The sequence below is a fragment of the Amblyomma maculatum genome, chromosome 1 (genome assembly GCF_055883805.1).
Source record: "Amblyomma maculatum isolate TAMU_Amacu chromosome 1, ASM5588380v1, whole genome shotgun sequence".
Lineage (NCBI taxonomy): Eukaryota > Metazoa > Arthropoda > Arachnida > Ixodida > Ixodidae > Amblyomma > Amblyomma maculatum.
In genome coordinates this window covers 355,993,983-356,066,071 of record NC_139344.1, presented here as the reverse complement: position 1 = coordinate 356,066,071, position 72,089 = coordinate 355,993,983, and the positions used below count along the sequence as shown (strand labels likewise).

General features: G+C 44.6%; 1 protein-coding gene across 1 annotated transcript; it reads right to left on the bottom strand.

Moving 5' to 3' along the window:
* Positions 1–12,478: 12,478 nt before the first annotated feature.
* Positions 12,479–38,551, bottom strand: LOC146207875 (ionotropic receptor 93a-like). Its single transcript, XM_084587178.1, has 9 exons — positions 38,535–38,551; positions 36,308–36,401; positions 34,593–34,748; positions 32,516–32,675; positions 26,402–26,619; positions 21,679–21,802; positions 18,872–19,028; positions 15,955–16,255; positions 12,479–12,742 (listed from the first exon to the last, which is right to left on the bottom strand). Exons 1-9 carry the CDS (start codon positions 38,546–38,548, stop codon positions 12,479–12,481), a joined length of 1,488 nt encoding a protein of 495 aa, XP_084443304.1. The 5' UTR covers positions 38,549–38,551.
* Positions 38,552–72,089: the final 33,538 nt, after the last annotated feature.

Genomic DNA, 72,089 nt, shown 5'->3' with positions numbered 1-72,089 from the left:
AATAGTACATATTTCAGAAATAATACTACATAGCTGCAGAAAGGACTGTTGTTAAAAATATAGAACCACGCTAACAAACCAGCAAAAAAACTGCAACTACCTTTTTTTATCCGCTGCATACAGTTGGTTGACATCTGAATAGGGTGTACGTTTCCGATAAACAATGCAGCGTGCCCAAAGCTGAGCGGCAGTTACTTACAAATAAATAATTGTAGAAGACTTTAGATATTGTATTTTACCGTAATATTTTTTGGCACGGTGTTATGGTTCCTTCGAACTAGGCACCGCCATCGGTTGATCAACAACGCTAAATGCGATCTCGATACTCGAACTTCCTCTCAAAACCAGCTGTGCCGCACTTACAGAGAAAACAAGGGAATTGGTGCCTCACAACCTAACTGGATCTATCGCTTAGCTTTAATAAAGAATATAAACTGCTACAGAAAATAAGGACACCAGACAAAGCGGTGCCTGAATTAGCGGTGGCCTGCTTGTACAATCACGATAAACTCGGTATCAGTGCTCGAATTTCAATGAAACCTGTTGCTAAGAGGGTGCCGCTAGGGTTGATTTGGAGTTCATCGGGTTTCTGAGTTCCAAAATTATGTCGGAGATTGTTCTGATAGACTCATTGTCAATGTCCATGCTGTCTAATTCAGATAATTATGTCTTAAGTGCAGGGAAATCCTCTTGAAGAGCTATCAGAGCTTAAAGTTGACTACAGTATTAAGTGTAGTTAGTCACACCATCCAGGATTACTTTGGACTTAGGTGACGTAGCCATCCTGTGCCTGTTGTTTACATACCTCATCACACCACTCGACTCTATGGTATTTCAGGCAGCGTTCCTACTGTATTGATAACTTCTCGTCCTTTTCATCAGACCATCCGTTACACATTGCATAACCTAAAATTTCTCACTGCATCCACTTATATGCCTTCCAATTTCAAACACAATAGCTGGATGCGGTTGCTCCTCATGAAGTAACGTATAATGATTTCCTTAGGGGAGGTGGTGAAGGGTGGATATTCCTGGCCCTACGGGACTGGGGCGGTAGGTCAACGCCGCTTGCGGCGGGGGCTAGCCAGCCACCGAATTTTTATCTGTTCTAGGCCGTCATTTCACCCGCCACCGCTTAGGTGACGGACGACGGCTGTTGTGGCACGCGTCTTTCTCCACCTCTTCTTTTTCTTTCTTCTCTACTTTCTCTCTTCTGTCCGCACGAGGTAGCGGAGGTGGCTCAGCTACAGAGCCAGTAGCAGGCCCGCGCATTTTCTTTTCCTTCTTCCTACAACCACAACGACCGACTGGCTCGTTGCCTTTTCGTTAATGCCATTTTAATCTTTCATATAAGCGCCCTTGCTTCGGAATTGTAAGGACTGGCAGAATGCATTGCTTGCATATTTCTAGGCCTTCCTAGGCTCATGGAACGAAATCCAATGCGCGAAAGTTGTGTGTGAGATCTGTGTGCGAGATATGTCATACTCCACGAGATTCCCCGAGATGTGTTCTTGTCTAGCGTTCCTGCTATCTGCAATCCCACACTTGAACCTGCACCAAGGAACGCCCCGAGACAGGAGTGATTTGTTGCGTCCGAACTCACACTTGCCGGAGAAAGTGTGACAAATACTGCGCCTTTCTTTGTCTGTAAACAAATTATAACTATAAAGAGCACTGCAACGAGCGTCGATAAGAGGCGAACAATGAGAGGCAAATTATAGGAGAAGAAGGGTAAGAGACATCTAGAGATCATTTAATTTTTTCTGAACAATAACGGGAAGCTGATGTGCATTAGAACCACAAGGACTATAGAAGCCTCACCTCGGCGTGCTTGGGACACACATCTTGTGAATTCATAAACCGGAGTGTGATACTTTAAAGCGATAATAAGCCTATCAGTCTGTCAGAGATCCGTAGCATATATCGCTCACACTACGCCGCGTTTGGCATCAACTTCGATACTAAACTGAGAACTTGAGGCGGAGCACTAACTGCTTTTTGCCCCTTGAATGACCTTCTTTGGATCGTACGAGGCCAGCTAAAGTTATGCTTTGGTTGTATTTGTACCGCTTCCACATTCTGAAGTTATATCCTGAAAGTAATAACAATGAGAACTCTGCTACGCGAGCGTTCGCCTCAAAGGAGAAATATAAATATATGAAGAGAATAATACCTCGCATGAGATGCGGCGAGGATTCCTAGGCTGGCGTTCTAAGTAATCGTAAGGACACATTTCCAACTGCATCTGATGATATTTAGTGCTCTGATATTTGTTTTGCGCTATGTTGCTGAAATACGTATTAGCCAGAAAAATGCAAAAGTAATCCACACAGTGGCGTGAGAAGACGCCCTACCTGAAAAGGACGACAGCGCATCCAGTGCAATCGTAAGTCACCCACATTTTATGATGACTACAGTGATCCCTGATCATTATGGCGATTTCTCAATACGGTGACGTGAAAGAACGGTATGTTGGATACAGTGTTCTGCATAACCTCATGCTAAAAAAGACTAGTGTCAGCAAATGGACAGAACACGAAGTAGATTATTATAGTATAGTCTCGTAAAAGGTGCTACAAATGATATAATACTACTTATGAAACAATAGATGATGAGTTTAACTTAACGATTCTTTGTCATGGAGAAATCTAGTATGTGTGCTAGATGAGACGCCATTTTCATGACAATTTATTATGACCACGAACAGTCTCGTAATTTGCTAGCTACGAAAAAGCTTTGGAAAACCTGTATTTCATATGCTTAACGTAAGCGGTGTCGGCAGATTCGACCAACTCGACAGTCTTTCAGAATCTATGCATTCATTTCATTTTATGAATTCGAGACACGCTATTTGGTCGCAATGGCACATGTCACAGCTGCAGCACGCATATTTCACCGTACCGGCCACTCCTTTGCTCGGCCATCATTGCACACTACTTACTAACTTTTCGGCTTCGTTATTTTTTCGAGCAGCAACAGACTGTAATGGCCTGTCTCGTGACGTCGTCCATATTCGTCAAAATCGCTTCGTCATCTAGTCTTTAAGGCCATGTTACATATCTCCTGCGGTGTTATATATTCGTCACTGCTTGTTTATTCTAATGACACCCACTTCTTATGTCCGATGTCCCGCCCCTTTTAGTCTTTAAGGTAAGCAAAATTAACCGAACTAAACTGAACATGCCCAAAATACTTTGAACATGATCACCAGCAGTTATTTTCTGCTAGACTGCCAAGAGCAGTGGATGCGTCTACTGCCCACTCTTAAGGGTGATGTCTATAAGCAAAGAACAACAAGGTGCCTATTTTGCAACAAAAGCTCAAAATTTTAAGAATAAAGTATTTTCATTATAGTGGAGCAGGGTTGAGAAATGGGGACTCATCATGACGTGCATTAGAGGGAGTTGAATCAACGAAAGCAGGAAAAGTGTTCAGTATTTCTTAAAATTTGCGGTATAATTAACGGGAAATAAGTACTGCAGTAATTGTATAGCTAAAAAATGAGCTTTTGTTTACTGTTGAGTTGTTCTCTTTTGGACACATTTGCCAAACCATATAGCCATTAGCGTCTCAAGTTATTTTGCAGAGACAAACTGCTAGGTAGATGCGAGGTGTATGATATGTTTTGTTTATGCTACCTCTTTTCCCGGAGCAAGAGTTGCATCGCGCAATGACAAATCCCCCCCCCCCCCCCCCTCCCTTTTCAGATAGAAAAAGAAAGTGTAAGAATACGTGGGCAGCTAACCTCTGATCGCCAGCTTGCTGAAACCCTTGCATGGACTGCCTCTGCTGGGGCGGTGCTTGATCTCCGCGCTCGCCAGTGCCACTGTTTCGCTTCGCGAGGGAGCCCAACAGGGCAGCGGCTGACTCCGCTACATGGACGGCACCACGCACGACGCTCGACGTTGCTGGCTGCAGCACGCCTGGTGGAGGCTGCGGTGGAGACGGCGGCTGAGGCTTCAGCACGGAGCGCAGCTGGGGCTGAGGAGAAGACCCACCCGGCGTAGAAGCTGAGGTAAAAGAAACGCAAATTTTCTGCTCAGCAAGTGATCTCCGGAACGTTTGTGATTGAGGCAATGCGAATTCTGCTACAGCTGGGGCGATGTGCAAAAACTTTGATAAGCCCCGCCGGGGTGGCGCAGTAGTTACGGCGCTCGACTACTGTTCCCAAGGACGCGGGATGGCATCCCGGCCTCGGCAGCCGCTTCTCGGTGGAGGCGAAAAGCAAGGCGTCCGTATGCTGAGCGCACCACAGGTGGTCGAAATTTCCGGAGTCCTCCACTATGGCGCCTCTCATAGCCTGATTTGCTTTGGGACGTTAAACCCCAAAAACCAAGATACTTTGTTGGGCGAGTTGGTACTTATCCATTATTAATATAAACAGCGCGAACACGAAGACAAGGGACAAGATACATGAAAGCCACAGTACAAGCGCTGACTCACAACTAAGTCTAAGCCCTTTACTCCAAGGCCCAGAAAAACAAACATGAAGAAAACGAAACAGTCACGTGAAACAACCCCTGGGTTCACCTGCTGCATAAAAAATTACTTTAAAAATCACTTAAGACACCTCTTTGCTTGAAAGAGCAAGAGACGTCTTGCTGACACTCTTATTGTCCGTTGAAATAAAATACGATTCCACTATCTCTCTCGTTATCTTCTCTTCGTGGCGATATAAAATCTTAACACTGTCAAACTTAGGAGTGCACTTCTTCTTCTCCTTCTTCATTATTTCACATGACTGGCAATGTGATACCAGAAACGTTTTGTCCTTTCCACTTTCCAAGTTGTTCCGGTGTTCCTGTAGTCTCTTATTAATACACCGTCCTGTTTTTCCTATATAACTGGCTCCACAAGAGAGTGGAAGCCTATACACAACACCTGTCTTCCATCCAACATATGGGTTTCTATGTTTCACCCCACTTCCTTGCTTCTTCGCTTCTCTTTCCCGGCTATTCAAAGGGAAAGAGAAGCGAAGAAGCAAGGATGTGGGGTGAAACATAGAAACCCATATGTTGGATGCAAGACAGGTGTTGTGATAGGCTTCCACTCTCTTGTGGAGCCAGTTATATAGGACAAACAGGATGGTGTATTAATAAGAGACTACAGGAACACTGGAACAACTTGGAAAGTGGAAAGGACAAAACGTTTCTGGTATCACATTGCCAGTCATGTGAAATAATAAAGAAGGAGAAGAAGAAGTGCACTCTTAAGTTAGACAGTGTTAAGATTTTATATCGCCACGAAGAGAAGATAACGAGAGAGATAGTGGAATCGTATTTTATTTCAACGGACAATAAGTGTGTCAGCAAGACTTCTCTTGCTCTTTCAAGCAAAGAGGTGTCTTTTTTAAGTGATTTTTAAAGTAATTTTTTATGCAGCAGGTGAACCCAGGGGTTGTTTCACGTGACTGTTTTGTTTTCTTCATGTTTGTTTTTCTGGACCTTGGAGTAAAGGGCTTAGGCTTAGTTGTGAGTCAGCGCTTGTATTGTGGCTTTCTTGTATCTTGTCCGAAAAACCAAACCAAACCATACAAAAAACCGATGCAACTCAGAGCTTTTACTCTGATTAGGTGAAGTCACACACACAAGTGTCTGTGTGTGTGTGTGTGTGGGGGGGGGGGGGGGGGGTGCTTGTTGCCTTTAGCAGATACATTCGCGTTAGCTCCACTCGTAATCTGCGGTGAATGCCTTTGGTTGAGTATGTAGGACTAACCGACTGCAGTAACCATAGGATGTGCGAGGGGTGGAGCCTGCTGAGCATGCTTCTCACGCGCGTGACGCACGGTTGTAAGCTCTGCAGGTTTGTCGAATATAAATCGAACACAGTAGAAGCAGCTGAAGGGTCACGTAAATGGCGGTTTCACCCAGTGTGGGTAAAACACCTGTTGCTGCGGTCCCGGAAGCGTGAATGCATATGAAGACGACATAACATCGAGTGCTGTTACAGTAATTAAGCGTGAAAGCTTAGACTCTAAATTTTCCTTACTCATTTTTGAAAATTCGACATGTTTGCTTTGTCGTGGCCACTGGCGTCTTTAGTGGCACCTACTGTTTCTTGTGGGTTTCTTTCGTGTCAACATTTTGGGTAGTAGGCGAGCTTTGCGACACTAGTGCTGTTTTTTTTTTTCGATCGTAGGTTGCTGCGCTGTATTGTTGAGCAGCGCTACTTCAAAAATATTTTATATGTGCTAATTATATAGCCACACTGAAGGACCATGTTTTTATGGAGGAGAAACGCAAGACGCATGTTTACTGTGCGCAATCAATGCACTTTATTGAACCCAGGAGGTAGAAATTATCGAAACCTTCCTCAAAGTCGTTGCCACTCTGAGACGTTGAGCACCACATACTGTGCCCTGCAGAACCATGCCTTACCGTGCTCTAGCGTATCCCATACCATGCCATACCATACCACACCATACCATACCATACCATAAGGCACAAGTATTGGGCCTTATTACCTGCCTCAACCCACATCCCGAAATGAAAAAAAAAAAAAAGCTTATGGAGGCATTCACTTATCTTCAAGGTGTATTTATTTATAGCGCGGTAGCGTTAGAGGCCACACCATCAAAAAATCGGGCGTCGGTTTTGCGGCGTCGGCGCTTTGAACAAAAAATCACCAGCATGGCGCGGAGGGAGGTAGCTGGCAGCTCACATTATGGCGCTGATGTTACGTTCGGCAGGAGCTGCCAACACGGGCGCGTCTGTTCGCATGGGAGCGTGATATCAGAATAAGCCTGTCAGGAAAATTTGGCTCACGTTACTCCTAGGTCGCGGAGGCACGTTCTTACGGCTTGGTTAAAGCGGGGCTTTACATGTCGGCTGGTAGCTTAAGCTATCGCGTCACACCCTTAAAGGCGAAGATTAAGTGTCCCTTATAAATTTTGTATTACACACATGCAACGAGTAACTGACTAAAGTGAGAGGCTCGTTTAACTAGGATCTCCAAGCATTGACGTCATCGTCTACATCACGAGTTGAAATGGTGCGAGGGCCGACGTGAGGAAAACATCTGCCGTTTGTATCAGTTGGACGGCTTAGTACTGCTAATCGACTTCACTAAGAGAACAAAGTAGCGAGCTGAGACAAGCATATCTGCAGCATGACATGCTTTTAACATGAATGGTCTTCGAGAAACACAACATGGCGGCCTGAGAGCAATGTTAATTTAAGCGTTCGCCTAGATTACTAAACATTAGCCTCAAGTAGCAGTCACAATTAACAGGTTGCAATGACCTAATATTGAAGCCCAGGACTTTGTATTCTTTTCTTTTATGGCAACCAGCCATTCGCTCTTTGGTGCTGCATTTCAAAGTTTTGTGGCTTCTTTAATGAAGGGTAGCAGTTGTTTTACGGTATACAGTTGTTGGTGATAACTAAGCACGAGTAATTTCGATGGCAGTTTACCTTGGTCCCTGCTGACTACTCTGGAGCCACCAACAAACGAAGGGCCGCCTGAAATGGTAGACACGGCTCGGAATAGGTAGTGAGAGCCATGATGCCTTGTCTAAGCTGCATTTGGTACACAAACATGGCCCTGCCCCCTAGTTCTTCTGTTAAAGAATAAAACTCATTGTTATGTGCTGTCAGGAAGTATTAGTTTCATCATGTTACGGAATGATAGCTAACAACTTCGCTGTGTGCATATTTAAACGTGCGACACAAAACGTTGGCTAGCGCTTAGTCCTCTATACCAGCTGCGAATAGTTACGGAAAGGGTTCTAGCTTACACTTCGATTGTTCAGCTGGAGAATTAGAAGGCGTCGTCATGACTTAGGTTTCCTCTTGATGAGCGACAGCGCCGGCTGCTTGGGTTGAAGTCTTTCTTCTTCTTCTTCTTCTTCTTTCTCTCGGAGCATGACCAACAATGACAACTCTGGCTCTCGCATGCGCCCGGTTCGATTTATTTGGGGGTAAAGACATCTTACGTGATTGGGTGATTGACTGACTGGCTTACTGATTGACTGACACCTTAGTAGCAGTCTTCTTTAGCAGCCCTGCGGTCTCTAACTTGACTGCGACTGCTCAGTTGGTTGACATCGAGTACGACGTAATACTGGAGTAATTTGGGAAATCTAGGGTCCACATTCTGGTGAGGTAGCAAATATTTGGTAGACAGAGCAGCCAGACTCCTTTTCCACGGTGCATCTCGTATGTAAACGTTCTATTTATTTTAAGGATCAGCCTCCTGACCAAAGCACTGTAGAGGTCCCACTTTCCTTGAACGAAGTTTAACGAGGATAAGAAATCGGTCGCAGCCGCAGCGCTGATTCCTCTTCAATTTTGGCGCGCCTGGTAAGCTTCTACACAACAGGATAGTCTCACGCTTCTCATTGTTCTGGGATCTCGGTACCCTTTCTGGAACGGCGGCGTTGTCTATATTTAGCCAAAGTGGCTTTTTTGTCATGCCTCGTTTTATGACGCCGCCTTGTGGATTCGCGCGACACTACGCTAGCGGACCTCGCATACACTCGCCCAGGCAGCGTATGTATATGACGTACTTGTCTAGGCTGAGTGAAGGAGCGGCGCAGATGAAACGGCATAAAGACGACGGTGTTCAATGCATAGTGCGAAGGTGTTTTGTCGCTGGAATTTGATGAAGACGACGATGTTTACTGCACAGAGCGCGAGTGTGTTACAGTTTTACACGAGATTGATCGGCTGTGGCGATAACATAGTCTAATGGATTCATCCTATTGCATAGTAGATAGTGGATTCCGCAAAACACAGAAAATTAATTTCTCTTGCAATAATGCTTTAACCGGCAAAATACTGCCGTGTAATTTAAACAGAATGTTGCTGCAGCAGTAATGTAAATTTTTTAAACTCGATTTAGAATACCTGAACTTGAGCCTGCACTACACATGGTCCTATACAACTGTGAAAGGAACAGTGTTTCGCATATATCGCTGCTAAGATTTTTTTTGTCACATGACTAAGATAACCCTATCAAAATCGTATATCAGGAAAATTATGGCCATGTACAATTTCTTTCAAATACCCAAGAATAGTTTCTTGAATACAGCGGGCAGTAACAACAAATTCAGGCGCAGTCTCAACCGAATAACAGCATGTATAAAGAAGTACTTAGCATTCATTAAGAAAAGCAAGCGCATAACTGCTACGAAAATAAGTGACATAAATCAAGATCTCCAGTACGTAATCTTCAAAACAGATGTTCGGTTGTTTCTTTCCCAAAAGGAACACCCCAAAAAAAGCGGCAAAAGCACAGTGCTCTCGTGATTGGGCGAGGCTGTAGCAGCAAGTGCGCTCGTCGGTCATCGAGTTATACTACGTCGCTGCACTAGTCAAGGCTTAATTCAGTTTCCGAAGAAACATTTAAATAAAGCCGCAAAGGTGACAGAACAACCAGACACAATGTGTACAGCCCGAATGGCTGAAATCGTTCGGTTTACAGGGCCGTCCAAAATATGCGCGAACACTGGTCAGCTTATCCGCGCATTGAAGCAAAGTGGCGCATGCGCACAGAACCTTGGAGGCGGGGCTTCGTGTCGTCTGCTACAGCGCGGAAGCGCACCGTGCTTGCATCGTTACAGCGTTTTTATCATTGAGGGCACATAATAAATAAATCGGTACTTTTAGTATTGTTAGCGTGTCGTTTGTCAGACGACGAACATAAAGAATGTGCATCGAATGCAGCTTTCAGAAATCATTCGAAAATCACTCACTAGGACAGAGCAGAAGCTTAGCTTGGTACTCACTTGCAGGAGCTCGTCAGTCTCGGCTGCGGATAAGAAATTGCCGTATCTCTATATGCTACGTGCTAGCGGCATTGATCTGTGCAGAAGGATGGAAAGAACGCAGCGGATGGTTGTGCTAGCGATAAATACCAACGATTTCGGTAGACTGAAATGATCCATCATGACACACTTTGGCCGTTGGAATCGCATCGCTTGCATTTCTAGCTCAAGCCCAGTCTAAAAAAAAAAAAAATAAATCAATTTTCCGCGGTTACAACAGAAACTTCTGTTGTAACATCATAAGTTTCTGTATTTACAACAAAATGTACTACAGAAATACAGACAACAGCAAGCTATTAAAGAAGAATGTACAGAACACAAAAAAGTACTACAAAACTACTGAAAAAACTGACATTTACGACAAAACTACGGAATATTTTATTGACATGGTTCTGTTGTTGTTTGCGATGTACGTTATCAACTCTTATGTGTGTTTTCAGCGCTTCGCCAGGTTTCGTCGAATTATTGCATGCTCCGCTTTGGTAACCTTGCGGCCACGAAGGTTCGTAATCCGATATCGATCAGAAACGGGTACTGATCTCGTAAGGTTTGAGATAACGGCTCGACGAAATCATATCAGACCTGCTATGCACACAGGTATTCTCGCGTTACTGTAAGACGTACAGATTGAGGTTTCTAGAAAGGCTGGCTGGCTGCATTGCTGATGCCCGCCTGCATCGCTTCGCGGACTTCTGGTGTTACAAGTAAGATGGTGCCCTGCAGAATGTGGCTATTACAAGAAAGGCGCCGTGAGGCATTGACGATGTGCGGAGCCTTCTTTTCTCTCCTACGCACACTGTGCCGTGCCGCCTTCCGTTGCGTCTCGCAAGTTACGCTTTTTTCTCGCGTTCAGCAGATGGCGCAAAGAGCTTTCATTAATATTAGCACCAAATTTTTTCGTGTGTTCTGTTTGAGAGACGACACTTTAGCAGGAACGAATAAATACGAGTTCTCAGCAGGGTCAGGATTCCGCCCCTAAACGGACGCTTTGCTCTGTAGTCAAATGCACATATTGACCGAGATTAAATTGAAGTAGTTAAAAAAAAAGAAGAATAAAGGATTGCTTCCGGTGTGAAACTTGTGGCGGTTCTTTTGAAGAGCAGGAGGAAGGGAAGACAATCAGGATTGTAACGCGCGTCCATTTTTGAATTTCAGAAGTTCAGTGCTGTCTATTTTAACGCGCGCCCTTCAATTCGCTTAGGTAAAAAACAACAAAAAACAAACAAACAAAGCTTATCGCTTGGAGCAGCCAACCTTTGCCAACGTCACGATAGAGTGAACCGCGCCATAATTGCAAACTTCTTTTTTGTGTGATGCTTGTTCGCTTTTAAAAACGACAATCTACGCTTTGCAAAAGGCTTTATAACCAACCGCTGGCTGGCTTTAAAGTTTGCAGTCTAGGAAGCGGGGGGGGGGAGGGCCCTGCGCATTTATTAACAATGTAAGCTGCAGTATTTGAAGTTGAAAATGGCAAAAATCTGCTCTAAACTGAGCGCCTAAAGTTTTCTTGCCTTTCTTCAGCTTTTCGCGCATATTGACAGGATGATGTTGGAACGCGACCGTTTTATGGACTTGTGGCTGGGGGTTCTTAGTATAGCTGCATTTGTATAAAAACGGTGTCAATAATTAATCCCGCTGAAAATAATTGACGCCTGCACACGGAAACACATTTTCCGGATCACAATAGATGGCGTGGAAAGAAGAGGACTGAACGAACATGTGAACGTGTTCATCCTCCATACGCATTATTTTTAAAGGTTCTTAGGTGCGTGCGAAAACAATATTGCAAGAAGAATATATAGGCAGATTTATAAAAAAGTTTGGCATGTTTTTATTCGCTTAGTCTTGAGCCTCACACCCACCTTTGGATGGCAAATGTGCTCACATTTTGTCGAACACCTGCGACAAAGTGCATCTTGCGCTGTGTCAGAAGAGGTTGCTGTCACCAAGGCTCGGTTAGAGACATGCTCACGCAGCATTTCATTGATACACAGGCTGATTCGAGCAATGAAGGCACTTTGAAGAATCTGTCACTTCACGAAGGAGAGATTGGCTACTCAACAAGACACGAGAACGTGGATGTGTAAAAGCTAGGAATTCCAATTTATTTGCTAAACAGTGTTGCAGGAAACGTTGGGGGATAACATATACGACACGCACTTGACAACAGGTGTAAAGAATTTGCGAGCATACAGAAAGGCGAATTTGAAGGATAGTATTGCTTCGCTGGATGGAGCTTTGGTGTTATCCGACAGAACTCGTTGCGAAGGAATTACATGTATAAGTACTGAAAGGCCCATATGGTAAGTTCCCATCTCCGCAGCTCTCATTTTGTTCTGCATTTTGTTTAGCAGGAATGTCGGCAGATGGTGCGTCATACTACTCGGATCTAGAAGAAGGTGATTGGAGGATAGCGTGCAATGTAGCCTTAAGTTTCTGGGGCCATATTGGCTTTGCTGGCGCATGTCTAATGGATTGTGTGAGTTTAGTTCTGCGATTGATATGCATTTTACTCATCACTGTGCCATCTATACTCCTTTGATCATAGGGTTCTGGTAATTGAGACCTGTTATGGGGGCTGTGGTTTTGTGGGTACTAGCTAGAGTTTCCGGCAATTTATGACAAGCACAACGACGTTGTTAAGCACACTGAATGACCCCTCTCGGGTTGCCGTTGGAAAATTGTCTTCTTCCCGCCACCAGGAGATTGAGATCAGGGCCAGTTTCCAACCGTGACCACGTGACTTCGTTGCCTGTCGCTAGCGTTTTCAGCTGACTCTTGTGCGGTGCCCGTGCCACCCCAGAAGGGTTGGTAGAAGGGGAAAGGCGGAGATTCCTGAACGAACAGGGGTCGCCGACCGAACTGGCCGAATGCTGGGTAGCAGTCGCTGATAACATGGCCTCCTGGACCGACCGTGGTCCAAATGGCTTTGTCGGCCCGCTTCCATCCATGCCTGAGACTGATGATTGGGCGTGCCTGCAGAAATAAAAGAAAATGATCCGCTGATTTAATGTGCAGTATATGTCTTGGTTTGAGCCTTTTGTCAGTTACACGAGGGCAGTTGCGTGACTTTAGCAAGGCAATGAATTCTATGGCGGTACTTATCTATTGACAACGCGTTAAGCCCGATTCGCTTAGTAACATTATTTTTCATAAAGGTAGGAAAGTTTGCTCTGTATGCAAAGAAGCGCGTTTTGTGAGATTACGCTACTAGGAATTAATATGACAGTCTAGGTCGCTTGTACATCCTTTGGCTGTGAGGTGAGAGTGAATAATCGATGTGGAGACTTCTATATCTGCGAAGTTCAGCGAGGCATCTTTTATGTCCACAGTGTGAGACATGATGTGGCGTAATCAGTAGATGTGAAGTGTAGCATTATTGTTAACTAAGACGGCCTGCACCAATGCTAAGCTGAGTCAGTTTTATTTTTAGCGCTGAAAAAATGAAAGAACCATTGGAGGTGCAGATTTTAGGCTTTCGTTTTTTTGAATCAAAAACCTCCTCAATTCGGCTGCTTGCAAAGGCTGTAAGTTAGGAAGTTTGAATTTGCTGCCTTCAACCAAAGGTCTCTGCAAAATCGTAAGGAAGTTGTCTGTAACCTAAATCATGAAAAAAAAAATCAATTCGTTGAACTGCCCAAACAGCTGCCGCAAAAAAAAAAAAAAAAAAAGAACCGCAGCTTTTCTGATTTAAGCAGCATGTAAAGGAAGGTTTTTATGACAGTGTTTCGGAACTCGAAATCTTGGATGCTATAATAGGTGACTGGAGTGTAATTTATGAAGTTATGTAATAAATATTGTAACGGGGTGTTCAGGACACAGTAGCAGACCCGTCGAAGGCAGCCCGAGAAGGAGAAGGGGAGGGAAGTTTTGATGACGGCAGGGCAAGGTGCCTAATGCCTCACCATGGAGTAAGGAGGAGTAGCGGGGATGAGGGTAGGAAGCGCTTAAAACAGGAATATCCAGAGGTCATGCAAATGCTCTCAAAGACTGGAAAAGTATGGAAGGAGAGAAGCCGAACTTTCTATATGGTATGTCCTGGTTGGTACTTGTGTGGGACCTTCTCGGGCAGGTGTGCGGACGTTGTTGGGGACCTTGCTGGATGGTTGGATATGCCCAAGGATCAGCAGATGGGGAATATCGCTGCTTGTGTAATGAGAAAACTCATTACTGGCATTTTGAGCGATGGTACCCATGTTGTTAGTTTGTAGTACGAATATAACGTTTCTATAATTTATGCATATTTGAGCAGAGGCCGACAGAGAGAGCTTGCCTGTTAATTAGGCTCATAGAAGCCACAGAATCCGCGTTGGATGATACAGGAGGATTCGAGAGCAAGTGGATGAAAGGGAATGGTATGGGCAGTGCAGACAATTTCACGCCTATGAAAGGCAGAAAAAGAAGTGAAGGGCATGCTCGGAATGGATGTCAGAATTGCCTACTTGCAAGTCGCCGTCTACATGTGCATCAGCAAGTAATGACGTGGGTAGTCTTTCATGAAGGGCGACTGTCATTGTCTTTGATTAGCTCGTTCAGGTGATATCTATAAAAGTCGAGGGGAATAGAGACCGGAAGGTATCTAAAACTTTCTTGCGAGATTATGCAAAAAAGTTTTGTAGATACAGTTAAGACTTCTTAGGTGTGACGACGCGAAAACATGAACATGACCGCGAAAGCCACTGGGGGTTCTTAATATTGCACCCTACACAGACGGCACGGTCGCTACTCTCCTGCTTATGTAAGCGCTTACACGCCAGAATCTGTAAGACTGCAGAAATGTTTTGAAACCATCACACATGTCGACCCAGCATCTCGGCCTTAGGGCAAGCCCCGCCGCGTGCGGATGAAGCGACCCGGCCTGCAAAGAATATGGGGAAGAGGTGACGTGTCGGCGTCGGTGTGTCGGCCATTTCGTTCTTCGACTTATTCAACTCTTCCCAGCAACGCCTCGGACACGTGAGAGCCCACATGCCTTGCACACATGCTTAGAAGGGCCACGTCTCTCTTTTCACATGCTTCCGCTTTCTTCGTACAGCCGCCGATGAGCAGTTGGGTATTGGTGCCGTGAAAGTTGCAGCATGCTGAAGGCTCTTTAATGAATGGGGTTGGTAAAGTAAAAAAACAAAAACAAAAACAAAGCAACGTACACCGATGGTTCGGGTCACAATAAATTTTGTAATGAACGTTTGAAATGAACTTACTTCTAACCACACAAGATTTTACCATACCTTAGATTTATTTCTTACGAGACTTTCTTGAAACTGCTAGCAAATGATGTCCCGGTTTTGTACAGATTGAAAATATAATTCCTGCCTGGCAGCCCAGGAAATTTCAGACCCATGACTAGTAGGCTGGCTTATACGACTATAGGATGAATTTCGCGACAGTCTTGAGAGTTTGATGTAGGTTCAGAGCAGGGCGTTCCTTTAAACAGGGAAATGAGCATTGAAAAGGGGGGACTGCCTCGATTGTTCCAAAAAGTATTCATTTTCGGCCGAATTCTCAAGCTTTCTCCGACTACCTATTTCGAGATGATATAATCCATTCTGTATAAAATAATCTACTCATCGATATCTGGTACCAACAGCTGCGGCTGCAGGACGCACCACGGCCGTAGGTAGTCTCACTGACAGAGATTTGCTAGCTGGGTTTAGAGGGCTTCACAAGGGCTGCGAACTAGGAACGGCAAGGCATATTCAAAGCTCCCCATCATACGGCTCTGGCCTGGAGATGAACGTATATCGCCGCGAACCAAATCAAACTTCATTTGTTGATTTTAAGCTGCCGCTAGCATGCGGCCTTGCCACTTAGCGCAGAGAACAGTTTTAACTTTCTTTGTTCATTCTCTTTGTCGCATGACGGGGTGTTATCATTTGTTTTTGTTGCGCAAGATGCGTCGAGATGTATAGCGAAAGTTCCTAGCCATACACATCTGTTTTTAAATTTTCTCGGTTTTGCTAGTGAGATTATGAGCTTTTATCTAGACGTTTCTATGAGGACTTTAAACGGAGCCCTTCCAAGTGCATCGGATATTAGTAGTCTGGCAACTACCAAGCACTATTGCTGCCATCGACACTGCCATGTTTCCGCGTTCTTTTGCGGGCGCAAGTGAGCCCATTAACTACACCTGCCGGCTCGTTTGTCATCTGCGGCATTGTCACCACCACGTGACAATATATATACAGTACCTTGCTGTCATCTGGCCACGACAACCCGTAGTCGTCCTGCGGGGTAGCATCCGGAGGCCGCAGCTTCCGTGCTCGGCGTCGGGTGCGGGCCCAGCGCGCAGCGAACTCGACCGGCACAAGCAGCGACGAGGCCGCGGTGCCCAGAAGCAGGAGCAGGAAGGCACTCTCTAGTTCCGAAAGGCCGATCGGCTTGGAGAGTCCGCGCGTCTCGGCGTCGTAGTCGCGAATGCAGGCATGTGGCTTTTCGCGGTGATTCTTCAGCAGGAAACGCAGGTTACCCGAACTACGCAGCTCGAAGAAGCTGCACATGAAGGAAAGTATACGTGATCACTGCGCGAGCAGCATATGACACTTCAAGCATAGCTGCAAGCAGAGCTTGTGGATAATGAGCTCTGGCTCTAAGTGGACCATTTTATTGCTCGTGAAGGTAGGGCCGCTACACTTGGACACCCCACAAGCAGCCAGCAAAAAACTCTTCCTGTTCTGTTTTAATGCTATATGATTAGAAGCCTCACGGGGAAATGAAGCGTCCAGAGTCCGGTGGCATTGTATGTCATACAAGTAGCTGATTAATCGACGGGTATATGTAACGTCATGGGGCCACGTGACCTCACCACCGAGTGCTGTTGGTCGGATCTCGTGATATTATGAGATGGGAGGACATTGTCATGTTGGCAGGCCCACTGGCAGTTCTTAGGCGCGCAGGCTAACACGTCGATCAGGTTGCCAGGCACGGCTTCGGACATGGCTGCAGTTCCCAGCGGCGCTTGGGTATTGGCATAAGGGCCTAGACAGCTTCGCATATCAAGTTTGAACATATCCAGAATCAACGCCTGGTGTGTCTACTGTTGTGTGGTGTGTCTACCATGATGTGTCTACCGTGGTATGTCTACGGAAGACCCTACAGAAGTGCACCGCTCAAGATGAATTACCGGTGGCTGCATAGACTCAGCTTATGCTTTAAGCAGCAATCACAGAGGAGGAGGAACAGGCCAAGTGACTCTTTTGACGCGATAGCGTTAATCACCCTGAGTGGCCGAACAGGCGGTGTCGTCGTCGGCGCTGTAGGCGCGAACGAAAGATCATTAAAGCGGAAACGTTACTATGTACATATGCCTAATTACGCGGAGATTTTTATGTCATGGGTGTAGCCGAGAACACTTGATGATACACATAAAAGATGGCGCCACAACACCCATTTTTTAGCCACTGAAGTGATGAGGGGGACAGCGCCATATACAACAGATATTCTTGTGGGAAGATCCCTGCCGCCACCCTTGTCGCCTCTGATGCGCCATTGTTTCATATGGCTTCACTAATGAACCTCCAAGTGGCGCTCGAATTCCCATTTTTCGTGTGAAAATTCTGATGTAGTCTTTCTTCGGCCAGAGTTCGGGGTCGAGTCACACCATTGGGACTATCATTTGGCATGTACCTGCTAGTCTTGTTGGCGATAAAGTTTCGAGCCGATGGCATATACTAGTCTTAGGAACGCCTACGTTAATCATCTCGCAATGCCACGTGACCTAGCGCAGCGGATGTTGCCAGAGGAAGTGGAGAGGATGCAGATAGATATGAAGGAATAGTGGAGAGGGTGCCGTAAAAAAAGCAGAAAGAGTACTGAGGGCATCATGCTACCATACAGATGACGCCACAGTAGGAAGCGTGTGCAAAAGGGCGTGGCGGCAGCGCAGGACGCGAGCGAGCTTCAGACCCCATAAGTGTAGGCGTTCCTAAGTGCTTCTGCTGACTTTTTTGGTCGAGAGGATCATGACATCACAGTGACATGACATCGTGCGATGATCTCGGGACCTCCACGCTGCTGCGCTCGCGTTAACCATGAGGTCACGCTTGACATAAAGTATTAAAACACGGCATGCAATGCGAATTAAGCATAACCGCATATCTGAAATCGTTGAACTTTCTAGAGTAATTTATTTAGCGTAAAAATTTAGACAGGGTTCGGTCTCGCGATTGCTGGGCTGCGAGCAAGATATATTATTGACTAGAGCACACCAAGACATGCTTTTACGGGTTGTGACGACCGAAGGTATATATGCATGTTGTTTGTTTTTTTAATGCAAAGTGATATCCTTCGACTCATGATAATTAGCTTGTGGGTATTTAGAGATGTTCTCAGGGCGTTAACGTGTCATACACATAAGGAATATTTATTTTTCTCGTAAGTTCATTGCTATCACGTTCCCAACACGAAACGCAATTAAGTGTTACCTATATATGTTGCTACCCCGCGGTATTGGCTCCGTGGTTAAGGCGCTCGACTATTCAACCCAAGGACGCGAGATCGAATCCATGCTGCGGCGGCAGCTTTCGGTGGTAGCTGAAACCAAGACGCCCATGTACTGTGCCATGTCAGTGCACATTAAAAACCTCAGGAGGTCGAATGTTTCGGGGCCCTTCAATACAATGTATCTCACAGCCTGAGCCGCTTTATTTATTTATTTCCCTTTTTTGACAGCAGACAAATACAATGCCTGATGCAGGAACCGAATCTAAATGCATTTGGTGCCTGACGAGTCCTCTGTCCCTATCCAGTTGGGACTGAGGCGGCAGCATGCATTTAGGTAACAATTTTTTCCTTAACAAGACCAGGTATATTGCGACGCCATTCTACAATGAAATATTTTCACACGTACAACTGCAAAAAACAACACACTACACATTACATGATATTAGCTTAATTTCGATCAACATATGGCAAATGTACCTGTTGTGTAATAGCACAAACTAAGACGCATTGAATCTGTAGATTGTGAAAAAATTTACACATAACGTAAAATGAACCAAACCAAATCTTTTGCTAAATTCCTGTCTAAGCAGAGTGATGTCTTGGGTGTTTTCTTTTCATTTCTGTTTCCGATGAAACAATTATGAAAGCATTTAAAGAGAAACCTACTCATGGTTCAGATTCTGGACGAATGGACTTCCTTTGCGAGTTCCAATGCCGACGGGGACACGCATGATGTTATCTTGAAGGATGGCCAAGCGACAGCGACTGTACCCCTGGCGTCTGTAGTCTGCCATGACGAGCGCATCGAGAAAGACTTTGTCCGCTACAAAACGAAAAATAAAGAAAGAAGGATTCCTGAGAAACTGCACATTTTCAAACTCTGCACAAAAGAACCACTCGGCTCAAGGACAACTGATGAAAAGAAGGTATAACTTGCCAGTTAGGATACAAGCCGACAGAAATTTTCAACGCAGCTTTTGCGGCTTTTTACTTTTTCTACATACCTTAAGCAGGGAATTAGAAGCATCCATGTATTTAAAGCTGAATACATCTTTCATTTTTCAGGCATTTTTGCTCTTGATCTGCAACCTGCTTCCCAGTCCCTAACAGGACCCTGCACAACTTTTGCCAGTGGCCATGGCATCGGGACCATCCTTGCCCAGCGTCAATCCGGCACTCATCGCGTAATTGACTATGCCAGCCGCCTCCTATTCCCTTCAGAGGAGAACTACTCCATTACCGAACAAGAGTGCTTCGCCCTCGTCTGGGCTGTTGAAAAATTTCGACCTCACCTATGTGGCAGGCCATTAACAGTTGTCACAGGTCATCCCGCCCTGGGATGGCTTTCTTCTCCGAAGGATTCTATTGGTCGCATCGGGCGTTGGGCTCTACGACACCAAGAATTTGCCTACACTGTGATCTACAAGTCCGGCCGGTTGCACAAATTAAAGTGCCTACTGCCTCTCTCGTTACCCTGTTGGCCAGACTGACACTCCCACGACTGCATGCGCCACTGACCTGTTCTCTCTGTCACCGTTTGCAAGTGTTGGCGAAGAACAGCGTCGGGATGCGGAACTTCTCTCCATTATTAATCGCCTAACGTCCGGCCAAGCTGACCCTTCACTGAACCGCTTTGCTCTCGTTGATGGCGTTTTATACCGCCGGAATCTTCAGCCCACTGGTCTTGACCTTCTCCTAGTTATCCCCAAGCACTTAGGAACAGTCGTTCTTCACGAACTCCAAGATCTCCCGACTGCTCGCCATCTAGGCGTTACTCGCACGTACGATCGAGTCCGTCGTCGCTTCTTGCCTGGCCTCTACCGCTCAGTGCGCCGTGATCTTGGTGCTTGAGATGAGTGTCAGCGTCGCAAGCGGCCTGCATCTGCTGCCGCTGGCTTTCTTCAGTCCATCGACATCCCTCCAGAGCCGTTCTACCGCGTCGGCTTGGACCTTCTAGGCCATTTTCCTGAGTCTACTTCTGGCAATAGATGGGTTGCAGTGGCCACAGATTATTCCACCCGGTACGCGATAACGCGCGCATTCCCTACGAGCACTGCCGCTGATGTCGCCGACTTTCTTCTTCACGACCTCAATCTGCATCATGGAGCTCCCCGCCAACTGCTCACTGACCGTGGCCGCACTTTTCTTTCAGCAGTTGTGGACGGCATTCTTGGCGCGTGCTCAACTAAACACAAGTTGACCACCGCTTACCACCCACAAACAAATGACCTGACTGAGCGGCTCAATCGCATTCTTACTGATATGCACCCCATGTACGTCTCCTCTGATCACCGTGACTGGGATGTCGCCTTCCCATACATTACATCACCCCATCACGACATTGCCGGCTGCTCTCCGTTTTACCTCCTGTACGGCCGTGAGCCTCAACTACCGCTTGACGCATTGTTTCGAACATCTGGTACCCCCATTCTGAATACGCCCGTGAAGCCATTGCCCTTGCCGACCATGCTAGTCAAGCTGCCCGTTCCCGCTGGCAAATCTCCCAAGCTTCAGTAAGTGCACTACAACTGTCGCCACCTCGACAGTTCCTTAATCCTTACCTGGATTCCTTATGCTGCTCTGGGTGCCTTCTCGCCGTATTGAGCTCTCGAAAAAGCTTCTTTTGTGCTATGCGGGCTCGTACCGTGTGCTGCGCCAAGTCACTGCCGTCACCTACGAGATTGAACCTGCCTTCCCCGAGTGCACTTCCCTTTACCGTACCCTCCGATATTGTTCACGTCTCGCGCCTTGAGCCCTGCAATTTACCTTGCTCTGGCACTCCCTAAGCAGCACCACGAGGGTGCTTCTGAACCCGGGGGCCATGCTACGGGTCGACTCATCGAAAATGAGGCAGATGAAGTGTGTGTGCACTTGGCGCGTGCTCGGTGCCCAAATCATGGGCATCGGTCTGTGGTCTGTGTTTTGACGTCCGGTGCGCCCTGTGCTTGTGTCGCGTTGTACCAGTCTTCTACGTGGTGTGCACGCCTCCTGCCACGTAACAATATTATTAGGATGACGAGCTCCAATTATGCATGATACAATATATACCTAAATATATATTTATCAATTAATGGTAGTATTTAGTTCATTTCAAAATAACTGAAGCGTTCTGCGTCTTACCTGGTGTACGCCGTAGCCCTAAATACAGCACCAGGGCTAAGATAAAGATAAAATCTTTCATTGGTATTTAATATATGGAGCCACCAGAAAACCACATATGGTATATGCAAGTTTACGGACGAGAAAAGAATACATGAAGAACGCATAGAATCTCGTGAAAAAATTAGACCAGAAAGAAATTTGTAGTGCCGTCAGCGAGGTTAAGAAGATTCTTTTTTAAACACTCTCGGTATTCACCAACTTAACATGAAGGGCATATAAAACTTGCAGTGAGGATTTGTGACAGCTGCAAAGGAGTGCGTGCTTAGATGTAGATGCCGGAAAAGTGCTCTTTCACATGCAAGACTATTTACCCATAAGTACAGCCTTTCCATTTGCCACTTTATCGACAACAGGGTGAATGTCTTGCACAGTGCTGGCGGTGCGCTTTTTCTTGAGCCGTCTTCGCAGCCTCAAGAAGTCCTCGGCCGAAGATTTCTAGAAATCAGTGTTGATAAAAAAAAAATTAGTGTTGTCATGCAGCATGATCAATAAACGTGGTGTTGTATTGACAATTCATATATGAGTGCGCAAACATTAAACATATGTTAGCAAAAGCCCTGCATAATTTGAAACTAAACCAGACCACCAAAAGTTCAGAAGCTCCCTTCATACGCACAGCGCGCAAGCCGGTCCGCACAGGTATTCATTTGGCCCGCCAGTGGCTTTGACGCAATAGAGCTTGGCCGAGCTCCCACTGGATGGCGCTTCAAAAGGTCGCATCGAGCCGCCTGGCAAATTTTCAACTATTCCAGTGACTGTCGCATCGCAAGTCTCCTCTCTCATCATCAGATAAACAAAGCTGACTGCATTAAAAAGGGCTTTTCCATTTTTGCAAACATGCGCGTCCGGTTTCAGCTGCAGCTACGTTATCCGCGTAAACTTTCCTATCTCGTCACCCAGCTGACTATCGGCCGTTCCCTGCAACGCTTGCCTCCTTTTAGAACTCAGCCGGTTACCCTCAATAAGTACTTGTTATCGGGTCTTTGCACTACAGGTATTGCCATTCCTCATTTGTTCTCCTTAAGTTCGGTGATGATGATGATGCTGACGTCATACAAAATGGCACATACCCACGGCGGGGGATTGGCCAGGGTGCATTGTAGATTGTGTCTCGCTAACCGACAGCTGATTTCTTGAGCCAATCAACCTCCTCTTTATCTTAACACCACAACTACTGATTTCTTTTTTAAAGCTTGCGGCGTTGCCCTCAGTTTATATTGAACTCTATTCGTTTGCCTTCCCTTCTAAACATTATGCGTGAGTACCGGAACGATAAAACTGTCATATACTTTTATTTAGGGAAAACATTTGTAAACAGCGATTCGTAACATTACAGCAGCAGCCAAAAGCACCTCCCATCGTTCCTCTTCTCCTTATTGTTTCAGCCTCGCAGTCCAGATCTGCGTCCAGTACCTGCCCAAAGTGGGCATTTACTCAACCCTTCCCAATGCTTCACTGTTCCCGTGCGTGAGCGTTGCACGCTACCTTAGTTTTCCGCCCGCACCACTTTCCCTGTATGAGCTGTCGATCATTCTTTGTGTTCATCTCTTGAGGTACTCAGGAGACCAACGCCTTAGAACTCACTGTATGCAAGGGCTTTCTCGCATCGGCGCGCGCTCGGCTTGATGGCACTTCAGAGATGGAGAGTGAGGGAATGTGGTGATGGGGGTGGTGAACTCTTCTATTACGCCCAAAAACAGGGGACCAGTCAAAGGACTGATTGCGCTGGCTTAGAACAGGTCGGCGGGGTCCCTTGGGGTGTCGCGGCCTCCACCGCGCTCTAAACTGGCGTTGGTCTGCTGGCTAGGAAGTACGTAGGAGAGACTACTCCCACGTCTCTGGGGTGTTTGTGTTGTCTGCCATGTGTATAAGAGTGACTGGAGATGAGCAGTGTTTGCATATGGGGGCTATCTGTTGCCGAAAGATCCTGTTGTATAAAAGGGGGAGTGAGAAGCTGCCAGTTTGTAGTTAGCGCCATTGAACGGCCTCTCGTAATGTTAGATCGCGGTGTGCGGGAGGATATGAGAATCTTTCGAGTCGGTAGTGCTGGATAACACTCTCGGTCGAGATCTCAGCTGCCGAGCCAAGGGTACGATCAGCCACCTTGCTTCCCCAATACAATCCAAACTGTAAACACCGCGGCGAAATAGCAGGATACGATCACATATTATGGAGCTGCAAAAAAGCGCCGCCACCAGCGGGCCTACTACCAGTTCCTTCTTTTGAGCGGTGGGAGGTTAAACTGGCCAGCTCAGACCCGTTAACGCAAGTTCGGGCTCCTGAGTGGGCTCAGAAAGTCGCCGAGAGCAACGGACTTGAGGCCATCTAAGTGTAGCGCCCACAAATCGCTCATTGCTGACAATAAATGTTTTCCAATCCAATCCCCTGACACTAATACTTCACGCGCTTTTCTACTCATCACTTACACGAGGTAATGTGGCCCATACGAAGCGGTATAGTGCGCTGATCCACTAACAATGGAGCAAGGGTAATGCGATGAAGGGCGCAGAAGTGGATCTAGCAGCTAGCGGTAAGCCTACGCCAGGGGCTGAGAACGTTGACAGAAGTTCCACGCCGCCACGACGATGCTGCAAAATTTGAGCGACGAGCAGCACAGATGGCCACTTCAGCTATCGCTTCACATACGTTTAAACTTGCTGAACCATAGTCAATTATTCAATTTTCTATTTGTTTTATATTTTTTGCTTACAGCCGTCCTCGCAATGACGTCACCGGTAAACTCGGACGCCGCTTTCATGAAATTGATGCGCCTCAGTGCGAATTCAGGGGAACGCACTATTTGCTTTCGATTCAACGCTGGGCTTCACCATTAAGGGTCTTTACGCAACAGTGTTTCACCCACAGGGGCAATTTTTCACTTGTTCATAGTTGAATTTTTTTATACATCAATACTTAGCATCAGTGAACATTTGGTTTCCGTTCGTCGACTATACTGTGCCTCAGTACCGAGGTTCGAACTCGACCTCTGTCGGCTGCGTTTCATAGGAGGCGAAATGTAGTGACGTCAGTATGCTGTGCGATGTCTGCACGTTAAACCGATGGTTGGTCCTGGCCCTGATGGGGCTGGGATAGATAGGTCTCCGCCGTTTGCGGTGGAGGCTAGCCTGCAACCGAATTTTTATCTGTTCTAGGCCATCATTGCACCCGCCACCGCTTCGGTGATGGACGACGGTTGTTTCGGCGCGCGTCTATCTCTCTGTTTTCTTTTTCTTTCTTCCCTACTTTCTCTCTTCTGTCCGCACGAGGCAGCGGAGGTGGCTCAGCTACAGAGCCAGTAGCAGATTTTCTAGATGTAACGTGGTGGTGACAAGGTCGATGACACAAATGAAGAGTCTCGGTGATTGCACCGAAGAAACTTTTTATTGGGCTGACTTGCGCCCCGCAAAAGAACTGAGCAACTCGGCGGCGGCGATAGCAACAAACGTGCTCGTCGATCGTCGAATAAAGAATGCGTTGGTATCGTCGTATCTCCTGTACATATCTCGCGGTCACATACCGAAGTCACGACAGCTATATTTAAACAGCATATTTAGACAGCAATATTTAAACTAAGAATGATTGGCATACCTGACATTTTTGTACACTGGATTATTGCTTACCTCACTAAACGAGCGCAGTACGTTCAAATTGGCAAATGCAGCTCGGCCATTCTTCCAGTCACGTCGGGGGTGCCCCAAGGTAGTGTTCTGGGTCCCCTGTTATTCCTGATATATATTAATGACATCGTGAATGTTGTGAGTCCAGGTGTTCAAATCAGACTGTTTGCTGATGATTGTATTTTGTATAAAGATGTAACAACTCCACGTGATCACATTGTCCTTCAAAATGATTTAAGCAACATATTAAATTGGTGCAGTGAATGGGGGATGTTGATAAACGCTGACAAATCAGTATTCCTCCGTGTTACTCGTAAGAAAGCCCCGCTTGTTTTCTCTCACTCCCTTGGTTCTTCACCACTGCGCAGTACTAACAGCTACAAATACTTGGGTGTTACCTTAACTTCTACTCTGTCCTGGAGCTTACATATTAACACTATCTGCTCCTCTGCCTTCCGCAAACTCTGTTTCTTGAGACACAAACTAAAAAAATGCACCCTCTTCCGTAAAGTTACTCTCTTACATCTCTTTCATTAGACCTAAGCTAGAGTATGCATGCATAGCATGGGACCCTCAAACTAAGTCCGATATCAAGCACCTTGAGAAAATAAAAAAAAATCAGTTCGGTTTATATTTAATAAATTTGCTAGGTTTGACTCACCCTCTCAAACAATGATAGAAAATTCTATTCCCACACTTTAATCCCGCAGAAAACAGCTGAGGCTAGAATTCTTTTCTCTCCTGATAAATAACAAGCTTGCAATAAACCAGTCCCCTTATATATCTCCTGCATCAACACGCTATACGAGACATCATCATCCTGACTCACTGACGCCCTATTATGCTCGAAGTAACACGTTTATGTTTTCCTTTTCCCTCGCACAATATCAGATTGGAACACTAATTTACAGATGGCCGTGCATTGCGATTAATATTGTATAATTTCTTATTACTTTTGTTGTTGTTCTTTGCTCTTTTTTGTACTCAACTATGCCTCTCTGCTTGGACCCAAGGGTCTGCAGTATGTAATAAATAAATAAATAAATAAATAAATAAATAAATAAATAAATAAATAAATAAATAAATAAATAAATAAATAAATAAATAAATAAATAAATAAATAAATAAATAAATAAATAAATAAATAAATAAATAAATAAATAAATAAATAAATAAATAAATAAATGCTTTCGCGTTAATACTTTCTCGCAGTATTAAATATCAAGCGTGTACATTTCCTCCTCACCTTCTTTATACGTGTTTCCTTTTGCGATATGACTCTATGAATCTGGCAACCAACTAGCCCAATTATGAGCGTCGGCATACGCACGTAGTGCGGTTGCTTCTCAACACTGCTCCCCGTGGATGCATTGCTTACTGTGCTACTGCTCAAGAGATAGGGTTAGTGGGGTGATACCATTATCTCCTGGTGTAGCCCCGTGCCGAAAGGGATGTAGAGGTGCACGTCTTCTCTGCGCACTGCCTCGTGGAAGGAAGAGACTAGCCACTGGGGCTCCGGCACGGTGAGGAAGGCAATCAGGTTGCTGCTGTAATACGCCATGACGATCACCACGTACAACCACCAGGTGCCGACCACTAGCCGAGAGGAGGTGCCTACGGGCAGGTGGACACCACCTGAAATCAGAGCCGTCGTTTTAAAGCGCTCTGAGTGGTGGCAGAAATCATAGCCAGTTCAGTAACGGCAGGCACTTTGATCATCGCTGGTTTTTGCTTGCCATGTGTTCAGAAGTAGCTAAGGGGAAAAACAGTCCCTTTCATTTAGCCTTCCGAGATACAGATAGGCGAACAATAAACAAAAGAAGAATAAAATTTTCATTCGAACTCGATGTATTATCAAATTAAACTATAATTCTATTAATTCTCATTGCACATAACAGCCCTTTATTCTTTCAAGATTTGTTTGGGGGGTGGTTGACTCTCTATAGGTCGTTTATTTTAATTTTGACCCTTTCATGGGCGCTTCCGATTGTATGAATTCTCCTCTTGTTCTAATGTAATGCTAACATGCTATGACGTTCAAACGATATGTTCAGCTGGTAGTTGTTTCGATACATATGTTTAAAGCAACGCGCAGGACGTAGAGTCACTATGACACCTCAAATGGCAATTATCAATGCTCACAACTGTACACGAAACGCTATCACAACTCTAAATGAAACGCTACATGAAACGTTACGAAGATATTCCGGTGTCAATATATAAAGTGGTCCCATTGACTGTGAAACGTTGAGTAGCACATGCTGATCAAACTGAATGAAGCACAGTTGAATACCTCCACATGTACAAATATAATTAGGATTTCGGGATGATGTGCCAAAATACACATCTGGCATAAATAGGGGTCATACAGAAAATAGTGATTTTATTAGACGAATCGAATTTTGTTGTCTGAGAAAAATACTGAGATCAGTTGTATAATTTCTCCAAACACGCTTTATTTGAGTCTCGTCATCAGTTTCCCAAGATTAATAATTGAGACCGAAGCGTTGATGCATGGGTCTGATTCACTTTTTGTGTAGTTGACCTCCGTTACTAAATGGGAGGTGTACTAAGGAATGAAGGTTATAAAATTTTCTAGAAAAAATGGTCCCAAAAGAATACAATAATCTGGGTAATTTATATGAGTTTAAAAAGAACGGCGACCCCACGTGCAGTTTTAATATTTGCGAGAAATTGCAGAAGAAGCGGAGATTTCATCTTATAAAGTGACCAGGCTAGGTTGCCGAAATGATTAGAAATAAATATATTTGCATAGCCCTGGTCTCTTATGGGAGGAGCAGAAAATAAGCAGGAGGCTCAAGCTCCGCCTCAAGGTTAGACGCGATAACGTGCACACTTATCTGGTCTGTAGTTTCGGTGGCTGCCGCATCCCATAATGGCGCCATCCAAATGTTTGCCCCGCCGAGAATTTGAGTCGTCCTCGAAACCTCTCTCTCAAACCTGGGTACGGCGATGGCTTTTAAGCGCAACAAAAACAGTACGCTTCGCGTAAGAAGCGAGCAGAGGTGGGGAGAATTTTGCTCAGCTGCTGTAAGAGTGGAGATACACAGACCACACAGACTGACTGCTTCCTGGACTTCATGTCTGGGTTTTGCATAGCAGTAACTGCTAAGAAAGACGCGTGCGAAGTTTAGACGGCGGCACATTATTGCCAAAATTAATTGTTTTTAGGGCGTAGCACTAGGCCGCAATCAGGGATTTCGCCGATGTCTGTCCGAAGCCACGCACTCTCTTTTCGTGATCTTGAAGTGGAGATAGAGAAGGTGGCGAAGCGCGCGTCGCGTGGATCAGAATTGAGGAGGCGGAGCGGCCGCACAGCTACAGCAGAAGCCGCTCTCTCTCTCTCTCTCTCTCTCGGTCAGAGGAAGGGAAAGTGGAAGTAGAGCGGCTGCATAGATGCACCCAGTGAGAAAGGCAGTGAGAGAGGAACGTGTCTGTTGCGGGCATGGCCGTGGTCAGTGGGCAGCGTTGCCCAAGCGTGTGTTACTCCGGAGTGAGCAGTCGTGTGTCGCTCGCGCGTCCTCAACTTCGGCATTTCTCCCCTCCACTACACTGCCTTCAGGGACAGCAGACGTTCACGCGCGGTGCTCCCTGGATCTCGACGCCGAGCCTCTCGCCGCGTCGAGAAGCAGCTTGCGCTAAAAATATGTATAAGAAATTTAATAAAGAACTAAGGGAAAAGCGAGCTGAGGCCTAAAAGCTAAGGTTCGGAAACATGGATGACAGTGAGGTGCGGCCGGAGGCCAAATCGGGGCGGCGGTGGCTTAGTCGTAAACGTCCGAGGAGTGTCAGTTTCCGCTGCGGCTGTCCGGGGACGCAATATAGAGGCTGCGGAACAAGGGGTGATTGCTTTAGCTTGAGCAGGAATGAAAGCAAATTCATCATAAGCGACAGTAAGACTGCCATTCAAAATTTTAGAAAAGGCAGGATCTCGCCGTAGGCGGCAAAGATCCTTAGCCAACAACCCTGAACAGGAAAATTCAGATAATCGGGACCCCGGGCACGCTGACAACCCTGGCAACGAGGCGGCTCATGGGCCAGCTCGAGCACTCTACTTCCGAGCAGACATGGGACCCCCCGACGACTGCGGTAACAAGGAGCGGTTGCTAAATTATGGAGAAATAATCAACCATTATCGATTGGCACGTAGGCTGGAACCCCCACTAAACCCAAAACTGAATAACAAAGAAGCTGCTGCACGGAGGCGCTTGTAATCTAATATGTTCACGAATCTGGTCTTGGCGTACCATGTGTACCCCGAGACGAGAGACCATGATATATGTAGTGATTGTGGGGCGAGAGGGACACTTGACCATATAATATGGGAATGCCCCCACTCCCCCGGGGTGGGACAAATAATAGTTAGTAGAGAAATCTGGGAGACCCTGCTGTAAAGCTCGGACCCTGAGCTCCAACGGAACATCGTCCACGTGGCAAAGAAGGATGCCATGGGCCAAGGCCTGTCAGCCAGCCTTTAACGCGGCGGCCCCCGTCTCCCAGGTCTACGTGCCGGGGGCGAGGGGGATCGGCTTCTTCTGGTGGAAAATAAAGTTTTTCAATCAATCACTTCCGCGCCTTAACTGGCGGCCGTCTTCAAGCGCGTTTCCCTCTCTCTTTCACTCCCCCTATCGTCCCGCCCCAGACCTTTCGGCCGCAGAGCAGTGTATTGTAAAAAGGTACATTGTGCCTGTTTTCGTTCATTTCTGAAGACGGTACAAGGAAAGCTGAGAACGCGGCTGCGCCGCGCGTTTGCTTCGCGTCGCAATGGATAAAGCTGGGGGGCCGTCTTGGCACTACGGCGCAGGTTCACCGTGCTCGACGTGCTGAAGTACGACGGTTACAAAGGCAGCGGCATTGTGAGTCTACTGATTCTGATATTGCAGCTAAAAGGTGCAAGAATCTAGAAGCACAAAGAATGGCGGAACGTGCCGAGCATGCTCAGGAAACTGCTCAGGACACTGAGCGTCGTCGTGAAACGGATGCCGAAGCGAAGAGGAACGAACGTGTGGTAGAAACTCCAGGATGACGGGCTGCGCGACTGCAAGTGATGTAAAGGTGTAGCAGGGATAAGCAGGGCTACGCATCTACTTCGCATTTGATTAACTATGCAGATCGACCGTAATTGTTTAAATTGCATGGTGTTCCATTTCTTAATCAAAACTCATATTATGGCCGACACTTTCATTCAGTAGAAAAAGCAGTTTTTGACTTAATTGTTTCTATGAGCAAACTGTGATTTAATATGGTGATAAATTTGGTTGTATGTTTTGTAAACATTGTGGTATATCCTACCATTCCGACCCATGATCAACGTTTATTACGGTTAAAAAATTCAATTCGAAAAACTGATATATCATCTTTCTCGAAAAGCGTAGGTGGTGCAAGCAGACTGGTAGGAAGCTCCTGCGTAGCATACTTAATGATTAAGGTATAGGAAAGAGGTCAGTAAATTGCCAGAGGAAATAAAAATAAAACGGGACAAAAATTTTCAGCTCGCATGGGAAGGGATATGAGATGCAACAACTGTAAGGGTTGGCAAAAGATTAAGCCAAGATTTCCCCTTTTCAGCTCTGTTGTTCATTCTTTTCATGATACGTATACAATAATGCGCCACATGCTGTCGTTGCTGTAGTACCAATGAAACAGAATGGACATGAACAACTGTCTTAACGTATGGGGACGTTTTTTTAATTGATAGTCTGTAAGACTAGAACTGAACTCTGGGCAAAACTTATAGAGGCAATAAAGACGCGCTAGGCTTTGAGTTTTATTCATATCTCAGAGTTTGATGATGTGCAACGATTTTGATCATAAGACACTCAAAATCCAACACCAAGGTTGACAGAATAAAACTATCTCGGCGTTTAGGTAAACGAAGGTCTGATAAAAACAGTAAACACGAGAGGACTAGTAGGGTGAAAAAGCGGAGAATTTCCGCAATGTCGAAAAATGGACCATCATGGCACTACCAACGGTAAGAAGTAGTGCGAGGTATTTTGGAAATGATAAAGGTACCAGATTTTACCTTTGGGACTATGGTTTTGGGCCTAAGGACAGAAGTTAGGCGGGGCAAGAAACAAACCACAGAGCCTTTGACAGATAAGATATAGGGGCACATTCACCGCAAATTACCAGATGAGACAGTCCAGGAGACATGGGCTGGACATCGTTTCAAGCACAGGAAGCTCAGAGTAAAATAGTATGTAAAAAGGTCTGCCTGAAATTTTTCGGAACCGATGACTGATACCAGGGGTAGAAAAGGGCTAGTATACTATCGACTAAGTGGGTCGGAAACCAGAAGGAGAACTAAGCAGCTTTAAAGCAGCTGTAACAATCGTTGAGAGTAAGAAATGAATAATTTCAATGAGAAATATATAACAGTAGACTTGCGTTGAAAATAAAAAAAAGACAAATTTCCGCATGATTCAAAAGGCAACGCAACACTTCTTGAAATAAGATCATGGTGTCATTAAATTGCGAAGTTATAAATAAATTTAATGAAGATGATGACATCCTTCTGTAAAAAATTAACCTATTTTGTTAAAATGTGGCAGTATTCCTCCAGATGTCGAAACAGAAAAATTCACTCTCCCTGATGCCCTAGATATTAGGGATATTATTCTGCGGAAGATTTAGGCAAAAACTGATAGGAAGAATGGTGGCTCGAAAACAGGGCACTGAAGTTAGCCCACAAGTTCGGGGACAACAATAGGCCTAATGTAAATGTGAAGGAAAACTGCATTCGAACAAAAACACTGCGATAGCGATAGTACCGTAGAGGGATTTTAAAGATAGTTAACATTTAGCAATTTGACTGAAGAAATTTAAAAGAAAAGAAATAATGAACGCAGTAGCGCATGCCAGGACCATATTTCATAATTGGCGATTCCAATCTATATGCATACGTACGTAATTACAGGCGCACACAGCAGTAAATGGAGGACGCTGTCGCCTCTTAATATTTTCCACGCGTTGCTACATTGAAATTCCTAGTTGGAATGTGTGCAGGTGACACTAGTGCTCGTTCTCATAGATAAGCAATCCTCTTTCATTTGCAGCACGGAAGACGTGATCGCACTCAAAGTTGAAATGCGTTCCGCTTACTTTTGTCCGTACCTGTGAATACATGCGTACTTTCGTAGGCACAGGTTCGTGTACGATATATATACGGGAACTTTGAAAATTTTTAAACAATTCTGCACGCAACGTTTTGGGTACATACATAAATCCATCAGTCGATTCGTTCGTTCGTTTGCCCTATCGAACGATACTCTACACCCTGCTTGCACGGCCTAACAACTATTTTCCTGTGAATCTGTTATCAGTATTGAAAGTTAAGTCATACTAGGTCGCCCAACGTTTGAAACATTGGAAGAGTGATCGCAAAGTGCATCTTTCTTAAGTTCAGTAATCCCTTGCAGTTGTTGCGAACGGGTGGCCACTATGTACAATGAGCAGTACTGCCTAATCTATGGTGTCACTTGCTCAAATGCTTCGAGATGCCGCCTACCTTGCTGCAGAAGAGCACCATAGGTGTACCACACGCAGTTATGCAGCAACGAAAGGCCCTGTCCTCTTCGCAAACGAGCGGCTTCCTCTGGAGACCAGTTATAGACCAGCCAGAGGGCGATGCTCACCACAGGGATGCTGGCCAGCACGAGAATCCAAACCTGCAAGGTCGTAGCGCATCTCAGGGCAACGCATGGTGCAGTGCAGACGAAGAAAGTTCATTAGCGAACTCGTCACACGTTTTCATCTCGCCAGCATGAATGTTTTCCAGAATTCGATCCCATGTTGGCTCTTAAGTGAGGAAAGAAAGGACAAATGTAACCGTCAAATGTGTGTTATATTTTCAGAAGGCTCACGCGTGCTGCCGCGTGTACAGGTACATGCAGACGTTTGTAGGCACAGAAGCCACCCTGGCACAAGGATGTGGAGCATCAATCGAATGCACAAAAATGGCTGTGGTTTGGCTTTGGTTAAACCGGGTATGTCGCGATAGCTTCCCGTGGCTACGCCAGGTAAATTATTGAGTTCTGCTACCGATACTGAAAGCCTGCAATGTAACTCACTCCTTCCACACTCTCACTTTGACCTTTGATCTTGACCTTTAACTTTTCACCTTTAACTTGACTGTGTTCTATGACTTAGGACACACACGGGGATCTGGGAAACACACGAAACACACGGCGAAACCCGGCTTTACCTAGCGTATCAAAGCTATCGCTTCAATACATAGATGCAGAAAGAGTGAATGACAGAGACGCCGGTGTGGACACAACTCGGCATCTTTGGCATTCTCTCTGCGTGTCTACGCCTAGCATTAAATGTTGCATCCGGGAGTCGTCGCTTGAGCCAGTCGCGTTGACGGCCGGCTGATCCATTAAGTTAAATAGGGCCTTTAGGGAATCTATGTGTGAATATAAGAACACCGCACTTCTCTCAGGCTTAGTATAAGCTAAAACCCGAATAGTAAACTGATTTACGATATTGCGTTACCATGGAAGGAACTGCACACGTCGAAGAGATGCATCAAAAACGATGTGTGCTGCAGAGTGTCTCAGGCTGGTGTCCCGAAGCAGTTTCTGGCGCCGAAATAGAAGGAATTGTGCTTAACGATTCACTCTTAGCAGCAACGACATAAGTGATGCATAGTACGTGAACGTTAAGCGTATAATGCTGGAGATTTGATCTATGAGCACTATTTTATTTCGAGCAAGTACTGAGGTGAAAATGAAAATAAATATGGCACGAGAGACAATGTGTTTCTTCATTGTTCATTTCATTCATTTGATTGTACTCGTATTCAAAATGTTGGAAGCTACCGGGCTGTGAGAACAGAGTGCTTTTGAATAATATTTCTTTTTATATTTGACGTTTTTCGTACGCAGCAAGTGTCGCAAACAACAAATTGGTTCTGGGTGAAGGTAAGGCGGAGTCATTGTTGTTGTTGCGATTGTAGGAAGAAGGAAAAGAAAATTCACAGGCCTGCTATTGGCTCTATAGATTAGCCGCCTCCGCTGCCTCGTGCGGACAGAAAGGAAAATAGAGAAGAAAGAAAAAGAAAAGCGAGAAAAAGACACACGTCGCAACAGCCGTCGTCCACCACCGAAGCGGTGGCGAATGCAATGACAGCCTAAAACAGGTACAACTACCGATGGCAGGCTAGCCTCCACCGCAAATGATGGGGACCTACCATTCCCAGCCTGGTAGGGCCAGGAGCAGCCACCCTCCTCGTCATACTTCAAGAAGGACGCCTAAAGATACACCGTTAGAGAAGAGATGGGGAGAACGGAAGAACGCAAAGAGAAAGAAGCGCCACGGTGGAGTGCTTCGCACTAAGTTTCATTATCTCTCGGTGTCACATCGTACAAAAGCATTTTGTATGTTTTACCTTCTCCGAAGCAAGGACTCAGCGGCCTGAATTTTCACCTGCATCCTTGAGTTCAATAAGTGAACGCCGTTACGGCTGAGTCGCGCGACAGAAAATTTGTTTCAAGACCATTTTTATGCTAATAAAAAGTGCGAAATCTTTGTCATGCCTGTGACCCAGTGCCCATACGATTGCACTTGTGTTCGCACGCTACCTGCGTGGAGAAGGGCTGGACAAAGAGCATCTTCCGAGAGAGGATCTTGGGCTTCTGCACCAGGATGGCTACTGAATGGCTGATAAGGCTGTTGGTCATCGAAAAGGACCCCATTCTCGGCTCTGTTATGTCCAGGAACGTCACCCAGTCGGTATCCTGGGTTCGCAGAGTGAGACATGAAGGCTGGTGTCTGCATTGACTGCTTCTTCGGTGTTCGCACTCGCTGGCACATACACACACAAATAAAGCAGCATAAAGGAGATACATTATACTGTGCTCAAAATGTTTAGTTATTGTACACACACAAACACTTTTCTATGTTTAAAACTGCTTGCCTTAATTTTAGTTCCGGTAAGCATGACAAGTGTGAATAATGTGAACTAGGCCAAAGGTACAGGTATTCATATTCCTAGCTCCTGCAAATCTTTACAGGGAACCATTCTGCATAACGTTTTTTAGGACATAAGCGGACATAAGCGGGGATGGGGCATAAGCGGAGAGGCTAACGAAAAGGTTTAAAATTTCATTCCACACGACTCAGCGAAGCACACGAAGGGAGCAGTCTAGATATAAAGGGATCTTAGTGAAACTGAGAAAAAGCAACGGGCCTGGGCAGGCCAGTGCAACGAGATGACAACATAATTTATGAAAGAATATAGGTTGAAATCGGCCTGTACCGAGAGACTACTATATAATGACATCTTACAGACAACTCTTACCGAAAGTATAGCTTTTGGCGCTTAGGTAAACTAAAAAGCGGAATACACGCGCCTCCATCGCAGGTTGATTAAATGCTTGCGTGGAGACAGAATTCTACACGTGGATCACGAAAACCATGCTGAGCCTTCCTTAAGTTAAAACGGCGGCTGCTAGCCCTCCTCGGTGTAGGTGGCACGAGTTCAAATTCAGTGGTGGGACATTCGTGAAGTCAAACCTTCTCATTTACATGTCTTTTTTTTTCTCGCTCAAAAGGCCAAATCATTGTCGTCGGGAAAAATAAAACTGAGCCTTCATGTCACGCAAAGGTAAAGGGACTTCTAAGTAACGCTAGCGTAGCGGAAAGCGTTACAAAAGGCATGAGATAGGGAAGCTGATGGCGATAGGACGGCCGAAGCTAGAAAATGACGGGATTAATTGGAAGGACGCGGAAGATAGCTCTCTCCCGGTTGTGAGTGAGGTCAGGGTGCTGGTGGTTGTGGTGGTGATGTTGATAATAGCAGTAAACTAACGGATAGTTGTTTCTTGACACATCCTTAACTTTGTTTTCTACAGCAGCCGAGAAACGGCTCGTCATAAGTACATCCACATATTCAGGCCGCTTCTCACATCATCGTTCAATTCCTACTTTTTGTTCGTGCCGTGAAATTATTTTTCATCAAGTTCCTGGCTCTCTGCATGCGTGAATAGAGGGAGCATTAAAATAATATTTGAGTCATGTGCCTTTGATTAACCCTACCTGCACTGGAGCATAAAACAAGTGGTCTATGATTATTCGTTATCTCGGTTCGTTCTGTGCTAGGCTTAACCACTGGGTGGGCTCTAATGCTAGCAGTTGTACGAAGGAAAGCAAGAGGAAAACGGCATCGCACGTAATCACATTTGTATAAGTTATACACATTTATTGATCAAATTACTGCAGAGGATAGAACTTCGACATCGATATAGGCAGCTTTCATTTTGTAGCCAGCTTGAGAACAACCACTCGATGTACTCACCCGCGTATTGAGCATACCGAGTAGTCCGCTCCAGTTGTAGTCGCCGTGCTTCATACCGACGCTCGTGGTGTTTTCAAACAGCTGATAGGACACACTGCATGTTGGAAATTTGTGGTTTGCATTGAATTCTCCCTTTTATGCTGTCCCGGATCATCGCCTTAACTGTTCACACTCCTTCAGTATGAATAAAAACGTTTTTAAGCATAAAACAGTGATTACTATATAATTATGTTTAAAGTAATTTTGCCTATTCTTAACTAGATCTAATCTTACCGTAAAATGTGCAAACGCCTTTTTTAATCTTAAATGAGAGAGAACAAAATAATTTTGTGTGTGTGCAAGCGTGTTGTTCCCTTTTTTATATTGCAAGAGCCTTGCTTTTTCATTATCAATTTGTTTTAAAGAGCTCGAGGCTTCAAAATGACTCTGACTATGAGGCACGCCGTAGTGGAAGGTTCCAGCAATTTCGACTACCTGCAGCTCGTTAACGAACCCTGACATCGCACAATGCAGGAGGGCGTTGAATCATTTTCGCCTCCGTCCTTGTGTTTAGCAGTCCAGCGTCGCGACCAATGAGTCACCGTGGTGGTCTGTGTTTCCCGAGGAAGCGTTGGTAAAGTATGTGAGATTTGGACCCGGCAGTCAGCGTGTACGCAAAGATGAACTTTATAAACTGGCTCGGGAATAATGTACACTTTCAAGGCGGTTTCCTAGCGTCCTTTGACATCACGGATTACATAGACGTTCCTGCCTTTTATCTCTACTGAAATTCCTCCGCAGTGACCGAGATCGGATGCCTTGACAGCGCGCTGAACAGCGAAATGCTAAAGCCACTGCGCTGTCTGTATATTCCCCAGAATACTGCTTTCTCCTCCTCCCGTTCGCAGGAGCACATCCCTGCCGTATAGTGTTAAGGAAAGCACGCTTGGTTTTCTGCAGTAAGTTAATAACTACTCGAGCTGCGAACGAAATATGTCGTTTTACATGGCAGCTGAACATTCTTTTGCACACACAAGATAAGTGTCGCGTGGACTGTGTGAGCTTTCCTATTGGTGGGAGAATCGTCGGAACTGTGAAATGATCGTGCATAGGTCGCGATGAAAACAGGAGGAAACATAGGCTTATCGGCTTTGCGCGGGAATCTGCGAAAGCTGCGGCAGCTCCGATTTATCTTCGCGGCTCTGCATACTGCCGTGGATCCGTATTCAGGTTGTGCAATCCTCCATCCTCGTCATGACTTCCCCTTCGATGAAAACTGCCCTCCGGATTCATTCCATGGCAGCCCTATCCAGGTTGGGCATTTCTCAGCGCATTTCTTTTTATCTGTTAAACGACGTCCGCCTTAAATGGCTATAGAAATGATATAAAGTTGAAGCGCACAACTAGACGAGCACGGGTGAAAGAGACGAGAGACGAACGAGCACTCGTTTGCCTCTCGTTCACCGTCGTTCGTTTCTTGCACCGTCCTCGTCTGGTCATGGGCTTAATTTTATATCATGTCTCACCAGCACGCCCAAACAACCACTTCGCTATAGAAAATTGTAACCATATCAAAAGGGGTGCACTGGAAAGAAGTTATGTCGCAATACTAAGCAATGTTGTGCGGAGCTGTTTATGAACGAAGCAGAAAGGATAGCTTCACTAAAACACATTAAAGATGGCTGGTTTTTTGTAAGCAGACACAACTGAGTGACGAGGAGTATGCGATAACTTGTTCCCTGGGAAGGGACGATGATAATCCATCTTATATCTGTCGAAGAAGGGGAACTATGTGCTACTTGTAAATTTCCTCTCTTTAAGTTAAAGAGTGGTTTGCAGTTCTGAAAAGTTGATCTTCGGCAGTGGCCTGTCCATGCCTGCGCGCTAAAGAGACTACGCTGAACGTTTTTGCTAGTGTGGAAGTCATAATTCAAGACAAACAGCGGTTAACTATATATAAGCAGGGTGATGCCAGCACTTAGGATTAGTTGAGGCGCTGCTCGTAAAATAATCTGTCAGCGCTTAAACTTCCACCACTTAGTTGCTAAGACAAGTCGTTCCCGAATAAAGGCAAATTCTATTTGAGTGAAGTGCTTTTCACTGCGTCATTTTTGTATTCGAAAACGTGCAATGTGACAAAGAAGAAAAGGAGCTGTTAATCTATATTTATCCACCACAGCAAACACCATGCACAACCCAGTCACAGCATAGGGTCAATAAATGTGTCAGGAAAAGGGGCTATGCTCACTTGAATCCGTACATGTCTTTGAGGTAGTCCATCAGTCTAAGGAACGTGCCAGTTAGTATGAGCTGGCCAGTGGGCGACTTCTCGTAGACAGAGTACGGTGGATACTGAGAGAGGAGAAAACCGTTATACGAACTTCAAGTGGGTCATCAGTGGTGGATATAGTATGAAGTGCAACTTATAAAGAATGAAGGTGACACAACGTGCACTGGCTAACCAGATAAAGCTTATATGCCAGAAAATGAGTTAATTTCAGGACTCACAAGCCGAGAGTACTACGCAGATGAGTACATTAAGTACTGAATCTAGCCAAGTCTGGCTTGTTTGAGTTCCTGTACAGCGTATGCTCTAAACGTCCAGCGTGGTTAGAAGGGTCCTATTCACAGGCGTACTGCCATATCAACAAAACAAGGTGCAACTAAACGTGACAACCTATTAAATGATTGTCGTCTTATCGAGGTAAATTCAACAAGTTACAAAACCTAAAAAATGTTCTTATATTGAAGCCATTTTATAAAATAGAGTTCAGAAAAACGTTATCCACAATATCATGCTTTGGCAGGGAGTTTTCTTCCAAACGTGAACATATTAGAGTTTTATTTACCCCTAAAGTGAATTTTACTAGGAACATGCGCTGGCTATTGTTCCCCCAACATTTTCTAAATATCACTCGCCTATCAGCTTCCCGGCAGCGCTGTGCGCAGTGCTGTAGATCAAACAAGCAGTAGACTGAATATTGAGATAGAGGCTGCTTGCGTTCTTTGGCCAGATACGCAGATTTTGTGCAATTTCCAAATGCTATCAGCTGTGAGATTATATGAAGAAACAAAAAACGAGTGTCAGCTTATACTTGAGACACAATCACAGTAATCGTTGAAGAGCTAGCCTCTTCTAATTTATTTTTATATAGCCAGCTCTTTCACGCAGTTAAGCCGCGCAAAGGCTTTTAGTCTAAACCCAGCGAAATATTTACACTGAGTTCCCAGGAGTTGAGTATAAGAGCAATCAAGCCTTCTGAGAACAATCTAGAATAGAAAGGAGAGTTTGGGAACTGACCACTAAGCCCGTTCAGCTGTCAGCTGACACCTTTACATGGGCGAGACTGTCCGCATCAGTACACCTGGTTCCCTGTTTGTACCATATTTTGTAATGATTCTTTTTAAGATTCGTCCGCTCGCATTGTATCCACCTATTGGCGCCGAATGTTATACCAGTACGAGCAAGAAAGAGTGCTGTCTGATTAGCAGCCAAGAAGCAACAATTAAAGTGCAGGTAGAAGTAGGGACAACGCTTGTTACAACACAGAAACTGTGATTTACTTTTTAAAAGTGTAGGAGAGCAATTTCTGTTAGCCTAACCGAGCCGAAATTCTGTAGACTGTACATCTAACCTATTATATGTTTATCACGAATAGTTAGGTTTAGCTATACTTTGTTGGATTAGCGTTATGCTGATGATTCCGTTTTGTATCAATGGGATCAAACCAAGGCATTCGTAGCACGATCCAACATAAGAATGCCTTACTCTTCTCCATAAATGGTAACACGGCTGCACAACATCGAAGAGAATGAAACAGCTATATGCCGTATAGCACATGTGTTGTTGCAACGTACAGTGGTGAGGTGTCTGCGTGTAAAATACCATCAGCATTATTAAGTAAAAACAAAATGATACATTGAAATGATTGTGCTTTCTTCGCTCGCCAATTTTCGCGTTTATATAAAATACAAAGTGGACTAATTTTTCACAGTGATGCCATTCTTGTACGGGGAGGGAACGTGCACGAGGACATGCAACGCAATACACCACATGAAACACTTATCGTTAGTAAAACACAATGTAAATTACAACACGCTAGCAATATCAGCGAGCAGGAACATACGTTTAGTCTTAAACAACAAAGCAGCAGCTGAGAAAAAAAAATGCAGCGTGTTCTGTATTCATAATGGAATCCTAATAGAGCACCCGAAAGAATTTTCATATCGATTTACCTCCAGTAGAGCCAAGTTGATGGTTCGATTCTTGAGGTACGCATCCACTTCATTGAGCCAGCACCTTCGATCGAATGTTGTGCCATTTCGCTTCCACGTCTCCATTTGCTTAAGCCTGTACTCCTTCGGTGTGACAGGTGCCATAAAGAATGTGCGGTACGTGGCCGTGCTGCTGTGGATCTCGAGTCGCTTCAGCTCGCTCTGGATTAGAGTAAAGATTTAGATATGATTATACGAAGAGATGTTTAGAGACGGCAAACTGCTGTGTGAAGTGATATTAAGTGATATTGTTTTAATTATGTTTGTGGAGCTCTCAGTATGGATGCTCCTAAATTATGATTTTATTGTCTGGGTGATCTGTATTACTTCCATTGGTAACTATCATTGTTGCTGACTATTTACAGAACTGGTTTTTTAATTTCTATAGAACTGTCCACACCGTGCAAGTGATTACTATCGCTGGTGACTAGAGCTTTGTCAAGCTCTAAAATAAGACAGCTTTTTCTCTGATCATCTTTTGTTTGGCAGGAGCGAGATAAACTTATTGATTTAATTAATTAATATTACATACCACATGCTATCATATGAAAATCAATGGCACCAAGGTTTGGCCTTGTCAGGAGGCTATCATCCTGGCAATAAACAATCACTGACCTATTTGTTCGTAAGAATATACTGATGAACAATTTCAGCAACTTATGTCCAGGTAATTAGCCTACCTGTGTTTTGTACGTACCAAGGATGAATGCATTGCCCACGTTGCATCGCCCGCTTGCAAGGCACATTCGAATCACGAACGATAACACATTGATTCGGCCGTTTCGAAAGTACTGTGCTTCAAGGACTGCAGGGAGGTATAATGCTGTATTATTAGATAACATATTCACGAGGCAACGGTTCGAAAACTCACACCTCGTAATCTTTTTTTCCGCAACGCCGTCTTATTACTGAACACCTGAAGCAGCAGAGGCAGATCTATGTCTACAAGTGATCATCTAACACCTATAAGTTAATTAGACCGGCTGCGTGGCTCAGGCTGTGCGGAAGGTGAGAGCTCTAGCTGCGGCGCAGTACTTGCTCGAAACGTGCGACAAAAGCCAAGACTTGAAAGGCGACAACATAGCTGCATTGGCTATTATCCACATGTTTCCTCTTATCACGCTTACGTACAGCAGTTCATTACGGCGAGATCGGATCACTCATCGATTGTGTTACTGTATCATTATTATCATTAGTTCTCCTTTAAATTTCTCCCTTTTCTTTTGTGATTACACACCAACATAACCGACCAGTGCATTGATGCTTTTGCGTTATGCAATCTAAGTTTAGATTCTGTAGATGCATTCGACTTGCCGACACACGCACGCACGCACGCACGCACGCACGCACGCACGCACGCACGCACGCACGCACGCACGCACGCACGCACGCACGCACGCACACACACACACACACACACACACACACACACACACACACACACACACACACACACACACACACACACACACACACACACACACACACACACACACACACACACACACACACACACACACACACACACACACACACACACACACACACACACACACACACACACACACACACACACACACACACACACACACACACACACACACACACACACACACACACACACACACACACACACACACACACACACACACACACACACACACACACACACACACACACACACACACACACACACACACACACACACACACACACACACACACACACACACACACACACACACACACACACACACACACACACACACACACACACACACACACACACACACACACACACACACACACACACACACACACACACACACACACACACACACACACACACACACACACACACACACACACACACACACACACACACACACACACACACACACACACACACACACACACACACACACACACACACACACACACACACACACACACACACACACACACACACACACACACACACACACACACACACACACACACACACACACACACACACACACACACACACACACACACACACACACACACACACACACTCTCTCTCTCTCGTCTTGCATCGCCGCCGCAGCATACGATTAGAACACCCACCTTCTACTGATCGAATGAGGCAAGTTCCCTAAGCAAATTTGGTATTAAAAAATACCAACGACAAAATGTCATTCCTATGCGAAATTTCACCTGTCAGGATTCCGCAGTTTAGCTGGGAGAAGCATTCTACAGCGCGCCACTGATTTTGCAACGCGCTATATTTGACACAAAGTAAATGGGGATTAACAAAATTACTTTTCACAGTTAATCAGATTGACAAGAGGAGACAACTATAGACAAACGTACACTCGAAACTGTATCAGAGCCTTGAACGGGCGTAGTGGATGGCTTGAGGGTAATTTCGACTATAGGGGCATCTGGGGCCTGCGTTAGAATCGCAAATTACGCCTTTATCTTTTGCATTCTACCTGCATCAAAATTGGCGAGTGGTACATGCGATCCCTTTACTTTGGACTAGACAATGGCCACTAGATCATCTCGTCCGGTTTGTGGTCGTATGGGCAGTGACATCAATTCAATAAATGAAAACCTGCAACAGAAAGCACAAAAGCCACTAAAAGCCGACAAATATTCTATATTCGCACCGAAAAGCATTTCACGCGTTTTGTTTTCTTATTCAGCCTGTAAACAATATAACCACTGTTGTAAAATATATTAGAAAGCACATTTCTTTGACTGTGAATAGTTATGATTAAATTCTGAGGACTATTCCGCCTGTGTTCCACATGCGTATAAGTTAAAGTTGCGAAAGTATATCTTTTTCTCCTAACAGTGCGGTCTGTAGGCGCTATCACTCTCAAAAAACGTCTTCAGGCGCTATATGGGCGACTGTCCACCCATATACCACACGTTCCATATACCACACATTAATATCGTTGCCGAGCTTTTTGATTACATCTGTGAGCACATCGCAGTTTGAGCAGCATTTTCTTTGCCTTCGGAGTCCGGCTGGATTAAGAAATAGGGGATACGCCATCTCTGTTCACATTATGTTCCCGTGTTACAACTGATAATGCTTAGGGGAATTAGCATGTGTCCAGTCTTTGCGTTTTATCAGAGCAGCACCGGCATGGAGAGAGCAAACCCGGCCAAATCGAAGAAGGAATTTTCATCGGAAGCACCCCTCTACAAGTTTCCTTCATGTCTGAATGCCACTGTGGTCCAAGAATAGCTCCAGCTGACGAGATTGGGCTTCTTAGATATAGTTGACTGGCACTGGCAGCGATTTTTTTCTCGGAACTTAGCATCCTGTGGCCACTCCTTCTCAAATATCTGCACATACTGGAGAAGTCTTAGTCCACTGAACCACATGTCTGTGATCAGGAGAACCATTATTTGCATTAAAGAAAGTATTTCATAAATGAATTCAAGGCATATTACGTGTGTTCAAATATTCACCATCTACAAATGTCAGGGACGCCTTGCGCTCGCAACGAATCGCTCTTGCAGGAATCAATATAATTTATAAGAATTAGTACTATTTTAAAAACATTTTATTACTGCAAGAAATCAGCAATAAAAACGCCATGAGGACCTAAACAACGCCGAATATCCCACATCCGCCAATCACCCGCTAAACAATGCAAAAGCCGCTAAATATAGCGGGAAAACTGCTATCTTGGCAACACTGCGTACGGGGCACCTGAGCCGTGATAAATTAGGCACTTTTTTTTCGCTTCTTTAAAGATGGCACGAACTTCGACCCTCACCGTCACATTCTGCTGCATACCCTCGAGGAAGCCATCCATGGGCGATCCGCAGCCTGTGGCTGCAGGCATTTCGTCGGCTTTGCTGGATATGTACTCGATGACATAGTGTAGAAAAACAAGAGTGGAGATATCCGGGAAGCTGAACTGCGAGAAAAGGTCGCAGGAAAATTAATTTACATACGAGGTCCAAAGCACACTGCGCTACTGTGTGATCAAGCATGAACTGAATGCATATGGACAAGACGATGGGAAAAGTTTCATTGCAATGCGTTCATACATGCTTTTGACCCACCCCGGATATATTCTCTGTGCGCAGGGTAAATATGAACAAGGGTTTCTTTTTTTGTTCTTAAATAACCAACAAAAATGAGTGGCCTAATCTGTACGATTTTTTTCGTTCTGCAAAATTATTCAGTTCGTTGGGACTAACGAATTTTCTCGAGTGCTAAAGTATCAGCCTTAATCCTAACCTTGAGAAACTGTTTGCTGAAATGAATGAATGCGTCGTTAAAGTTATTTTTGACTAGCCCTTAAGGAAAGCCCGCAAAGTTGAAATTCTGCCATTTAAGAATCGGACGTGCTGAGTGCTTTAAGACAGACGGTCGAGGAACAAAATCTGCTCATCTCCGAAACCCTGCCTCCAACCGGACTGCGCGCTAGCCCTAGGTGCAAGATATAAGATAAGCGAACTTTTCTCTTCGGTGTCCCGTGCTCCCGAGTGGCAACATTGTCGAAATGCGTCTTGTGAAATGTGCATGCTCTCTTTTAGGGCCAATTAAAAAAAAAAAGTATTTAAAACGGCCCCTCCGGATAAAGATTTCTTAAGTAGTTTTTCTGGTGATTGAAAGTTTTTTAACGGGGTGCATTTTGTCTGTATCTATAATTTAAATTTAGCTAGTTAGCCTTAACTAATAAACTTTTCACAACGCTCCAAATATTGCAGTGTCAGCTACACGATTCTGCGGACACCAAGCTTGTTTAACATGGTTCGGATATTATCTATCTAAAAAGAAACTTAATTGACTATAGTTGGCACATCTGGCATGTAACGTGCCTTACCACGTAGTCTTGAGATCCCCAGTAGGAGCTGATTTTCTTCATGATGTCCCTGGTTTCATTGATGTATGCGCGCGTTATGACGTATATTAGCTTCTCATACGGGTAGCGGATCACGTGTTGATAATACCAGCGTCCAATGCTTTTGTCCCAACCATTGTAGAAGAGCAGCATGCGCATGTTAGGGTCAATGACTCCTTCTTCGATGAGCTGAAAACACGTGACAAGAAAGCTCTGTATTGCTCACAAGGACTTCTTCGTCAATAGGATTGGGAATGGCACACCAAGAATGAGCAGATGCTTGAAAATTGGTTGTTGTCTGAATTTCTTTCATGAAGAACAATTATGTTGTGTTTTGCAGTCGCAGTCACTGGCGGGCTTGCTGGTGAGGGCTTTTTTTCCAGTTCCCAGTTAGTGAGAAATTCTTAAATGCACGTATATTGTTTCTTTAATGGCAACATTTTCATTTCACAGTGAAACTGCTGCCTTAAACATGCTAAAAATGAAAACAAATTATGGAGGAGATTTATTGCTAAGTTCGAAAACTACAACTAAGAAATTTCTGTCCTCAACTCCAATAAAAAAAATAATAAATAGTAAAAACCTTCTATTATACTTTTATTTTCTCTTAAGCTCTTCCTTTAAGGACATAGTGAGACAGCGTCATTTGATCCCTCTCCTTGCAAACCTTAATTATCCTGTATATCCTTTAATTTTGCCTTTATTTTGTTACCTCATTATCTCTTAGACCCCCCGACATCGTGCCTGCTTGACCTAGGGCCAGCATGTCTGGCTTGATATACCAGAGCCTTGGATGGTTATTTATTTATTTATTATACCCACAAGGTACATGTTAGATGGCAGGGGCAAACAACAAAGGCAAATTGCATAAAAACTAGAACACAAATATAAAACTGGAAGTAAAAAATTCAAATCAAGAAAAAAGCAAACAACACAAACATCAATGTAACTAAGAAAATTTAATTGTACCGAGAGTTAGATTCCCATCGCTCTCCCATCTGAAAGGAAAAGGCCGAGTTTTCTGCTCCTAACAACGCGGGCCATGTCACGTGGTCCCCTGACGTCATACAACCAAATAACCAATCAGTAGCTGGCTACATCAGCTGTCAACTAGCACCTGTCCAAGATTTTTCACTCACAACGACGACATCGGATTTTCTCGACAAAGTTACCTTTGACGTTACCGCATTAAATGGTCTTCGATTTTGTCTTTTTTTTCTCTGCTAACAAAACAACCGAAAAATTCAGCTGAATAGAGTTCAAGCAGAGCTCACATAACGGCGAATAGTGCCTCCTCACGGACCTTCAGTGACCACAGCACATGGTTCTCAGTAGAAAGAAGTTGACCACATCATTCTAGAATAGTGGCATCATTGAGTTTACGCTCATCGAAGGCATGTATGATTATAATACTACTATTTTTATAAGACATAGTTGTTTAAATCGCGGGACGCACATGATGCTGCACACGGGCAATATTTTAGTAAATGGCGGTCATATACAGATGTGCTCGTTCCGAGAAAAGTCACAGCGACCGCTGTGGAATTAAAAATCGATCATCTGATGACTGTTGCCTTCTGACAGCGAAGTTAGCATGACTTCATTTGTCTCACAGCGCGCACGGAGCCCGCACGGTCGTAGAAGTTTTCCTACCCCGAGAGGTCCTTTACATGCAAAAGAATCGCACGCCGAATACGTGTTTTTACCTTTCTACTGCATCAAAATGTGGTTGCCAATGCCGGTATTCCTTAAGACACCCTTGGGCTTCTTGGGTGAGCTTTATAATAAAGCCAGTAAGTCAGCTTGGCTGGTCTTAATTAAGTGTCTGAAAATTGATTAGCCATCGTTATCTATGAAAAAGAAATGGTAGTGCACCATATATAGCATGTTTTATAACATGGATTTCATATACAAAATGGGGATCAGAATTTATTATTACCTCAGATAATTATTGAGTTAATAATCTATATGCTTGCACATAATGTCACCTTGGGTAGGTAATCTAAGCACAAGAGCGGGGCTCTCAAAACTATTGCCAGAGAAGAATGTAAATAATGCGCGGTTCTTTAGGCTATAAGCCAGCAGTCGTTCAAAGCAAGACAGGCGTACCGAAATACGACTTATATTACTCCATTAGATGTATAGTCCTTCAACGCCGGAAGCGCCCTGGTACACAGCGTGTGCATACGCACGTGCTCGTGTGTTTGTATCGGTTCTTGTGTGTGTGCTTGTATAGGGCGTCTACTCAGCGCCCATAGGGAATCTCAACAGATGAGGGAAACTTCTGGGCACCATGAAGCCTGGAACATAGGCTGCTCAGAAGGACCCATTGGCATACATGCATCTGCTGCCTATGCTTCCTCATCCATCTAAAACCTACCAAAGTCACGTGGCAGCTCAACGAAAAAGTAAATGTAAAATCGAAATCAAAGAAAAGATCGGAAGACAATCATAAAAGCGAAAATGTAGCACCAGTATTGTGCATGCACACTGACCGCATCACGTCGCATGGTCGACTCTGGAATTAATTTTGGTATATAATGCTTTTTTACTCCAAGAAAGTTGTAATAAAAACATCCTTAATCACTGCAAGATGTTGGATCTCGTTTTAGAGACACTATAAGTGGTAGATATAGTGGAAGCTTTACGAAAAAAAAAGCACCTGTACTAGATATGTGAGCGCTAGATTTGAGTGTCTTGCGCCTACTCACCTCCGCTTCCAGTTGTTCGCCAGTGGTGAAGTTTGCGAAGACGAGCATGACGAAGGATGTGAAGAAGCTGTTAATTTTTGCCAGTCGATGCAATGTAGCATTTATCACTCTCTTGACATGGTCCTGGTCCGCTTCCAGCGGCACAAATGCCAAGGTCAGGTTGAGGAGCTTCGCCTCCTCGGTGAACATCCTCATGCCGAATGTGGCTGCGTATTAGAACAGCCATTATATGGCCGAACAGTAAATTAAATTGTTAGGACTGCCGGTCGTTGAACAGGCCTCGTCAATGTCTCACAGCCGCTGTTATTGATGTGCGGCTATGCAACACTAGTTTTGTACCATAGTGCTGTTAGGCTGGACGCTGAAGAAGGACATTTTATCGTCAGCCCAGGGAGTCAAGGTCCGGTGACGCCTTGAAGATTCCACACACAGTGTAAACTAATACAAAGATAGGTGCAGTTTTTCAATCAATACTATGCACAGCGTATTGCAATCTGATCAATTTCATCGAAAAGCAATGAAAAAATTTTTATCTTAATCATGACTAACAGACACGTTAACCACAAAGCCGGGCACTGGTTTCTTTTATTTACCTCAATGAGCGGTGCACTGAAAGAAATTTGTATGAAAGTACAGGCATTTTAATGAAATGCTTGGTTCCTTAACAGATATCTATCATACAAATTGTACCGAAGTACGTCCACGGAAAGGAAAAGAGTAATTATTTATTTCCAGCCGAAACATTGATTGAAAGAAAATTATTCAAGGTACACGTGGCATCTGTTCAACATCCTGTCGAAAACTGCTTCTTACTTGAATAGTAGATGGATACTAAATCTCAGGGTGAACGAAGCGCTGTCTGAAAAAACAGTTGCGTTACAACTTTGATGCAAAAAGAGATATAGTGGTGCCACATTGCGATTCGATAATGATAAAGGAAAATTGTCCCTCCGCTACAGTGGTATTTGTTTATGCATGGCGTCATCCCACTTAGAGTTTCGGCGGCTAGAGAATGGTTGTTTCAAGGCCAACTATATGGGTGCCATCGAGATTTAATTGCCAACGCCGACAGACAGATTTTGGCGTAAGAGGGATTCTAAAGCTTCCGCCATGGTAATGCAGTTCAATGACAGAAAGTAAAATTGTACGTAATATTAGATCGAATCCCGGCCTCGGCGGCTGCGTTTCGATGGAGGCGAAACGAAGTGGCGTCCGTGTGCTGTGCGATGTCAGCGCACGTTAAAGATCCCCAGGTGGTCGAAATTACTCCGTAGCCCTTCACTACGGCCCCCCTCTCTCTCTATCCACTTTCACTCCCACCTTCATCCCTTCCCTTACGGCGCGGTTCAGGTGTCCACGGAGCAAGTGAGACAGATACTGCGCCTTTCCCTTCCTATGAACCAACCAACCAACGTAATATTAGTATTTTAGAGGCAGATAAACATACTAAATAAGAAAGGAGTGAAAAGAGAGAATAATAAATCACATAAATTTTTTCTTAACTGGAATAAAAAACCTATGGACTGAATGAAAAATTAAATAAAACAGAACGCGAAAGACAACTGATAATTTCTATCAATTTACAGAGATTGTTTGTTAGTGGTAAACAGCAAAATAAATGTGAAATCAAAAAAATGTTGAAAACAGAAAACACAGCAGGGCCGTAGATATTTTGGCAGAACAGCTGCCAAAACATTTCTGTGTTTCTCAACAAAAATTTCTTACATGTGCCAGGCGGCCTAATCGACGGCTCTAATAAGACATATTCTTATCTCCTTATCATTACCTGACTACCAGTTATTCTTTGTACGTTACAAGCAGCTTTACATTTTCATATTTCATTCTGCTCATTTTATGTTCTTTTGTCCCACCGCAGTGGCTCAGTGGTTAGGGCGCTCGACTACTGAGCCACACTACCAGGGTTTAAACCCACCTGCGGCGATCGCGTTTCGATAGAGGCAGAGCGCAAGGTGCCACTTCATTGTGCGGTTTCAAAGCACGTTAAAGAACACTATGCGGTTGAAAGTATCTGTAGCGCTTCACTCTGACGTCTCTCTTAGCTTGATTTCCTTTGGGACGTAACAACCTATAAAAAAACAAAACAAAAAAAAACGAGCTTCATTCTTTGTTATTGATTTCTTTTGCGTTTTCATTATTATTCATAACTCGTTATGGTCTACATTTCAATTAAGTGTTTTCTTTTGCCTACAATTTTCTGCGTAGCAGCTCGGCACTAGAAAGATAGAGGTACTGCTTAGTTTTCTTCTGAGGAATATCAGTAAGCTGGTGTTCATGCTTTGACTAAATGTTGCTTTCCTTCTGGTAGAGGCAAAACGAATAGCACACCGCGAACGGCATGTGTTAGAAAAACACACAAAAGAAAAGCGGCCCAGCGACAAAATGTACAGAGAAAAGATGACGATAGGAAAGGACAGCGAAAAAAAAAAAGGGTGACACAATGACAAAATTGCGCTGTGAAGTTCACTGCAGCGCTTTAAGAGGCGTCAACTAATATATGTATCATAATACTGCAAAAAACAATGCGCTATTCAAATTGTGGCAGTGTAGTTAGAGTAAGTTAGGCTATATGCATATCACTTTGAAAGAGAACACTTTTTTTTTTTTTTTTGACTGTCATGTATACGGCGCTTTTCGTTAAGCCAACTTTAGGTTTTCGAACACTGTGAACTAATTATCTGGAACCCGAAAGCGCAACCTCAGCTTTTTGTATAGACAGTTGGTTCTTTCCGAGAGGCTATGCGACAGCGTCAGACTTTACAACGATTGCAGGCGTTTGACGTTAATCGATGAATCGTGCTACCACTTCAGGGGTAATCAGTGTGTCAATGTTTACTCGGTGAAGGGGGTAGACAGCGAAACAAAAAGGGAACGATACAAGCAGGCGGATATACTGGCAACTTCCATTTCTCAGTTGCCCTTATTACCTTGCATTATAAAGAAAAAACACTTAAACCCAATCAAGCGAGCACTATATAAACGCTAGTTTACAATACGCGCTCATCAAGTGAAACTGCACCCTAATGCACTGCGCTGCTCTGGCTCCGTGCTGCGTTTTCTTTGGGCTCTTCTGCCGTTTTCATATGTCTCCCATGTGCGCTTTTATCGCTGCCCGTCTTTCCCGGCAGTTTTCTCCTTCTGCTGCTTTGTTACTGTGTGGTGTTTGACGTCTCATTATCACGCAAGTATTTTTGTCCTGCTTTACTACTGAATGTTTCCTGTTCCTAAACTACACAGAGATTTGCCCCTGTAGTTACTGAAAGTGGCAGCATCGTTAGCAAAATGTAGAGCTGTGCTCAGCAGGCATGGCCCCTGGGCTGCCTCTGATTACATCCGCCCTTTGTTTTTGTAGTTTTGACATCGCAGTCATGTGCGTCACCGTTATGTTAGAATGCTTTCATGCCTCGGGCTTACCTGAGGTGGTTACGCGTTCATATGCGTGAGCGCAAGATTTTCTAAAACTATATAACCTCCGGTTTAGAGCTAATTTGCACCTGATTGGCCGAAGTAAGCATTTTAATTCTTCGGTGTTCTTGAAGCTCTGCCCTTTTATAACTTTGGAGGTGGTAGTCAGGCAAACTGGCAGACCCAGGCCTCCCAACTGCGTCCACATACCAAATATATGGTCGTAGACGACGAGCGCCTGGTTCACGTGCATGGACACCATCTTGGCCAGGACAATGCGGACATCAGAGGCCTCAAAGTACGGCATCAGCAAGACACCGGGAGGTTCTTCATCCACATTCGCCCACTCCTTCCCGCCGTGGCTGCTGACGTTGCCGTAGGCTTCCTGTAGAACTTGTTCCCGGGAGCAGCCGTGGTTAAGTACAGCAAAGAAAGGCAGGCTGACCTGGCTCGCTTTCCTGGCAAGTTCCGCCGTCAGCTTGCACTCGTTCGATATAAGTAGTGCCACCAGACCTCTCTTGCGCAGTTCACACACTGCACGAATCAGGCATGCCCGCAACGTGGAGGGTTTACACCGTAAAATGAAAATTTAAGCCTCAGGTATCTTTTTGTAACGGCGTAAGGTGATAAAATGGCATCTACGCGAACACAGAACTCAGATCACAAATGCTAAATGCAGTTTATGAGCTTACCGCATGAAATAGAGAGATGAAATATATATCACGTACTACTGAGAACAAACGTTTCCACGACGCATCATCTGGAATCGAAGTCAATAGTTAGCTCTGTTGTTAGGCGGTGTCCGGACACAAAACTTAACGGTCTGAAAGTCGGCCTCTCATGTTGTGACATCAGCTAGCTTGTGAAATCAAGGGATCGCCATATTATATGGCACTTGGGCGCCAAATTTGTTTTTAACGTGTCCTGAAAACTTTTGTTTCCCGTAGTACGTGTCAATATATGAAATGCAGTGTGAAAAATATGCGAGCTTCGTCGGCGCTGAGAAGCAGCCTCGATAGTCAGGACCAAATGCTTCGTCTATACCTTAATTCCCTGTTGCTTTCGAGATTACATTTTTAATATGTAAGTTTTTATATCACTCTGGTTCACTGTGTGCGCAAACGCATCCCTGATTTTGACTTATAGATGAATTGATGGGTGGGATACTTCAGAGAAGCTGGCGATCTTGCCTATTTTATGTGAGTACAATTTGCTTGTTTAACATGTTACTGCCACGTTCATGCTTGTAAAGGGTTGTGTAGAAGCCAGCACACAACATATAAGAGAGGTTCCTATTGGCCAGTGACTTCTAGCCAGTGAGCTTACCTCGTGGACTGCCACTATGGTCGAGGGAGGGGAGACTTCAGCTGTAGCTTGCTCGACGCATTCAATGAGTTCCGCATGCACGAGTCCTGCTGCAGCCTTATGGGCCTATGTGAGACTAGCACCACCTTTTGCAGCGTGGCGGAACAAACACCTTTGGCCGGAATATATATTTTTAACAACTTTACTACTTGATATAACCGGAGGCTGGCGGGTGCCTACATCCGTGCTGCTGGAATAAATCACGTGCACGAATAGCGGAGTGACCGGCGCTGGGGAATAAAGAGAGAGTACTGAGGGGCTTGGTGGGTCTATAGTTGTGCTTTACGCCGTTCATAGCGATGAGTTAGTTTACTTGAAAAGCTTCGCACGCCACGCTGCAGCGTATATAAACGCCTAGCTAGCTATGTCGGTCACCTTCTGCACTTCTCGGTCTCGCTTACTCTCATGCTCTTTAATCTGGAGATTTAGATTGCTTGGTCAAGTGAAATTTTAGGCGCAAAGACTTGGGGTTCCTAATTTGCGCCTCAAGTACGTAAGATCTGCAAAAAAATTAGGTTTAGGTTTTCTTCCTGAATGCGAAGTAGTGAAAGACGATGGCTACACAATATGAAAGAGTACAGAACAAAGGGGGGGGGGGGGGGGGGGGGCGCAGTTCTCAAGCCGAGCTAGCCTTTCGACAAGTGGACTTGTCCAGACGAAGATACGTCTCCTTGTCAACAAGTTGGCTCGGCTTGCGAACTGAGGCTCCCTTTCAACCATTGTTCAATACTCTTTTATAAATACGATGGGTGTTACTATGCCGCCTTTCACTTCGCTTTTGGTTCGACGTTAGGGTTTCGAAGTCAGGTTTCAGGCAAACGGCTGCGAAATAGATGACTAAGGACGTTAGTGGTAGCAAACCCTAAATAGTTTGGGACCGCTCAACGCTTCTTATGAGGATGGTACGATATCGATGTGTTCTGGTTTTATTGCGCTCGGTTGGAAGTCGACGAAGACGGCTGCATGAAACTCGTAATGCGAGAGAGTGGCACTTAAACACGAGAAGTCGCCGGCTGCGTGATAGCATAGTGTTCTTGCGAAAGCTGACGGCATAAAAGTGCCCGATAGGTTGCAAAATGACCATATCTTACGAACGAATGTTGACGCATGTTATAAAGCGAAACTATTTGATTTTGTTTACTTAGAGGGAGTCTTACAGTCCAAGTCTTCGGAGCCATTAATCCAGTGAAAGTCAAATGGTGGCATCTCCTTCCGCCCCAGGTAGTTTGTCTCCAGGAACTTGGCCAGATATGGTGCCTTCTTAACCCAGTCGCTTCCTGAAAGGTGGCGTTGCTGGTCAGATTGCACTGCGAAGCCTGTTTGAGGAGACAAGGTTTCGAATGCTTTCGCCAGTTTGCTTCGCCCATCCAGACCAGGCTGGTAGTGTGAGGCTAAATTGATTATTATAACTATCGACCACTTAGTTTTTCCTGTGCAGAAAGCACGGGCATGCCTAATGTGGGATAAATACAGTAAATGGGAGAGCGTAATATAACCCTACCACGACGTAGTACACAGGCCTCAGGCTAAAGCACGCGTACTGGACCTTCTTGTTGCAAAGGCAGAAGTTACCCATTGTCCTGGCTGCAGGTGCCTTACACCGTTATACCAATGCATAACCAATGCATACCAATGCATACCAATGCATACCAATGCATACCAATGCATACCAATGCATACCAATGCATACCAATGCATAAGGGCTAGAAAATGACTGAGCTAGAAACAAAGATTCCACCAGGAACGCGTACTTGCACGAATACGTTCGGCCACCCAATGTTCCATTGCTCCTAAGGTCAAAGCGCATTGGGAACGTTAGAGTAGCTGACGAGACGATTGCTAAAATCTTAATTGTTTCAGCATTGTCGGCTAACAGTTCGGAGGTATCGAGCTTGAAATAATTTCATTTTATAAAACATTGCCCTGGCTGTTGACGCTGGCATTGGTCATCAGAACCCAAGTAGCACAAAGTGGGCTATGATGGGGAGGCTGCGCTTGGCCCTTGGGGCAGCAGATAGGGAACCCATGCGGAATTTCTAACTCGTGCCCAGAGGGGCCCCGGCTGGACTTTATAATTTTTCCACGATCGATCCTAACTAGTACCGTGTCGGCAGCCCAAACAGGGCGCCCCGCATTCGGCCCAAATAGCTATTCGAATGCCAGCCCGATCTGCGTTGGCCCACGTGTTGCCCTCATGGGTTGAATCGGACGTTTTCGAGGCTGCCCAAGTTCTATTAACTGTCAAGAGTGAAGCATTGTCCATTATTTTTCTAGCTTGCTTTATAATGATACGTGGCAGAAGGCTAGTACCACAAAAGGGGAAACCGCAACAGGTGATGAGAGACGTAGGTGCTCAGGCAAGCACCAATCGTTTCTTCAGCTTCGAGCTTAGTCCATCGTGGACATATACGTAATAATATACTCAGAATATACTCAGAATTTATTCCCAACACTGTAATATTATGGGCTTGCCCACATTGCCCCCTAATCGTTGGCCTGAAAATTTATTTCGGTGCTGTATGTCGAACAGTGGTCGCGCATAAAAGAGTCGGATGTAATTTTGTGCATAATTGTAAAGCGCAGCAGTTACTTCTGCATATTATCTGCCAATACTGCATAATTAACAATAGTTTCCGGAGTGAAAAAAAAATGGTAGTTTTTATTAATAGCTTGAATATGTGAAGAACAGTTATGTGAAACTTTAAAAGAGGTAATTAGCGGCGCGTATATTATGAATTGCATAAATAAAATGGTCCCACTAAAGATAGGATGGAGACGTTTCGAAGTGGTAACCCGCCTACGGCCAATTGGGGTCCAACTGCGGCCTTTCGCGAGAACCCTGATTGGGCTCATCTTATTTTTATCACCACAGAATACAACTGTATGTTGCATTTGCCTGAAAGTACAGCAAAAAAGGCCTGTATGGGCAGCGTGAAAAATTCTCGCTTTTCAGCCCTGCCATGACCCATGCGGGACCTGTACGGCTTTTGAATGGGCAGCCTAATTTGGGCTAGTTCATCTTCTATTTGATTTATGGCCACGTTTGCATCGCATCTGCCCTAAAGTGCCCGAAAGAGACCGATGTGGGCAGAAGCGGGTATGAGCACTTTCCAACTCCGCCACAGGTCACGTGGAAACTGTAGAGGTTTTGGTGGGTAGCCCCATTTGGGGCAACCCAGCAGTTTTCTGCATGAAGCCCACAGTTCTGTCTGATCTTCCCTCGAGTACCCCTCAAGGGTCCCAAGTAGGCTACGTTCGGATATTCCAGTTTATAGCCCCACCTCGGTCCATGCGGGACCTGTTGGGCTTTTGTGTAGGCAGCCACATTTAGCCCAAGATGTTTTACATAAAGCCTGAATTTGGTTTGCATCGGCCCTAAAAGTCCCCAAAAAAGGATCATTGAGGGCCAGATGTGGGAATATGTGCTCAGTTAGCCCCTGCCACGCCTATATGATGCCCTCATGGGTATTATTGTGGTTGCCCCAACGCACCTTGCCCATATGGGCTCCAGCGGGGGGAGGGGGGGGGGGGCTAGTATTGTGGGCTACTTGGGAAACAGCACCCTCAAGTTCTATAAAAAAACAAAAAAAAAACACCTATGACTCTGTCGCGTGATAGGCTTTACGTTACTATTTATCCTTGAGTCTATAACGCTGTAGGGACACAGTACAGTGCCCCTCCAGGGGGCCTCTTCTGCTCTTTACATATCACTTTGCGAACGTGGACAGATGTTTTATGTTTAACACAAAGCCTCCTTTAACAAAGTACTGTGCCTCTATGGCGCAAGATTGATGAGGAAGCCATTATACAAGACCATTTTTTGAGAAGCCTTTGTTGGAAACAGTGCATCGACCCTTGGCCGAACGCTTTCGACGTAGTTATTTTGTATGAATGCCTACAAAGCTGTCCTTCCTCGATTTCCTGCTGGTACTGCGCTCTGGATACTTGTTTTCAGGATGCTGATATCAAGAGTCACCTGCACCGCGCTCCTGCTTTCCTTTATGCATTCGTTCAGATTTTCAACCTTCATGAAATTCTGCGTATTTGGCACTGCCAAATGAGTCACGTAGGTTTGTCTACTTGGGACAGCAGTTCTTACAAGGAAACTTTTGCGGCAAAGCAGTTGCTTCTGAAGTGACTCTAGTGTGCGGTTTTTGATTCTGAAAGAAAACATAGTTCAATATTTGGCTCGTGTACTGTGGAACTCGGGAAAAACGTAGCTTAAGTTTTTAGAGCTTCATCAACTGGGAAACGAGAGAAGTGGCGGTGTCCTGCAATTGAGGATATGAAAATGGTGGGCCGCGAAGTTCGGGAGCACTAAAATCAGGAGTGTTAGTCACTACGGTTTCTCCAAAGTGGAACGTTTCTGGCGGACAGGCTACAGTTCTAACCCGGGAGACTTCAGCCTTGTCTGGAACCGAGTTGATCATATACGCTGCTAGTACCGCACACCTCAATACGTCAGCGCCCACGTTTTAAGGATACAATAGACAAGTGTACTATGCGCTATACTAATAGGTAGCATCAGGACCTCTGGAAACACGAAGATGAGAACATATCTGAGCACACAGTGGATGTGTCAGATGAGGATGTAACTGGTGGAGAGACTCATTATTTCTCATCAGGAAATCAGTCTGGAATTGACCATGGACAACACCGATTCTTTCAGGCACCCATCAGATGAGTTGCTGTGTGTGTTCGGAATCATAAGCAGAATACATCAGATGTGGAGGTCATGGGAAAGGTAACTTGAAAATAGATGGCGATGTCTTCCGAATAGGGCACCAGTTTGCAAACGGGTCAACCTATTTCAGTAGATTGCATTGAAGAGAAGCACTCAAACTGAAGAACGTATTAGAAATTGCAAAAAAAAAAAAAAAAAAATTAAGCGGAAGGAAATTCGCACTCGGCTTTCCTGTTTAACACTTGAGCAGTTGCCGGAAAAAAAAAAAAAAGTAGAAACTTACCTATTTTGTAGACGACGTGGCCTTCGGAGCCGGTCAGGCTTGAAAGCCCAAGTGCTGCTAAGAGCGGCCAGATTAAGCTGTGAATTTGCTTTCGAGGTAGAACATGACGACATTGAAATGGCCTTGTAGCAGCACCTGCTTTCATTGCTTTGTTCTGGAAGAAAGCCTTGCTGAATCTGCAACTCGTGAACAATGGGCAGGTCGCACTTTACATCAAAAATTACTCTGCTGCCTTTTCATTGTTTAAACTCCACGAGCGATAGGACGATGTTTAAGGAGGAACGAGGAAGAAATATTTAAACAGGAATTAATTTAATTGTGGTCGGAGAGACCAAGTGAAGGTCGATAATAAATTACGCTTGCAGAACCTGATCCAGATTTCTTATGCTGTGAACTGTATGAGAGTGCGGTATCTGTGACACTTTTCAGAGTGGCCTTAATTATGCAACTTAGGTTCTTAAAGTGGTACTGAAGGTATGCCCTAAACAACTGCAAGAACTGCGAAATTGCTCGGTGATTTCACTGCTGTCCTACGCTGTCTCTTACAAAGTTGGAAAGACAAATATCTGGTGTCTAGCTTTACCTTTCCTCTCAATTTATTTCATATTTATTTAGAGCTTGCTATTCTGTACCGCTGCATAGTATTACTCCAGCTATAGCTAGAATTTAATGTGTTTTAAAGCAAGATAACTTCGCTTTTCACTCTTCTGTGCACATGAGAGCCTGACCACGTGGTCAAGGAGCTATCTATATAAAATGCTTAGCGTGGGTGTTACGTGTTAGAGCAGACGAATGTTGTTCTATTGCTAACCGGCTACGGAACGAGTGTGAGCTTTCAGACGTGAAGGCAGCATCGGAAGTAAATAAGGAAAGCGAATGGCAACATCACGTGACGCGAACGAAGAGTTCTTTTGTCACCTGCGTCCTTCTTACTCCTATTGACAGAGAAAGTTTCTTACGCTGGCAGTTCAGTTTACCTGTGCATACTCACATGCAGGCTTCTCAGGCGAGCGTGAACGGTGTTTGCGGGGGTGTACATGCGCGTGGTCCTTTTCACCACTGGTAAGACACGGTACTCCACCTCCCAGTGCAAAGGGGGATCCAGTTTTTTTTTTCCACCTCCTTTCTTCCCGGCTGCGTGACACGCTCTCTTTGACGGAGAATTCTCAGCGGTTGAATACTGCATGTCAGCGCAGAGGCTGGGAAACGGGAATTATTTGTCCCTGCGGTTGGCGTGAGAGCTTCACATAGACCCCTTCTGTCCTTACAGGACCTCCTCCGTTCCCCTTCCTTCGCTTCACGCAATGAAGAATGAGAATCGAAGCGAGAATAGAATTGATGGCTTGGACGGAGAGGCATGGGTTCCGCCGAAGTTGCGTAGGCGGGATATCAGGCGTTGCAACTGCCAGCTTTCTGCGGTTCCGAACCTGTCATTAAATGCTCTTTTGCGAATGACTGTGCAGCTGGTGTCCTTGTTACCACGTTGAGGAAAGCACGAGCGTGCGGAGTTATATTTTTTCTCTTGCTTGTTATCTGACAGCAGGTGAAGTATATGTCTAGGCAGTGGAACTCGTCACGCTACTGGGCAGAATTTCGATTTCTGAACTGTCTGTCTGATGTTAAGGCGAGAGGAGTGGCAGCAAAGGTGAGATGGGCGCTGAAGTTTGTGAAATGAAAACAAAGATATAAAAGTAAAAGTTTGGCATTTGGACACTTTGCACTGATAATATTCCGGCTTGCGAAATATATTTTGCGGCTTCGCTTTAGGGCAGAAATGTAGATGATTAGGCTTTTTGGTTCATGGACATGTGTTGCATGGTGTTCCGTTGTGCTTATAGACACTTCTGCCAACCTACTTCGTATTCTGCAGGTCAAGGTCAAGTTCGGGAAATAATTTGGCAAGCTAAATGTGCAGTTTGGTCGGAACTAAGTAATTCTAAAACCTACACGACACGTGACATAGAAAGTGGCATTTCAGAGTGGGGCGAAAATTCCTATTCCACAGGAGATAATTTTCTATTATAGTCCTACAGGAGCTATGGAACTTTCGTATTATTTCACAAAACCATAAATCTAGCAATAACAATAGAAAGAGCTCTGTCTATTCAGGTTTTGTACTTCGATTTGTAAATGTGCCACGATATCTTAGGGACGTTTCGATATTACGTTATTAGGAGAAGTTCGCAATATTACGCACATCTTGTCATAATCCAGAGCGTATGGTTGGCCACTCCTAGCGAGTGTACAGCACTTGGGGTCCGTGCATGAGGGACTAGAGTAGTCTTATAAGTTCAGTAGAGATATTGTGAAAAATGCAAATGTTTGAACGTAATACTAAACCCGCGTTTTCTTCATAGTAGCATTTCAGCAAGGTAGGCAGAATAAATATCTGTTGCTTACGCTGGCCACCTCTTTGTGCGGGATTGAATGAGGCAGAAGTGTAGGATTTGCAATTACTAGACCGATATACGCGACAGGACACTGCAAGCCCATCATGACATTGTAAGGTTCTTTTGAGAAATATTACTAAACTCCTACGGTATGCTGTCATTTCTTTAGATGCTCACTTTCTCACTGTGATAACACAGAAATATTAAAAAAATAATTGCCTCAAAAAGTGAACGACTAGGTGCCTTCCTGCAGAGCAAAGAAGCGTGGTGATATCTTTCCTTACTGCTAACAGTAAATAGTTTTATATAGTTTAAATTTGAACATATTATGGAGCGCGCCATACGTGCTAGGAAGCTTTGCATATAATTAAAATTATACATTTTAAGTTGTAGCATCTTCTTGTCTGACAAAACGGTTTCAAGCAATGTTAACATGGTTACGTGCTCTGCAACATTAGGTGTTCAGCGCAAAGTGCAAGGAAAGCAAGAAATAAAAAGGATCATACTTTACCGGTGTCGTATTACTCCACAGAAGTGGCCCTTAATGAGTGCAATAAACGCACTGAACGCATTTAGTTAATAACGGCAAGGGACGTGTCGAGAGAATGGAAGCCGCACCTCCTCTTTAATTAATGGTGCTCTCTCACACACGCATGCTCTCAGGGGGCGGGGGTAGAATGGTGGGAAGGATACGAGTTGGAGTTCTTTCATCCCGCTGATGTTGGTTGGAAAACTTGTCCCGAGTTTCACGCAGTCGTAGGCTTTTACACACGGTTCCGGTACGTGCGTGCTCGCATGAGAGTAAAGCCCTATAAATGACAAAAACACAAGCTACACGAAGTAGCAGCCAACAGGGCTGGGTTAGTTTTCCACAATACTTATCTCGACTGGACACTGGCGACAACAGTACTTGCGCTCTTTACTCTGCCGTGAGCACAAGTTGTAAGTAGGCCATGACGACGTTATTAGAAAGGAGTTCGCGATTCATTCTAAAGAGCAATAATATAATAACGTGATCTCACTTCCGACACTTACATCCCCGCCTAGGGCGCCCGATTTGTAAAAGCGAAAATGTTAAAGCCTACATTCACCACTTGTTGTGGGACTATCCAGCATAGAAACCAACACGAATCCGGTACCTGACGATAGTTGACCTTTCAGCAACCAATCCTGCCTCATATATCGCTTGGACGCAGGGACGTCATCATCGCTCACTCCGGGACTTCATAAAATCAGCCAACCTTTTTCCATTCATTTACTCATTTATTTATCCTTCATCTCATACCCTACTGATGCCGTAGATATCGATTTAAAAAAAATAACAGGAGCGGTTTAATCGTAATTTTACAGCTCGTATTGTTATGGGAAGCTGATGTTGTAATTCAACGTGCACCTAAAATAAAGCCTTTAATATAAGTGACTGCGATTGTGGTATAAAAGTCTAATTATGGATTGGCGTTTCTCGGTGTCAAGATAGACGGCGTAAGTACGGTAAGTCCGGCCTGTTCGTGTAGTTCACTTCAATGTAAGGTTGCTATGGTTCTATCTGTATTTATCTTCGTAAATGCGTCATGGATCATATCACAAGAACGTTTAGATTGCACGTGGGGCCGTGCGGAGATCCAGGAGGCCTGCGTGGCTCGAATTCTTCACATAGTAAAGTTTTCTTCCTCCTTTCTGTATTTGTCTTTGTAACCAAACTTGCAATGCGCCAGCACAAATCTAATCCACATAGAATATTTCTGTGTAATAAAATTGCTTTTGGGTTATTAAATAGTGCCAACATTCTTGTATTTATCGTCCACGCTCGTGATAAGGAGCAGTACAAGTACCCACAAGAGCTTTGTAAGATTTAAAAACATGCGGTAGCATGACAGGTGAACGCACCTTCTGCCACGTTCTTTTAAATAGATAACCACTGCATGCAGTAAGTCGGGAAATTATAGGGTTTTGTTCAAATCAGTAAATAAAATGCATTTCGGGCGGAAATTTCAGTGCTAATTTTTGAGGCTATCATTAAAGATCTATAACTGAAATTTTAAGTTGCATTTCGATAAAAGCTTTATATAAGTTCTTTGCGCGGTTAAACGAAATTCCGAAAAAAATATGAAGAAACAAAAATGACAACTTGATGTTCAGATTGTGTGCAGAGGCTGCGCGGTCCCAAGTATGGAAATTATGACCGTAGTTGCACTCGACAATGCCGCTTATGTGATAGGGCTAAATCAGTGACATAGGTACTGAACGAATAGTTTGAAATTATCGCCTGAGACCTGGCGGCGTTCACAATGCAAAACAGGGCGCACACCGGTGGCCGTTTATAAACAAAAACACCCTAAGTAGCTCGTCTAGACGTTTACAGTTGTTTCACGTTTGGCATTGTACTTCCGTCGTCTTTACACACCACCGCCACGCTCTGTTCCGTTCCCTGCAGCTGTGATGTCTAAAAGCCCCGCCGTCGAAAAGAACCGCGACATTGTGTTTGATCTGGCATAGGGTCGCTGTTTTCCTCAATGAACGCGTCCAGATCGCAGGTTTCGCTTCAAGGTTTACAGTGAACACCTTCTAGCCTGCGTAAAATGGAATAATGATTAAAACATACGATAGAACATAAAAACATTCGCAGCACCATCTAGCCCCAATCCACCTTATGAGAGCGTACAGGCGTCGCGGGCTATAATCCAACTGTCACGTGGATTCTTTTTCGTATTTACTGCGCTGTCTTTGAAGCAAAAATAACTAACTTAAAGCGTTAGGTATTATGACTACAGTTCAGGCGAATGGACATACGCTAGCAATCCACAGTGGGTGAACAATTTACAGGCGTGAAACAATAGTAAACAGAGCACACTATATTGTTCAAAGGGCAATCATAATTTTCGTAACTGGCGAGAAAAAATCCTAAGGACGATTACGATACCCTTTAAATTGTGAAATGGGAGCGCAGCCGTTTATGCGATATACCGAGATAAAATTTTGAGATGCTTGGTGTATGTATGTGCATTTACAAAGCACTCTTTATTTTTCTCACGAGGCAAACATAATTTCTCTGAGAAGATAAGAACAGTCAGGAGCGAGCGGCGATGAGTTGGCGACTCTTCTTTCTCTTCTGGGAAATGCTCTTTGGCTCGCGAATCTTTTTGGGCTCGTGCCTCTCTTTCGCTCGGTTACACCGACGACAGCAGCAACGGCGACGTGGCTCAACAGCCGACCGGGCTCATGAGAATGGGCTCAAAAACAGTATTTCATAAGACGTGAGCATTAAGTTGCTATGTTCAAACGAGCTTGACCACAGAGTTGTCACACGATTGCGGTGAACTGAAAAGAGTTAGACAAAAAAGAACAAGTGTATGCGGAAAAGGACCAAAGAATCTCGCCAGGTAAATCGTGTGTTCAAACTGGAGTTAAGAGTTAATTTATAATAACCAAAAAAGTCAATCAGATGTAGAAATAGCCTAGCGTGGTAATGTCTATGTCCAAACGGACGTGACATCACGCAACCGGAGCCGATGTGTGCTTCAATGCCAAAGTGAAAAAGTGCTAATAAACGATCGAGATCGATCAAAAAGTGATTAATGAGTGTCAATTCAATAATAAAAAATATAAACAGGGCAAGAGAGTGCGGGGAGGAGCAAGCAAAATCGTAAATGGAGACCGATATTTGATGGCGTCACCTAGCGACGTTGCCATGGGGGCCAGCGCCAGCGTCGCCATGGCGTCTCTAGCAACCGCATGCCATGGTACGCCATTAGCAACGGTGAGTTCATGGAAAGCCGGTGGCGCAGCATGCATGGGTGCGTTGGGCGAAGAGGCGCACCGGTGCACAAAACGCCACGACGGCCTAGTGTAGTGCGTCGTTAAGGTTTAGTTTGGTTTGTGGGGTTTAACGTCCCAAAGCGACTCAGGCTATGACAGACGTCGTAGTGGAGGACTCCGGAAATTTCAACCATCTGGGGTTCTTTAACGTGCACTGACATCGCACAGCACACGGGCGCCTTGCTTTTCGCCCCCTTCGAAAAGCGGCCGCCGAGGCCGGGATTCGATCCCGCATCCTTGGGAACAGTAGTCGAAGGCCGTAACCACTGCGTCACCCCGGCGGGCTAGTGCGTCGTTAAGCCACGTGGGGATTACTGCGCAGCTTACTACACGATGTCGCTAAAGACGCAGCTGCTATCATAATTTGTGCAGTGTGAAATCTTTACAAGTACGCGCGATATACCGCGTGCAGCAGCCACGCTCAGGCTTACGCATTTCTCCAGTGCATTTTCTGCAGTGTTCCTGCAATTTTTCCCAAGTGAGACCATTAGCGTCTACTACTAGCATACAAATAAAATAGCATCAAGTTAGAGTTCGGAAATGCGTGAAAATTGTTAGAAGGCAATAACGGACTCCGTTCACTTTCGTCTGCTCCTGCGCAATGACGGAGGCTGTAAAGAAGGTAATGTTCTGATTAAGAAGAGCGTTTATTTGTCGATGCGGCCTGAGCCTTACCTCTTCTTGACATAGGGGCAATAGACAGAGCGATGTAAAGTTTTCATATATCCGAACTTGTGTTACCCTACAAACACGAAAAAGCTTACAAGGAACTAAAAAGGCTGTAACATGTTCTAGAGCACACTCACTATCAGAAGCAGGGCATGCAGTCTGAGTCCTGGTGCAGCTTTTAAGGCGAAAATCTTTAACGGCTCGTGCTGCTGGCCACAATTCTATTACACACTCCCCTCACACAATAGCTGATGCGAAGACACATCCGGTTACGCGGTAATTTCTAAATTAATTACATAGGAGTCATGTCAAACTGATGATGTCACTTGAAGAATAAAAATCCCGTCTCCACCGGGAATCGAACCTCCATCCCTTGGATTCTCAGCCTAGCGCTTTACCCAACTGCGCCACGCCCGGGATCGTCATCATGAGGGCATTATAATTCTCCTTGTCTACCGTAAGGATGATCGTAATGATTACAATGAAGCTGCAATTAGTGGTAGTGACAATGATGAGAGTAGCGATGATAATGACGGTGTACTTAGTTGATAATGGTAATGGGAGCAAACACGATGCACAGTGTGCAGTAGCAACGCACAGCCTTTCGCAATTCTCCAGTATAGATTCCACAGTGCTCTCGCAAGTTTTTATGACTAACCCCACGTAGTACTTATTTTTAAACTACGGAAGCAGCTTCTCACTTCAAAACATGCAAAGTTCTCGCAGTTACTAAGATTCTGACCGAAGTTCCAACTTTCTCTAACTGGTAGTCTTAAGACTTCTAGTGCCACGGGGAAATTTCTTCTTTCACGGCTAATTGCATAATATGAATACTGTTAGAGTGGAAATGGTCCTTTGTTGCCAACAGTGTAACATTTCATATATTTAATGGCGAAGACCCACCCCAAGATTTGAAAAGAATACCCTTCTACCATAGGAAGTGCACTAGGGAACATGTTGCGCCATTTCTGCACCTCTATAGGGTAATTCGTGCTTAGAATATATATGCATTTCTTCGTCATTCCCGCTTTTCTCATAGAAGATGAAACAGAGATTCTTCTTTCGCATTTCGCCTCTTGCCAATCTTTGTATATGCAGTTTGGCGCATGACACCTGCGAGTTCATTTGGGCACCCGAAATTGTACCAAACACTTCAGTCACGCGAACAACTCCATTCCTGCCACTCCTATTCGCGCAGAAAAACACGATGTTAACTGCATATGTGCTACTACTTTGAGTTCTCTAATAGAATAAGAAAACCTCGAACGGCATTACTGTGCAGCATGATGATACATATAGGCTCTAATTACAAACAAAATGCGGAAAGAAGTGCACATCTGCCCTTGTTGGCAACAGGCAAAGCATTAACGTGACCTAGAGTGAGACCTAATAATAATAATAATAATAATAATAATAATAATAATAATAATAATAATAATAATAATAATAATAATAATAATAATGGTTCAATGGAAAGGAAAGGCGCGGTAACTGTCTCACTCGTTTTCTGTGGACACCTGAACCGCGCCGTGAGGAAACGGAGGAAGGTGGGAGTGAAAGTGGAAAGAGAGAAAGAGGAGCCGTAGTGGAGGGCTACGGAGTAATTTCGACCACCTGGGGATCTTTAACGTGCGCCGACATCGCACAGCACACGGACGCCTCTTCGTTTCGCCTCCATCGAAACGCAGCCGCCGAGGTCGGGTTCGAACCCGGGTATTCCGGACAGTAGTCGGGCGGCTTACCACTGTGCCACCCCGGCGGGGCCTAGAGTGAGACCTCTATAATGAGAACAGGCCATACGCGACGACCTCATACCGCAGAACAGGCAATAGTACAGCACAGCAGCACTTGAATAAGCGTATCTAATCACTCACTTCCGTGGAATGTAATCCTATTGTATTCTATTGTTTAATCATAACTTAAGCGTTGTTTAATCATAACTTAATCATGATAACCCCCTTGTTCGGCTCCAATAAGTATCGACTGGCCATTATTTCACGAAGTCTAAAGGAAGCTTACGTAGAACGAGAGAGAGAGAGAGAGAGAGAGAGAGAGAGAGAGAGAGAGAGAGAGAGAGAGAGAGAGAATGGTGGATATAATGCTCGAATAGTTGTCTCAGCGACGAGTGACATGTGTTTCAGAAATATATGCACTTTCTCGATAAATTACCATGCAAAGTGAGAGGTCCGTATTTGTTGTCCCATGTTGTGCGGCGTTAGGAATGTTCAATGACCTAGTGAATAACTTCAACCAATGAAATTTTATTAGAATTTGGCTTTAACAACATTATTAGCGTTTTGTTTAGTTGTTCCCTTTGCACCCTTCTCAAAGGGGGCAACATGGCGCACATGGCAGCACAAATATGGGGTCAATAAAGGACTAAGTCTGTCGGTCGGTCGGTTGGTTGCTTTCCTACATCTAAATTGCAAATTAGCACTTAGCGGAATGTACAGAGCCTCAGGTAATGCCGATGAAAACACAAATTGGTGATATTAATGAAATAAGCCGCTAATCCTTTACTCATGGCTTAATATACATGCGCATGCACGCATTTCATAAATAAAGAAACTACGTTCACTCATCACGTAAAGTTTTCATAAATGCTACTCGAATCGGCGCCCTGGTTTATGCCTCATAAAATCCCCCGTTTCTTTTCTGGCCTCAACCATCCTGCTACGAATGTACGAAAAGAGAATTCTAACGCTGTACCCGTGAACAACTTTATACAATAAGATCGTGGTCAGAAGGTACACCTTGCCAAGCTTTAAACTTGCCGCCACTGCACAAACGCGCCCCTACTTTAGTAAGCGCTCAAACAAGAAGCGAGTTTTCAATTCATGTAGGATTCTAGTATCCGAGACCGCTTGTAGGTGGCGCCTTTTGTCCGACGAAAATATTTCGAAAGTGCCATGGGGAAGAAAACGATAGAAAAACCACCTTGAGACGAAAAGTACGTCCCTCAACGTTCGCCTAAAATTTCATAGAAGGTAAACTCGTCTTGCTTTTGAAAGCTCGATAGGAAGGGGCGTGAAACGGAGATAAATGCTGCTAGGGTGACAAAAATGTCACGAGTACATTTGTAATGTTTTGAATGTACACTGTCAGTCTGTTAGTGGAACCTTTTCGATCTCTGCATAACATGCCGAACTTGATAACATTCTTAATATGTTGAAATGTACTAAGCAGGCAAAACATTATTTTTGCATATTTGTGAAAATATGCTGCGTTGTGTACACCTAGTATATTTATAATGTATTCATTCTGAACCGTACGTATAGAGATAAAACACTCACAAATGTAATTAAATAAATACAATACATTTGCAATATATTTTTACCACACTCTTTTTTTTCTAAAGGCCAGAAAATATTTATTGTAAAATAAAAATACTTGGCAAACCAACGATGGAGCTTTATAGGGCGACTAAGACTAATATTCAAAAGCAAACATTCCTTGACAATTCCAAATTAATTTCTTGAGGCTAGGGCTAGGGGCTTGAGGGAGAAATGCTACCGGCAAAAGGATGACAGCACAGATGACATTTACGGCTGCTGCATGCAGAGAATCAATTGCACTTATTATTAAAGAATGTAAAGCACAAGTAGCAGTGCATGACGCCTACGCAAGGATTCGAGGAATGTTGGGATTTAGATTAAGTCATACCAACGTAAATTGTGAAACAATGAAATCAAGTAAGAGGCGTCTCGAGTATTGGTGGACGAGTCAAGAGAGTAGTATCGGACGGCGCAAAGGAAAGAATCAGATGACTTTAAGATATTGAACAGTCAACGATTACGAGATAGGTTGCAGTTCTCATCACTTCGTTAAAAAAGGGATGCTAATAATTCCTTATCTATCTACCTAAGGGGCTGGCCCGATCTCTACATTCACTTTTTTTTTTTTTTTTCGAATCCAATTGTTTTTGTTGCAGATATTACCTTATTACTCAAAGATGTCAGCTGCACGGCTTATTACAGAAAGGTATTCTCTACCTGTATAGCTGCGTGTGAATAATAAGCTCGAGCTTGACGCATCTAAAACGCTGCTAAAACGGCAGCGTCATATGTCAAGAAGGGTAATGCCGATGTTCATTTACTGCTCAAAGGGAGCAGTGCTTTAGTGGGCGCTGACCTTGTGCGACCTGTGAGTACTGCAGGGATGCCGTAGACGATGTACCTAAGTGGACCTGTAAGTACTTGCATTCAGAGATAAGAAAGAACCTTCAATTTTCTTCCTTATCTTTGTATACAAGGGTCTTCCTTATCTCTGAATGCAAGTATCTATAAGTTCACTTCAATCATGTGGCATTTGAAGGTACGTCGTTTACGGCATCCCTGCAGTGCTCACAGGTTGCACAAGGTCAGCGCCCAGGTTCAAATCACTATAGCCCCTAAGGTGTTGTAGTGTTTCAATACTTAACTCATGGCTCGCGATAATGTTCTAAGGCCGTACGGAGTTCCAATTTATTACGCCTAGCACCTCGCTTAACAAGTTGAACGACACCCGATTGGATCGCCTTATGAGTGCAGTAGTGATTAAGCTACTTTCACGAGAGAATGAAATTTCAGTTTATAATAGCCGATTAATTGGAGCTATACCAATGTCGTCATAAAGGCTCTGGATGCAAACAGAATTATTGCCCATGGTCGAAAGTGTTAGATGTACTAGTGAAATGGTCGCAGAAGTTAACAAGGCTGCCAATATGCATGAACACTGCGAGCTCTGAAAACGCTCGGAAATGAGCGCTGATTTCTGGCCAAAGCAAAACACTTTCATTTGGAAGACAATTCAGTTTTTATACATTTTCCGAAGTTGCCTGAGATCTCACAACCCAAGCTGTGCTTTTGTTATTATGCCGCTACTGATATGACGTGCGCTGTCAATATGACACCACCATAAATGACACTCTTCTAAGGTTGCCAATTTTTTTTGCCACTTATATTTTGCTATTTTGGCTTGACAGATGAGCGTCACGGAAAATATTGGTACATATTTATGTATCAACACTACCACCGCGGGCAAAGAGCTTCACCGACATATGGAGTAGTATGCCGGAGTCCTCCCGTCCGGGGGTAGTACCTGTCACAGGTGCATTGCGCTGTCAGGCGGCAACTTCCAACCCCCACAAACCTGGATCATTTTGCCAATGGCTTCTTCGCGTCACGGCCGCGGGAGCAACACGGAGGCGAGCGCCAATCAGCAATGCGAAGGAAGTAGTGCCAGTCATGGGTCGCGGAATTGATATCACAAGGCCGCCGAACTCTCCGAAAGGTAAACAGCAGCCAGGAGAAGGGAAATTGGTGGAGCCGTGGACGTCAGGAGTGGCTTCCGGCGCTTCGTGATAGGAGTGAGGTGAGCCCCTGGCTGCTTAGCCAGGGGTAATGCGATAGTGGTGCAGATGTTTTCGAAAGGCTGGTTAAAACAATCACATTGATAATATAGCGCATGCTAATAATGATAGTTCGTGTGCTTGCTGATTTATGACGATGCATCTCTTTCACTTTATACCTGTTGCTTCGTATTCACTTTTTATTTTTTACCACTACCGAGAGAGTTGTTCATAATAACTTCACGAATGAATCATAAGAATTAACACGTAAGAGTCTTACGGTAAAAGAAAAACCAAATTTGCGGCCATTTTTTGTTCTCCACAGGAAGCGTTATTAACGAGGGAACAAACCTACAAAGAAGCTGATTCGGACTGTTTGTGACCGAGGCAACTAGGCATTTAGACTCTACATCACTGCTTTCGTAATCTGCGTTGAGGTACATAGCGTTTGTCATGTTCGCATTTTCGTGTCCTCCCTCGATAAAAAAGCACTGTGCCCAAACAGTAACGTTTTAAAATTTTCTTTACCATGAAAATGTGAACGTAAAAATCTCCTTGCTGTCCACTAATCAAGGAAAGCAATCTAGGCTATTACCTGAATTTAAAGTCGTAACAATAGCCTTAAGCGGAAAATGCTTGAACAGCTGTGTAAGAGCAAGTGAGTGAATAAGGCAATCCGGGATCAGTGTGCGTGCAGTCGCGCTTAGCGCGCATACAACTATATCCTTAAGAATACCAAGAACTTTCATCATTTCTTGCACCTCTTGTCTGTCTGGAGGCCGAAGTTCTCTGACATTATATCTTAATTTTTTAAAACGGCAACCATGATGGATTTTGCTGTCCACTGCAGTGGCGGCAGTAACTGATTGGAGTGCGTTTGGATTAGGAGTGTTATGACCAAACTGAAAGTAATACCCAAGTGCCTGAGAAGTTGCTAACATATGGCTACGTGCACCAAGACAGAGAAAAGGGCTAAATATATCTGTCTACATTTAACAACACACCCTTATTTTGTCGTGTATTGGTCGATATGTTGTATTGTACGACTCCTTAACTTCAGGAGCCCGAAGAAAATAAGGTTCAGTGCCGGATTCGTCAATCAATTGAATTGGTCGATATGTTGCATTGTACGACTCCTTAACTTCAGGAGCCTGAAGAAATTAGGTTCCAGTGTCGGATTCGTCAATCAATTGAAGTACCGAGCCGGCAACGTACAATTAAAGCGACTAACGCAGCGCACCTGACACCGCAGCTGTCTAAGCGGCATGAGAAACGTGACACGGGAGAGGGATTCCCGTTACTTTTTGTCGCGCATTTTTTTGCACCATCAGAATGGCATGTTTTCCCTCATTTTGCGACGTTTACTTGGCAGTTGGCGGCTTGCCGAAGTGCTGCCAATGATGACCGTCCACTTTAAGGCGGCGGGATTTATCATGCTCGTCAGCGGCTTACAGAAGTTTTGCAGAATGATTCTTTCCTCAAATGTTCGCTGTGAACGAAGTGACGGCGCGATGGGTCTGCATCCTTAACGTAATATTGGCTCCATATAAAAATTGTTTGCTCGCTTCTTTGGAACAAGGATTGCTTGAGAGCTTAGCCCAGTAATCGTGGTAGAAATATCAGCAGATTTTGAAGGTATCCTGAAAGAATGACTTACAGCAGTAGCGTCACTCGTTGTATTTAGAGCCGCTCAATCATGTTCCCAGTTTGTAGCACGGCTGGCATCTTGTACACGAAGTGATTCGCGTATTGATCGACCCCAGAATTTGTAGAGCAAGAATTTAAAATGGAAAGACAATCTGGTACGCAGGTGTTGAGAGTGTATATGTGCATCATAGAATTGAAATAGCTGTGAGATTAAGAATGAAGTGGAGGGCCTTTTGCACATAGCCTGAGGTAGAGAATCAGAGCTTACAATAATGCTCTGATATTAAAAATATAAAACTATGTAACAGCTGCGCCTGACGACGAATACTCACCGAAGGGGAAGAAATGTCCAGTAT

Bases quoted from the DNA above. Each gene is read 5' to 3' on its own strand.
- LOC146207875 (XM_084587178.1), bottom strand. The intron at 32,676-34,592 runs GTAGCGTGCGAA...ACGACCTTGCAG, and splicing joins TCCAGCCCTTCTCCACGCAG to GTTTGGATTCTCGTGCTGGC. The intron at 21,803-26,401 runs GTATCACCCCAC...ACTGATTTCTAG, and splicing joins GGCTACACCAGGAGATAATG to AAATCTTCGGCCGAGGACTT.